Below are 72,089 nucleotides of genomic sequence, written 5' to 3' on the forward strand. Positions count from 1 at the left end.
GGTCCGGCTCCTCTTTAACCATTTGTATCCAGTGATCCATCCTGTTAGTCCTCTATCGATTCAAACACAACTTCTATCATTCTGGGGGGAATGATAGGTGGTCTACAAGGGTGAGATTTACTTTAAATTTCAAAGATAAGATATGCATGATTAATTATAAACATAAGATGTATGCTATGCAAAAAAATCCGTATTTGTCTCCAATCTAGATTTCTCAATATTTCTCAGAAAAAATTTAATGTACATTTCTTTTAGAGAATATTTTTCACTTTCTCGTTTAGAAAACATGATATTTTGAAAGAGAACATTTCATATCTCATTGCTTTCAAAAACATAACATTTCATGATTATTAAAGTCATCATCAACATACATATGGTAGCAACACGATTCTTCATATGCACTATGGCACCCGTCGGTGACCATAGCACAACTCATGGTTGACACTTCGTCTTTGTCTACAGACATCATTCTTTAAAAAAAAAAAAAATTCATTCGAAGCCTATTAACCGTTCTTTGTCAACCCAGGGGTTACCGCTCTATTTTTATTCACTCCAGAGCGGATAGAGGAGTTCCACTAGTATAATTCTCCATCATAGCCTTTGGGGACATGAAAAAATTCATTTTCATGCTATGGTTGAAAAATGTATTTCATGATATGTGCGTATATGGTAAGCTTGCATGTGAAAATGAAATTTATATGCAATATGCTAAAAATGGTAAAAATTTCACATGTCATGTAAGTAAATAATCAAATACTCAATGTAGCATATAATATCTCACACTAAAATGGCATTTATAATATGAATGTGGCATTTATACAAGAATCATAAATAAATTATCTAGAAATCAAATTCAGAATTTGTTGAATTACACACATCTAGATTAGACAGAGTCCTTCCTTTCTCTCGGTTTGAGAGGTGAGGTGCTTCCTCTCTATTGTTTCTTTCAGAACGTAGAGACTAATCTCTTGAACTTTGTTTGAAGATTGTATTACGGCTCAGGTTTAGTGTTGGCTCAGAGTATGGATACGGCAGAAGAATTATCAAACATGTACGAGGGATTAAGGCTCACGGAGGAGGAGAAGCAAGAAGTCCCTGTCCCAAAAGATGAAGTTTTACTATCTATAGAAAAAAGTAAGAAGTGCATAGCAATCCTTGTAGTAGCAGAAAAAGAAGTAAACAGAGGAGCATTCCATGCGACTATGAGCAAGGCATGGAAAGTGGAAGGCTAGGTGCACTTCAAGGATCTAGGATTCAATAGAAGCCTTGTTGAGTTTCAAAATCCTATAGAAAAAGATCGTGTACTAGCGGGAAGACCCTGGTCCTTTGACAGGTCCCTAGTCTGCTTATTCAACTGTGAAGGATGTCTGGCTCCAAAGGACATTAATTTCCAGTTTGAACCCTTTTGGATTCAACTTCATGAGTTACCGTTTGCTGGAATGAATAAAACCATGGGAGAAAGGCTGGGCTTGGCAGTGGGTCCAGTCCTGTCAGTGGATGTCGATGCGAGTGGAATGGCATGGGGAAACTTTCTCAGGGTTCGAGTCTTAGTTGATATATACAAACCTCTCCTACGAGGTAGATTTATTAACATGGATGGGAACCGATACTGGATCCCTTTCAAGTACGAAAGACTACCCACTTTTTGCTTCCAATACGGGACCATTAAGCATGCTGGTCTCTCCTGTCCAAACCCTCTTTTAGGAGGAAAACGACGTGAAGAAACGGAGTTGCAGTATGGAACGTGGCTCAGGGCAAGCTCCCAGCAGAGAAATGCTTCCTTTTTTGGCAAGAAGGGTGGAGACTCTGAAAGTTCAGGAAGTTGGCGCCAAAACAAGCCAGGGGACAATAGGACTGACTGGGATGGGACGGGGCCCAGCAAACAGGGTAAAACTGGAGCAGGTCTCGAGCTAATTGAGATGGGGACTTCTGACAATGTGCAACTGAGTGGCCTTTTACTAGGGAAAGGAAATATGTACAAACCTAATTGCCAACCGTATATCCCTTTTCAGGCAAGCAGTGGGAACCTACAGTCTCCCCTAGTGGCTGCAGAACAGTCGAAAGAGGATGGGATTTCAAACCAAGTTGCATCTAGTCAAGGCCTCAGCATGGCACAAGGGAACTACTCTAGTTCTAGTCCTGTCAGGGATAACCCACAGGTCAGTTCCCCATCACATAAGTCACCCATTAAAGTACGATCCAGTAGGCCATGTAAAGGTCCTACGTGGAAGAGAAGAGCAAGAAGTTTTAACTCTATGGGTGTTCATGACCCTATTGATTCACTGGGCCTCAGTGACACAGTTATGACTGACTCTAATGGCTTGAAACAAAAGAAAAGGTTGGGGGTGGAGTTGCAAGAACCTATTATGACTAGGAGAAGGGCTAAACAAGCTAAATTGGCAGAGGTTGGTTTCCAGCCCTGCCAATTGCCATGAAACACTTAGCTTGGAATTGCCGAGGGCTTGGGAACCCTCGGACAGTTCGTGAGCTTCACCTTCTGGTGAAGGAGAAGAGCCCTGACATAATCTTCCTTAGTGAAACAAAGTGCAGAAGGGAGAGGATTGAAAAGATTAGAGACAAATTGAAGTATGCATGTAGTTTTTCAGTAGACAGCCGTGGAAGAAGTGGGGGACTGGCCTTTCTATGGAAGGAGGGGGTGGAGGCAGATTTAGATTCTTATTCTCAATCACATATATCTCTTCTGATAAATGCTAGTAACTCAAGTCTCAAAAGAACTCTAACTGGTTTCTATGGTCAACCAATCAAAGGTAAAAGAAATGAAAGTTGGGACCAATTGAGATTAATTCACTCTAGAATCCAAACTCCTTGGCTATGTATGGGAGATTTTAACGAAATCATGTACCAAGATGAGCAATTTGGTTTTGGAACCCGCCCATTCAAACAAATGGAAGAGTTCAGGTTGGCCTTGGTTGATTGTGGTTTGATGGACACAAGTTTTATAGGCTCTATCTTTACTTGGTGCAATAAAAGGGAAGGGTTAGACTTAACTAAATCCAGGTTAGATAGGGCCCTGATAAATGAGGATTGGGCAAACCTATTTGATATTAACCAAACCCATGTACTTCCTGGACAGTGCTCAGACCATAACCCACTCTTAATCCAAAGTGTCAACTCCGAAGTAGTCCCAAAGAGAAGGCTATTCAGATATGAAGTGGCTTGGAGCAACAGGGAAGGTTGCAAGGAGCTCATCAAAGAAGTGTGGAGACAGAGAATTTTGGAAAGGACTAAGCTTAAAGACACTCGAGCAAGGCTGGAGGGCTGTAGAGAAAAATTGCAGGCTTGGAGTAAGGAGGCATTCAGGACTTAGAGGAGAATGCTTGACCAAAAGAGAGAGAGACTTAGAAGACTTCAAGACTCTGACACAGGCCAAAATTGTGGACTGATTAAAACTATTCAAAAGGAAATAGATGAGCTGCTTGAAGAGGAAGAACTCAAGTGGAGGCAGAGAGCAAAACAAAGGTGGCTTAAGGATGGGGACAGGAATACCAAATACTTCCATAGATGTGCTACTCATAGGAAACAAATGAATACAATCAAAGTGATTACCAGTGAGGAAGGAGTTAGAGAGCATAGCCAAGAAGGTATAGCCAAGGTCTTTCAAGATTTCTAACAAGTGCTCTTTGCTTCATCTCATCCAGAGAATATTGATGAAGCCTTGCAGTCTGTCCAACCGTGTGTAAGTGAAGAAATGAACCTCTGGATTACTAGGGCCTTTACTGAAGAGGAAGTGACAGCAGCTATTAAAGGTATGAACCCCCTTGGTTCTCCTGGCCCGGATGGTTTCCCAACTGTTTTTTATCAACATCACTGGGGCACAGTTGGGAAGAGTGCTACAAAAGCAATTCTTGAAGCTCTAAATGGCAGGTAAGGCCTTAGGGACCTTAACCAAACTTATATCTCTCTAATACCAAAGAAGAAACTCCCCCAATCAGTTGTTGATTTCAGGCCCATCAGCTTGTGTAATGTTCTCTATAAAATTGCCTCCAAAGTAATAGCAAACAGGCTCAAAACCATCCTACCAAACCTGATTTCATCATCTCAAAGTGCCTTTGTCCCAGGAAGGTTGATCTCTGATAATGTAGTGGTGGCCTATGAGCTTTTGCACTCGATGCAAACTAGACTCAAAGGTAAACATAATGGGTTTATGGTCTTAAAGCTAGACATGAGCAAGGCCTATGATAGAGTGGAATGGATTTTCTTGTAGAAATTTATGCTTAAAATGGGCTTTGCTGTCAGTTGGGTGAACCTGGTTATGGAGTGTGTTACAACTGTGAGTTACTCCTTGCTGGTTAATGGTGTCCCTCAGAAGATTTTCTACCCTACAAGAGGTATAAGACAGGGAGATCCTCTCTCCCCTTATCTATTCATAATATGTTCAGAGTTTTTGAGTCACAGTCTTAACAGAGCAGAGAATCAAGGCCTAATTTCTGGTTTACCAGCAGCTCGTGGTGGCCTGAAAGTAAACCATCTGCTGTTTGCTGATGACAGCCTAGTATTCTGTAGGTCCAAGCTAGAGGAATGGAGTAGGCTTTGACATGTACTAAGCAATTATGAAGAAGTCACTGGTCAAAGGCTCAATATAGAGAAGACTTCCATATTCTACAACAGAAACACTAGGAAAGAGGTACAACAGGCTATCCTTCAGCAAGCAGGGCTTAGAGCCCATGGTCCTTTTGATAAATATTTGGGACTCCCTTCTTATGTTGGGAGGCAAAAAACCAAAGCATTCACTTCAATTGTGGACAGGATCAAATCTAAAATGGCTAGCTGGAAGACAAAAGTGCTCTCACAAGGTGGAAAGGAAATATTGCTGAAATCTGTATTGCAATCTATCCCCACGTACAGCATGGGAATTTTTAAACTACCTAAGTCAATCATTAGGATTCTCAACAGGCTACTACAGTCCTTTTGGTGGGGTCAAACAGATAGCAAGTCAAAAGTCCACTGGTTAAGTTGGCAGACAATGGGAAAACCCAAGGATCAGGGGGGCATGGGGTTTAGAGACTTTGAGTTTTTCAATTTGGCATTGCTGGCCAAACAAGGGTGGAGAATCATTCAAGACCCTACCTCCCTTGCAGCTCAGGTTCTGAAGGCCAAATATTTCTCAGGATCAAACTTTTTCTCACAAAAGGTAAGGCAAGTGATTCATTTGTATGGAGAAGTTTCCTTTCAGCAAGGCATGTACTTATGGAGGGCATGTTATGGAGAGTTGGTGATGGATCCCAGATAAAAATCTGGCAAGACAAGTGGCTCCTGAGCCTTTCTACTTTTAATGTGCAATCTCCTGTAAGAATACTAAATGCAGAGGCAAAAGTAGCAGAGCTAATAGATCCAGACACTGGACAATGGAACTTAAACCTTATCTATGCCATTTTCTCAGAACCTGAGGCCAAGATAATCAGCAGGATGACTATTAGCCAATGTGATAGTCAGGATATGAGGACGTGGAGGTGTTTAGAAAATGGGAAATTTACTGTTAGAAGTGCATACCATCTGCAAGGAACAATGGAGGGAGATAGGAAGGGGCAGTGCTCAAGTTTGAATCATAATCCAAAGACCTGGAGGAAAATGTGGAGCCTGCAAGCACCTCAAGCCACGAAGTCCTTTCTGTGGAGAGCAGCCAAGGAGTCCCTTCCCATGTGTGTGAACTTGTTTAAAAGGAAGATGGTTGATTCTCCCCTCTGTCCAGTCTGCCACAGAGTTCCTGAGTCAGTTACTCATGCCATTTGGTCATGTTCAGCTGCACAAGATGTTTGGTCTATGAGTGCTGGGAGAATTCAGAAACTAAATGTGGAAGGTGGCCCTTTTTTGGAGGTTCTGAAGCAGTACAAAAGCAGGGAAGAGTGCTGGAGTCCCACGGGTCTAATGGTCAGGGATATTAAGCTTGTATTGTCTAGAATCTGTACTTGGTCTATCCATCATATTTCTAGAAGATTGAATGTAGTAGCACATGTGCTAGCTAAGTTTGCTTTGACATGTTCGGGAGAACATACTTTTATGGAGGATTACCCTCCATGTATTCGGAATCTACTTTAGTGAATGAAATCTTCCTTTAAAAAAATAAATAAATAAATTATCTAAGAATAAGTTAGAGGCTAACTTACAAACTTGTCGAGTGCTTAGAAAATTGGTGTGGCTATAATAAGAGTCGCTGTAAGTTAGGAATTTCATAATTAAGGAAGATGTTCATGATCAAAAGGGTTCAAGAACTAGTATTTCCAAAACTGCCCCTATACTTAGCAAAATTTCACTAAGGCCCTAAATGTTCACTATTTGCAATTGGGCTCCAAAATTTACCAAACTTCACAACCCATATATTTTCTATGTTCGACATCCATATATGACCTTAGAATTTCAAAAATCAAAGTGCAACTATGCTAATCACACAAAACCCGTGGCATGCATTTCATTAAGGCCTAGATGTGCTTTCAACTATTCAACCTCTATGGATGCATATGTACTCAAATTCATCAAGTGCCAACAGTAAATATAACCTTAGGGATAATTAAAACATAGTCATCAGGTCATACAAGTTCATCCCAACACTTAAACGTGGCTTCAAGACTGTAATTTTCACTAAACCATCTATTAAGCATATGCATGATGTTTCTAGCTTTCCTTACTCAAAGATGTTTCAAAACTTAGTTAAATTATGCATTTACATTCTTATCCCAATTACAAGGCTTTTCTAAATGCATATTATTCAAGCTTAGGTAAAATAATCAAAACTACATAAGTTAAGCATAAACTAATCAAAACCGATGCATGCTAGATGTTCAACACAAGATAGAATTAAATCCTTTTATGGCTAGCTTCCAACCTCAAAATTAAACCTTCAAAATTCATTACAAGACATTAGTGAATCATATAAAATCATATCATATGGGTTAGCTTTGATGTTTTGATGAAATAAATTACTTTGGGTCAAAGTTTTAGCCATGGCATGACATGCTAAACCTTAATTAAAATCAATCAAAACCTCATTCTCATGATATAAATTAAAACCTAACATGTTATTCTAACACTTAAAAAAATATAGGGCAAGATTACTTATAGAAATCGTGGCCCTTAAAGTTCTCAAAACAACTTCAGTCAAGAACACTCAAGAACTTCACTCGATTTCACTCGATTTCTCACTAAGGGGGAGAAATGCTCTCAAGACTCAAGAGAATGCTTGGAGGGGAGTTGTGGAGAAATGGAGAAGTGAGGGAGGTATGTATAGGCTTCAAGAGGGGAAGGGGATGTTAGTTTTGGCTCCAAGGAAGTGAATGTGAGTGGTGGAGGTGGGAGGTAAAGTGCTTGAGTGCAAAATGCCAAGTGTGACATCACTTGGTTCAGTTTAATAGTGGTCTAAAGTGTCATAATTTCATCATGCAAGAGAGCTAGAAGATGTTCATAGGTGTAGAGGCTTCATGATTCATATTTTTGAAACAAAAATTCTCATAGGTGAAGAGGCTTCATGATTCAAATTTTTGAAACAAAAATTCACAAGACAAGCAAGCCATAGCTTACGGTTATGGATTTCCTTCAAAGCTGTCTAGATTTTTTATCCTCTTTTGTCCCATCCTCTTGGTCTGATTTGAGGGAATTATGCCCATCATTTGAATTCTTTTTCAGGAGAGGAAGAAAGGCAGGAGTGGCTACTAAGTGATCATGCTTGGGTGGACAAAGAAAGGGGCAAAATGGGTGATGCTTCGACCAAGTGATTACAAGGGAGTGCCTCTCTTTGAGCCAATCGGTTGGGCAATCTTGGGGAGGCAGATGGGTAAGCTAGCACTTGAGTGATTTGAAGTACTTCCAAGGGAGTGAGGGACAAAATACAAGGAAGGTGGCATGGGGTAGTGACCAAAATAGGTGCAGAAAATTCAATTGAACAAGGCCACTCGGTTTGGTTTCAAATAGGCTTGTAATGGAATTGGTTGGGTTTCTTGGCTTGGTTTCTTGGAGCCAATTCATCCAATGCTAGAAATAAACTAGGAGGGTTAAGGTGAGGTTAAATGATAAAATTTCTCTTGAGAAAATGGTGTAAATGTTGCAGGCTGATGAGTGATTTGGTGCAATGTACATGGAGGTACACCTAGGTGCCGAGTGGTGGTGACTTGGGCATTGACATGGTTTTTCTTCTATTGGCATGTGTTGGGTCAAGATTAAAATTCTAAACTAATCTAAGAATAATGTAAATCAATAATAAAATCAATAAATTTCAGATCAAAAAATTGTGGCAAATGATTTAAAGAAAAATGCTTAAAACATGATTTAGAGGTCACTAATCATATGTAAGTTGATTAATGCCCTTAACTTAAATTAGAAGCTTAATTGTAGTCAAGTGGGAACTTTAGGGGCATGTGGTACTTCTTGGGCTTGGGGGAAACCATTGGAATGCTGCATGTGAGCTTTAATTGGAAGAATGAAACAAAAGACAAGACTTTGGACTTTATGGGTTGGGCTTTTGTTGGGCCATTTGTGCAAGCCTTGGTTGTGGGCTTTGGTTTGGGTTATATGGACCTTATGTCCAGATTTGTGGGTCTATCTATGGCCTCAAAGGCCTACTGGGCTAGGTCTTAATATTTGGGTCTTTTCTCAATTGGGCCAATGTCTTCAATCTTATTAAGTTAGGCCCAATGACCTTATGCTTACTAAGTTGGGCTTAATATCTTGGGTGTAATAAGTTAGGCCCATAGTCTTGTATCCCATAAGTGAGGTCTAAAATATTATATCTTCCAAGTTAGGCCTAAGGCCTTCACTCTTACTAAGTTAGGCCCAATGACTTTATGCCCTTTACATTGGCCTTATTTTCTAGTGTCCTTCAAGAAAGGCTTAAAATTTTATATCTTCCAAGTTGGGCCTAAGACTTTTTAACATCTTATCCTTAGCCCATCACATCCTTAGTACATTAGGGCCCTAAATTTTTATTTCCATCAAGTAGGGCCTAAATTATTAGTGTCTCTCCTAACCCTTTATACTTAAAAAGCTTGGGCTCTTAGTAAACCACTCTTTGAGCCTTCTCAAAATTCTATCAAATATTTAATCTAAATTACTTAGCCCATTAATGTGGCAACCCTCCAATATGCCATGTGTCATTCTTCCATTGACCTCTTGGCATGTTACCTCAAAATTAATAAAGCACTAAAATCTCCAAAATAAAATTACTAAACCAGTCAAGTCAAGTTCCAAAAATATTCATTTTTCTCAAAATCAATATTACACTAGAATCTTCTAATAATTCTACTAAACCCAAAGTATACAACCCTTTTTCCAATTCAAGTATTCAAAATTGTTCTTATTCTCAAATAGCCCAACTCTTAATTAATTGGGATTAAGACTACTAAGGTCAAGGCCTAAGGAGCTTTTCAGGCAGGGTGTTACATCCCCTCCCCTTAAAAGAAGATTCCATCCTTGAAATCGGGGTATGAGTTAGTGTAAACAAATAATGCATACAACACGTAGATACTATGTACATACTCACTAATGACTCTACGGTCCCGAACTAGATGAGAAGTCTTCACTAACATCATCCGACCGCTCCTCCTGAGTGTGGTAGAAGACTCGATCCTCTTCTAAGTCATAGTACGCGTTAACTCATTCTTCCATTTCCCTCCATTTTTCAATCAATGCGGTTTTGATTCTTTGAGATCCCTTTTCACGATATCATATGCGATGAAAAAAAGGGTCAGTGACTCTGAGGTATCCGTGGAAGAGATAACTGGATACAATGGTTCTTAATTTATCCTCTTTCTCCAAGTGGCTTCTTCAATGTTGTGATTTTGCCAAAGCACCTTCACTAAATGAATTTTTTTCAATTTCCTAGTTCCTTTGTTTTCCAATCCATAATCTGAACGGAAACTTCATTGTATGTGAAGTTGAGTTGTAACGAAATGTCCTCTAGATCTTTAGGGCAAAAATTACAGTAGTTGACTCTAAGTCATGGGTGGGGTAATTCTGCTAATGGCTCCTAAGTTGTGAGCGACAACACCTTCATCTTGCATCCAAGTCCTGATAGTTTAGAGAAACTCTCTATGAATGACTCGGTCTCGAATATGCTTCCAAGTGTAGAAGTATCAAGTTGTATCAAGGATAAATCCAGGATCGTATTCCACAGGGACAAAGGGTTATCAAAGCATTTGTGAGATTTTTATGTAACAAATGTGTTGACTACAAGAGATGGAAATAAATATGAATCTATGTTTCTAAAATTACCAAGAACCAAGAGGTTTAAGGAAAATGTGTAGAAGTTGAATTAAAATTGTAAGAAGCAATAAAACAAACACTTGGGATGCAATTTTCGCCCATTTCTATTTTGAAGTTGGATTTATCTCTAATTTCATCTTCTCTCAACCATGCTCTCATTCCTAGAAGTCATGGTCGATTAATAAAATAATAAGCACAATTTTCAATATAATCAAGGTGCTTGACAGATGTTATAATAAGTGTAAAAGTGAAAGAAAGCCATCAAAATCTTGTTACAAGTTCAAGCATCAATCGTGCATTTATGTCTACGACTGATCAAGTTCAAGAATATAGAATTTTAATCCTTCCCATAGGCAAAAGCAAATACAATCTATCAAGTTAATCATTCAAAAATCCATAACCTTGAAGAAAATGCAACCCAAAATAGTCATAAGTTACTCACTGAATCCCAAGCTAAAAATTTAGCCTATCATTACTAAATTAGCAAAATGCCTAAATATGATGAACCCTAATATTTTAAGTTGAATATCCTCTCTAAACATTTCTGCATCTATTGAAAACTGAAGTAAAAATAATCAAGAAACAAGTAAATAAAAGAAATAAAACAAGAAGAAGCTAGTGCACAGAAAATAAACCTAAACCACACATAAACGTAAACTGTTGACCTCTCGCCGGTCTAGAAAAACATAAACATAAACCACACAGAAAAAAATAAAAGCCAGCCAACACCTAAACGCTTAAGATAGAAGAAACTGTTGACCTAAACCACACATAAACGTAAACTGTTGACCTCTCGCCGATCTAGAAAAACATAAACGTAAACCACACAGAAAAAATAAAAGCCAGCCAACACCTAAAAGTTTAAGAAAGAAGAAACTGGAAGGAAGCTAAAAACGTAAAGCAAGAGAAAAGATATTAACTAACCGACTAAAGTCTGCAACCCAAAAAACAGGAAATGAAAACAGAAATAGGACTCAAAACCAAAGAGCAGCTTCCCCGCCGTCTCCTCTCAACGTAAAAGTAAAAACTAAGAAAATGAATAAAATAATAAAGAAAACATGCCCCACAAGGTCTGGGTCCCTAATAAGAAGAGAGAAAAAAAATAAAAGATAAAAACTCCCCCAAAAAAAGACGAAACAGAAAGTAAGTAAAAAAAAAACTAAAAAAAATAGAGAGAGTTTGCCACATCTCCTATCCACTGTAAAAACAAAAGCAAGTAACAAAAAAGTAAAACCCCACGCCGTAATACGAAATTTCCCCTATGCATATGCGTGTGAAGTCCTCTGGCGTTGAGGTCCTGCGTCCAGTGGCTCTGCATCGTGCTCCTTTTTTGTGCGTGATTTCTTCTATTGTCCTGCTCCACGTCCAGCCAATTCTATTTTCTTCTAGTATTTTCATTAATGCCCTGCATTATATTAAAAGTGTATTTCTTTTAAAGACAAATATAGAACTTTATGTGTGTAAAATATTGGCATCAATTAATTTGACATTCAATACTAGAATTTGATGTATAATTAAGTGCTCAATTCTCATTTGATAAAATAAATCACTCATTTAAGCAACTTAATTATGCAATTCTAACCCTTTATTAACGAACCTTTGGTAATAACTAGCTAATATTAAGAAACTTTGGACCTTGCATACATTGGTAGGATGCTGCCAATATACTACTACTTTAATCTTACTAGGATCAACCACTACTCCTTTGCTCGAAATCTCATGCCCTAAGAATGTTACTTCCTTGAGAAAAAATTCGCACTTGCGTACAAACTATGTTCCTTTAATCTCGCTAGCATTTAAGCTGAGATGTTGCCTATGTTCCTCTATCTAAACCTTCAACGCCTTTAATTCTAATGGCACAATAAGGTATGGTGTTCTATTTGTGGCATGTTCTAGATCTATAAAGGAGACTGTTTCCATATTGGGGGTAATCCTAGTAAGCCATCTGTGAACCTCAAGAAAATCCTCAACTATAGATATCCCCTGAATCTCCTTATTCCTACTGGAGTATTCAACTATCAAAAATAATTCAAATACCTATAGCCCTTCTAAAAGCTGAGATCAAAAGAGGGAACAGCCTTTATAGTTCCTCCCATAAAATGGATCCTAAGAACTTCAAGTGAGTCAATCACAATCTCTTTCCTCCAGCGGTCTATCTTGCCATAATTGCTCTGATACCACCTTGTGACACCCCCAACCTCCGCTTCGGATATTATGGAGACTTGAAGCATTGGGACATACAACACATGGTTACATACCCTCGTACATGATAATTAATATGCAATGCATTCTAGTATGCAACTAGCAATATACAATAATTACAGTGGGAAAATAGGGTGACTTATAAATAATTGATACTACAATGAACTAAACATCTCAATAATATTAATAACCATCAACTCAAACTTAAGCTTAGCATTTCCTTAATATAAAAATACTTAATCCAAGTTCAATGGTTAGACCAACTCTTTCATACGCTCTGAAGTATGAAGAGTCAATGCTTATGAGCATCAAAATTATTGATGTTCCAGATACTCTCTCTCTCTCTCTCTCTCTCTCTCTCTCTCTCTCTCTCTCTCTCTCTCTCTCTCTCTCTCTCTCTCTCCATTTCTTTGTTATGTTAATGGGACATGCCATCCTCAACACCTCTTCTCATGCTAGTTATTTTCCTTCTTTTTTTCTTTCTTTCCATTATCTACTCTTAACAATTCTATACCACTTCAATTCCTTATAAAAATTCAAAATGAAGTGTGAAAACAAATATGTTTATCAAGACTAGCAAAAATATAAATATTAACACTATGTAATTGTGATAATGCTTTATTTAAAATAGCAAAATTATGTACAATTAAGTTGTTATCATAGGATGTAGTGCTTGACCACCTTACTCCTGTAGAAAACCTACTCAACAGTGCTACTGTGGCAGGAGGCAGAGCCCGATCGCCCTATTGAGGCATGAGGCATGTTCAACCACACTGCTCATGCGGGAGGCCTCCTCGATCAAGTTGCTGTAGAAAGAGGCGTGATCAACGCTGTCGAGCATGTCACCTACCAACTTACAATGCCGAGTGTTTTCTGATATGCTACTTCTCTCTCTCTCTCTCTCTCTCTCTCTCTCTCTCTCCCTCTCTTCAACCTTCACTTCTTTTATTTTCGCTTACTTTGCCCCACTTTTTAGCCAGCGCTTCTCTCTCTCTCTCTCTCTCTCTCTCTCTCTCTCTCTCTCTCTCTCTCTCTCTCTCTCTCTCTCGATATTTCTTTGTTCCGCAAGTGGGACTTCTCATCCTCAACACCTCTTTTCACGCTAGTTCTTTTTCTTTTCTTTTTTCTTTCTTTTCATTATCTGCTCTTAACAATTCTTTACCACTTCAATTCCTTTGTTAACATAAAAATTCAAAATTAAGTGAGAATATATATATATCAAGACTAATAAAAATAGAAATATTAACACTACCTGTCATGCACTGACCACGCTAGTCCTGTAGGAGATGTACTCAACATTGCTACTATGGTGGGAGGTAGTGCTGATCATGCTGCTGAGGTAGGAGAAATTTTCAACCCGACTGCTCTAGCAGTAGGTGTGCTAGACCATGCCACTGGAGTGTGACTGTTAGCCTTGATTGCATGAGCATTATTAACACTCAGCTTTGTAAGATGGTGAGAGGTATGCTCGACCACGTTGCATGTGGTTCGGAAGCTTGCCTTTATGTCCACCAGCTATTCTGAGAAGTTTTCTCCAAAAACCAACCTAGTTAGTGTACTTGTGCTCCAGGCCAATTGTTCTAAGAAGTTTGAGACTTGCAAACTTAAGCCATTTTGCTGGTGTGTTGCAAGGGCTTGAAACACTTAGGTGAGGCTAGAGGGTGGCCCCACATTGGCAATAATGAGGATCTAGCATGTCACATTTCATATTTATAGATAAAGTAAACAGAGCAATTGCTCTAGGGCTATCCGTATTACTGAAGTTAGGGTGCTAAGATGCCTGAGCGCTGCTCTAGGATGGCCTCCTAGCTAGTGCTCCAGGCTAGCTATGTAGCTCGAGAAAAGAATTGCTTATTGGGGAAGCTTTGTTGCTCGAAGATTTCCCTTGTTGATCAGGAAGAGCCTTGTAGGTCTAGGCAAGCCTAGTTGCTTGTTGTGTGTCTCTCTCTGGCGAAGGTAAGGAGTTGAGATGGCAAGAGATGTTCTTGACTGCACTACTCAAGTGTGAGATGTACTCGATCGTGCTGCTATGCCTTGAGGTAGTGCTTGTCCACCTTGCTATGGCTGGACATAATGCTCAGCCGCATTATTGTTAGGTGAGCGATGCTCTAGGGGCGGGCAACCATTGGGATTCTGTGACACCCTCAAATTTTGCTCGAGATCAGACGAACTCTAAAGCATTGAGAAATGCAACACAAAGTTACCTACCCTCATTCATGAAAAATAAAGATGCAATGTACCTAGTATTCATCTAACAATATGCAATATTTACAACGGATAATTTTTTTCTTTCGCAATACTATGTACCGAATAAGATATATCCTAAACATTGAAACATATTTCATAATCTTACGATAACATACATTCAAAAGTTACAGTGTATTTCCTAAAGATCTATAACACCATGAGTTCTAGAGATAGCGCTCTTTAAGTACGTGCAAAGACTAATATAACTATTATGCTAGCCCATCAAGAAAATTGCACAACTTGGCCAAGGTAGTCATAATCCTATCGATAAAATGGAATATCGAAGCGATGAACTCTGCATTGATGCATAGCTGCCTAATTGACCTCTTCTAGTCGATCTTCTATTGAGTCTCCTGATCCAGGCACATGATCTACCATTCTAGGGGAGAAATGGTAATTAGCACTAGCCAGTGAAATTTGATTACAAATTGTGGATAAGTTAAGAATTAACTTTAATTGATAGTGTAAGGATGCATGCATGACAGCATGCATGACAGTAAAAACATGAATACTAACATGAACATGAATAATCGTGATATGACTTGACAGATAACATGACATGTGCTAACATAACTTGAATTGACATGAAAATGAACTAAATTGAAATGAACTTGAATTGTACGTGAAATAACATGACATGAAACTAAACATGAAATTGAGACTTGAAGTTGAACTTTAACATGAATTGAACAGGAATTTGAAATCTTGATCATACATAACTGATTAATTAAATATGAACTGTGGATGCTACACAGGTCCCCTCAAGCCATGTGGCCCTACCAAATGACATGTGCTGGCTTGGGGTTTCAATAGGGTTTGGTTTGGTGTTTTAGTTTCTAACTAGCACAAATCCATTTTTTTGGCCCAATGAAAATACTATGGTATAAAATAATGGATAAGGGTGTAATGACATGAATTTGAGTGGTTAATAGCATGTGAAAGTGATTTAATCAAGTGATTAAACACTAGGCTAAAACCGGCCACATTTACAAATTGGGGAACTATTTAGAATTTTGGTTTGCACAAGGTATTTAGAGTTTCAACTAGATTTCAAATATTTGGGGTATCACTATGGTTGAAACCTTCTTTAGTTTGGCACAAAAATGAACTGTTCGATGGAATAGTGTTTGAATTAGGTGACATGATCACAATGCTTGATTTTCTTTCATTTTCTTCACATTTTCATTTCGTGGTTTCTGTTAGTGCTAAGTATCCTATAGTATACATCAAGTGTGGCTTAGATCTTGCTATGTGTCTAAATACAACTTCTCTAAACTAATCTTGCCCTATGAAAAATGTAAAAATAAACATTACACTACAAAATCCTAAATAATAATAATAACCTCATAGTGCAATTCATTTTGCAAATTTCGACTCCAAAGTGCCTCGAATAAATAAAAACACATTTTCAAACAACTGTTGTCCAGAAAATGAAAATCATTTTCTTATGCCATAAAATCATAAATATTCATCCGAGACCAATGGCGTAAACCGTTTCTCATTCTCACACTCCTAAGTACCTCAAATATATAAAATCGTGTTTTTGGCATCATCATGAGTATTAAAATTGACTATGTTGACAGACTAAAACTTTCGTATTGATCGATTTGTGAAACCTTTCCATGATTTTTATGAGGTTCCTAAAGCCTAAATTAATTCATCTACTGAATTCCTAGAAGGTTGTTATAGGTTCCCTTCAATTCTTGAGGAGTCTTAGGGGAGAAAACTCCAAAAAAAAAATCTGTTAGCACAAATAAATTTAGACAGTAAGTCAAGTAGAGAGTGGCCAGCAATGAGAGTGTTGGGTGAAGAACATGTATCTTCTTGACTTGTTTGTTCGCTGTGACATTCCGCTCGCCTATAATTAGGCTTATGGTTGAGTCTAGGGTGCTTGAGTGTTGCTAGTCGATGGTTCATCAACTTTTATACCATCGTTTCCCTACTTGCCATTCTCTTTTTGGGTTCATAGAATCCCAAGGAGTTTTATGGGAAGAAAATCTAGACCTAGAACTTGGTGGATGTCTTAGTGCAGTTTCCTTTTTGATTTGGAACTCCATTCATTCTCTCTTCATCTCATTATTTCACCCACTGGGACTCTAGGGGTGATAAGACTCATGTTGATTGTTCCAATTTAGCGATCAAAGTTGCTGCCGACAATTCACATTGATAGAGCCACTCCTAACCCAATTTGGTGTGGGTTGGCCACCCTCAATGATGGTTTACAAAGCTGGCTCTCTGTTTCTTACACCGTTGGCTTGTCGAGGGTTAAGATCATAGTGATGATGCATGAAGATGTGGGCTACCTCCATGTGGAGTAATGGACGTGTATGAATTTTTAGTCACCTACTCGTGGCGACTTATTTCTTAGACCTCAACAGACAACAAACACCTTCTATGATGGTGCATCGGTTAGGGACCAACACCTGCATGGTGCTAGAGTTTTATGTAAAAAGGTTCTGCCCATCCATGTGGTGACAAGGCCCTTGGTAGGTAGCAAATCATATGAGTTAGTGAGATGCCACCCTCTCCAACTTCGAAGGTCTAACCATGTTGTGCATGGCATGAATGCTTGGTTGGGCATGGCGGGGAGCTATTATTCATAGCGACTGTGGTCTTATTCATTGTGGCCAATGAGTGCCACTTGGCCTCAAGCTTGCCCACGTGGGTGAGATTTCCAAAAGTGGGCTGTGGCTTTCTCATGCGAGCATGCTCTATGCTTGCCATGGTGGGGGAGTTGATCTTCTTAAGTGGTGGGCAAACCAGCCTTGTATTGGTTTGGGCAACATGGCTTGGAAGGTTACTGGCAAGTTTGGGATGAGGTGAGGGCAATTCCTTTAATGAGATGAAGTGAGCTCAATAAAGGATTCCGGCGAGGAAGCTTACTTACACATGGTGGTCGCTCAACCCAAATTAGGAGCTCTCCCATGGAAAGCAAGCTTGGCCTTGGCCTTAAGCTCGATTGGGGAAAGATGATGCTTGCCATGAGGGTGGAAATATGTTGCCTAATGTGAGGTTGAAGAGATGGGCAACCCTGTGCTTGCTTGCGGGTGGCTTCTTCCGATTGCCCGCCATGTGGGGTGTTGAGTTGGGCAAGCCAATGCTTGCTCCAGCATGATGTTTTTTGGCAGTTACCTGCCATGGGGAGTGGAGAGTTGGGCAAGCCCATGCTTTCTTGCCCGTGGCTCCTGGTTGTTGCTCGTTCATGAAGGGATTATTGTTCGGCACTGGGGTGAGGAGCTGCTAGCAGAATCATTGCCATGAGGGATGAAAGATGTTGCTTAGGAAAGAAGGTGATGTCTATAGAGTCCCCAAGATGAGGGTAGTTGAAGCCCCCCGAGAATCCTTCTAGACGTTCCCTAGATGTTTGGTAGGAAGCTCCTTTTATTAAGACCTTCAGAGAGTGGTTCATGAGATGTCAATTTCATGTCCTTTCCATTTACGTATCTGACTTGTCTTCTAATGCTTTATCACTTCTTTGTCTTGTCTCGTCTTTTTTCTTTTCCCTCCTACTCTTGATGATTGTCATAGTGGGTTGGGCCTAGTTTATTTAGTATCAACAAAACTCACTACATGTTGTGCCCAATAGTCTTGCTCGTTGATCTTAAAACCCTTTTTTGCATCTTTCTCCGCTTCTACCATTTGGTAAACCTCCAACAAAGTAAAAGCAAGCATGCCACATATGTAATTATCTTCTTGATTTTTGGATAGAAGATGTTCCATTTACAAATTTCACAGGACCATATTGAAATAAGTAACTAATGTTCATAACCTCAACTTAACATGCGTTACAACTACTTCAAATGTTGAGAACCATTACATAACACTTTACCAACCTTGCTCTGCATACACGTGCAAGAAAATCACAAAAATGGGAAGAAATGCACAAATGCAGAAGTTGTGGACCTAGTTTTAACGATCTGAGCATGTCAATGGTAGAGAACTAGTGAAATTATGTAAGAGCACTAGATTGATTGTTCAGACTATTGCTTGATCTCATGAAAGATGGGAAGAAAAATATTTCTTTAGAGAGACAGAGCACTTTTACAATGAACATGACATTTGTGACTTGTCCTATTTATCGATCATGTATGAAATAGTAAAGAAAGTGGTAATATATATAATATTGATATTTTTTAGGGCAGAATAAGTTTGATGCTTCAAATTATTAGAGAAAGTAATCATCATGTTCCAAGTCATGAAAAATTGAACTTTGTAATTCTCAATTGCATTTCATGTAAAACTCATGGGAAGCATACAATCAATAGCCACCAAAACGTTTTTGTTACCTACAAGCATGTTTGGTCTTATAAAAAATTGCATCAAATGAAAAGATGTAATTACCTGACCATCATGTAATATTGCTAATAGTCAATACACTTAACATGTATCTAGCAATATGTAAAAATAGCACTAAATTTTTTTTTTCAATTATAATTTGTATCAAAATAAACTAAAACCCCAAATATAATCTTCATATCATTAAGCATATATACTTGTTCATTATCAATCAAGAAGACAAAATCTGAATCATAAAATGCCGCTTTGAAGTGGTAAACTCCATAATACATCATACCTTACATTTGTCTCCATCAAATAGTCTTAGAACATTAAACCATAATTAATAGATACCCTCTATATATACAATGGCATTCCTCCATTCAAATAAAAAATTTCTTAGTCCACCTCATCTAATCCTATGGTCAACTCCTGGTTGTGACCAGACTCCTCATATCTTGCCTCATACTCTACCATTCCGGGATAGGCATGATAGTTGGAACTATCACAGTGAGATTTGGACAAATCTAAATAAGTTAGGCCAAAAACATACAAACAACTTATGACACATGATTACCAACAAACATGATATGTATGCATGACTAACATGAACTTGTTTTTACAGGAAAAATAACATCATCATCATAAGAGCTTTCATACTTCATAACATGCTTGCCTTCAGAAAAAGATTTATTCATTCTTATTCATGTCCTTACATAGGGTAGAAATTCTACGGATCCCCATAAATCGTGTGCTCTTGTTGGTTATCGCATCACATCATAGGTCCATCCACCAATTGTGACTATGTCATCAAAGTCTTACCTCATGTTAGTTTCAATTAACTATTACCATGAGTCATTAGTGGCACCAACCAGTGTTCGGTAACTTTTGACTTTGCTCCAAAAATCTTTTGACCCCATTCGAAGCCCATTGATATCCTTTCTCAACCTAGCATATTTCACTCCACTTTATACACTCCATAGTGAACAAAGGAGTTCCACTAGAATAATCCTCCATCCTAACATTTGGGGTGATAATAAAGCAAAATTTCATTTTTGACTCATGCTTCATGACATGTACTTATGCTTCATGAGATATGACAGATATCATGACAAGATCATTTCAAATATAAATAAAACTATAGAACATAACTATAAATGCAGTGTTTATAAATAAGCATACAATCATAAACCATAAGTTAAGAGCTAACTTACAAACAAATGCTGGTGTGCATTTTGTGTTCATGATTTTGATTAAATCATACTTTTTTGAGTTAGGACTTAGCATAGAAGCTTTCTACTAAAGCTAAAATAACCTTTCCAATATCCTCAATGACTTATTGCTAAGTGATCCTTAAAAGTTTCCCATTCTCACAACCTCTATTCTTTTCTTACGAAACATAAGCTTTCACCCATATTAGTCTCATGCAATATTTACATAACCATCACTTTTAAGTTGATGGGAGCTTACAACATATCCAAAATTCATCATTTTCTCATAAACTGGTCACTCAAAAATCAATGAACACAAAGCACACATATTCTATCCATTCCTTGCCTGAACCCAACACAAATTCATAATTGCATAGGCCTACAAGCTCAAACTATGACTTTCTTTGTTTCATAAAACTTGACACCGCACCATCAATATTCAAAATCTATCCATACCATCTATGATCCAACAGATCACAACTACACACTTCATCCCAACACTTCACATAGTGCATAGTTCACAACATCAAAGTACAAGTTCAAAAATTTTACAATTCCCACTACATCGACATAAAATTCATCAAGATAAAAGAGATAGAAATTATACCACAATTTGAATGGATGTTGTGTGGCACTAACTGTGCTAAGGTGGTGAGGTTGCTAGGCTTCCATGGGTGGTGCTGCAGCTAAGATAGAAATTGGGAGGGAGTGATGAATGAGGCTGGGTGGCCGATGGTCTACATTTTCAGATGGAGTGGGCTACAAGTCAGAGAGAGTTGGAGGTGCAGAGAGTGATGAGGACAAAGAGGGATAGAGAGGGAAGGTTGGTGGCAGCAGAGGCTATGGTGGTGGTTGGCAAAGCTAAAGTCATGGAAATGACTCATGAAGAGGGAGAGAGTGAGATCACGACATGCTCACATAGAGGGGAAGGATATGGGAAGGGTGTTTGAGGTAGGGGAAAGATGAGGAGCTTTCAAGACAAGTAGTGACAAGGTGAGGTGGACAGTGATGGCAGTGCTCATGACAGAGCTAAAATAAAGAGGGTGAATGAGAGAGAAAGAGAGCGCGACAAAAGGAGTAGGGAGAAATGAGGGAGGCATGAGGATGGGAGAGAGGGGGAATTGTTGTGGGTGGCTCAAAACATAGAAGTGGCAGCCATGGCTAGGGTTTTCTAACCTAAACAATCTAGACCTCGTGTGGATGGAAAAGAAAGAGTGTGGGCATGTGTGTGGTGGTCAGAGGGTGAGCTAAAGGTGGAGATCTACGGTGGTGTGTGCATGTGTTGGGGTGATGGATGGCAATGACAGAAACCATAAATGAGGAAAAAGAGATCAAGAAGGATCTGGGGAGGTGAGATCAAGAGATGAGAGGGGGTGAGTGAGTGGTGGTCAGAGGGTCCATGGGGGTGCATGTGTGCGTTGGCCTGTGGTGGCTAACAATGGTAGAGGAGCCCTAACTGAAGGAAATAAAGGATGAAAGGTAGAGCAAGAGAAAGAAAGAGCAAGAGAGTGATGGAAACTTACCACTACTGACGTCAAACGAGTGGCATGGTGAGGTTGTGATGGGCGAGTTGGAGAAGGAGAGGTGAGGTGGCGGGTTGGTTTTGCAGAAATAAAGAGAAATCGAGTCGAGAGAGAGAGAGAGAGAGAGAGAGAGAGAGAGAGAGAGAGAGAGAGAGTGTGTGTGTGTGTGTGTGTGTGTGTGTTTTGCGTGTTAGAGTGAATTAGGTGACGGGTAAGTGTAATGTAGAAAAATCAGGTGAGAAATGTTGGAGAAATCAAATGCGCACGACATGGGCTTGTAAGGTAGCTGTGACGCCCCCAAATCCAACGTACGGACACGGGAAAATTGAGACGTCCGGATGGTGACATCACGGGTCACCACCCTATCGTCAAGTGCCAAGTGTGTGTACATGTAACAAGTGTACAACGAAAACAATCAGCGGATAAACAGAGTCATATAACTAAGTACCAGAATTTTTCTTGATTTAATACAAAGCCATTCAAAACATACATAATAAAATATTACAAGCTACAAATATAGTTTCAAACCCAACAACAAGGCATAAACTCCAACTCAATACTCCGGCGGAGCTGCCTCCTCGGGCTCAGCCTCCTCCTCCTCCTCGATCTCTGCATCAAAATCTAAGGTACCAAAATGGTGCCACAGGTAAGTAAGATCCAAACACCACTAAATAAAAGCATATTAAACTCAAACAATATGCATAAAAGAATGCAAATGCACATGACCGGTAAACCACATTTTTCCATGCACGCCAAAAATTCCATTTGGCCCAAAAATGTATTCCTTTCCAACTCACGCCAAAAGTCTCATTTGGCCTAAATCCAACTCAATCCAATAACCAATTATTCCGAATGCACTATGAACTCCCCTAGGGGTCATCCGCACACCCTGGCTCCTGTGCCACACCGCAGGTAACGACCACGTGTGTGACACCTAAACGAGCGATGCCTAGTTCCGCGCCCCGTGCGTTCGTAGCCAAGCATCCTCTAGCCCTCACTAGCGAAGGGTCACGGAGTCGGTACGAGAGCGTTACCATCCCGCCTGCTCCCGTTGTCGCCAGCAACAACTCAGGGGACATCACACAGTATATTACGCTCCTGAGTGAACAGAGGAACTCCACGGAGATAATACCCCATCTCGGCTTGGGGTCGTGATACACACGCACCCGAAATTCCATTTACACATATAACACCGGTTTTTCTCAATTTAAAACATGCACGTGAATGCACCATGAAAATGCAACCTCAAGGCACAAATAACCAACCAATCACAAAACAACCAAACCAAGCAACTCCGTCCTCAATCCATCCGACCCCCGAACTCCTGGGACTCAATCCGGAATCAACCAACCAATCCAATAAATTATTGTAAGAGAAAAATATATTTAAATCTAAAACTAGAGTTTGGAAAATACTTACAGTGCTATAAGGTATTTTTCGAAAGCTCACGACGTTGCAAACGGCGGAGAAAAAGCAACGTAACAGTGTTTACACGGTGGCCGTGGGTTGTAAATAACCCACTTTCGAACGGGGATAAAACAGGACACGAAATTGATAGGGAATGACCTAGGGATGTTTATGAAACTAAAAGAAGTGAGCTTTGGCCGTGGGTGGCAGTGGAAGTGCAAAAAGGGGCTGATCAGAGTTGAGCTCGTGGGAGCTGCTTCGGCAATGGATCGGGGCTGAAAATGGGTGGGTTAGGACGGCAAGAGGTAGGGGATGAAGTGGTGAAAAGATGGTGGCCGGAGGTGGAGCGACGGCACCGGAAACGGCAAAAAGTCGTGCGACTTAGATGGGCTGTAGGGGGTGATCGGCAGCTCGGATGTGGCTGGAAATTGGTGGGGTGCTACGCCGGCCGGAGGGAAGTCGAATGGTGGTGGCTATGTCAGCCACGTCGGCCGGACAGTGGTGGGTCAGGGTGGAGAGCTGGACGGTGACGGGAGGGAGAAGGGAGAGCTGCTGCGCACACGGGAGAGAAGAGGAAAAAGGAGAAGAAGAAAAGAAAGAAAAAGAAAGAAACAGGAAAAAGAAAAAAGAGAAAAGAAAAAGAAAAGATGAGAGAAAAGAAATGAGGTCCAATCCTCACCTCCGGAGTCCAAAAACTGATCCGACAAAAACGATTTAAAAATATATATATATATATAAAACGACTAAAATAAATTAAACACCACATCAAATAAAATAAAACCAATTAAAATACAATAATTTAAAATAAAAAAAACCAATATATTAATTAAATTAAAAACACTCATTCAGTGAAAATACACGTAAAAACGGGGTATCACATCCTCTCCCCAATTTCGTTCTCGAAATTTGCAAGATCAAATACCAACTTGAAATAAGCCACATGATTCCACCGAGACCAAGATTAAGAAACGTACCGTCATTTACTCAACCAAGTAGGGGTACTGTTCCCTCATGTCAGCTACTCAAACTGTAATTGCATTCAATGACACAGTTTCATCACTTTCATCCCTTCTAGACAAAGCATCAGCTACTTTATTGTCCACTCCTTTTTTGTATTCAATTGTAAACTCATAGCCCAAGAGCTTAGAGAGCCATCTCTGTTGTGCAACTAGACCAACCTTTTGCTCAAGCAGATATTTCAAACTATGGTGATCTATTCTCACTACAAAAGCACCACCAAGAATATAAGGCCTCCATTTTTTAACTGCCAACACCAAGGCCAAAAAATCCTTCTCACATGTGGATAACAACAGATTTTTCCCTTTCAATGCTTGTCTTAAGAAAGCCAAGGGTCTTTGGTCCTACATCAGTATAGCCCCAACTCTATTTGCACACGCATCACACTCAATGATGAAAGTTTTTGTAAAGTCTGGTAGTGCCAAAACAGGTGGATTTGTGATAGCTACTTTCAATTCCTCAAATGCTCTTGTGGCTTCTGAATTCCATAGAAATGAATCTTTCTTCAAAAATGCTGTCAAAGGTGCTGCAATAATACCATAGGCTTTAATGAACTTTCTATAGTAGCCAGTCAGTCCAAAAGCCCCTCAAACCCTTCACATTCTTTGGTATAGGCCAACTAATCATTGCTTCAAGTTTCTTTGGATCTGCCTTCACTCTAGTTCTTGAAATGAGATGACCAAGGTATTCTATCTCTTCACAAGCAAAGTGGCATTTTGATCTCTTTGCATAAAGCCTTTTCTCTTTCAGTGTTGCTAAAAGTATACAATGAGACTCTATATCTTTGCTATACACCAAAATATCATAAAAAAAAAAATTACAAATTTCCTCAAAAAATGTCTAAATACATCATTCATGAGACCTTGGAATGTTGAAGGTGCGTTTGTAAGACTAAAGGGCACTACAAGGAATTCATAATAATGCCCTTCATGTGTTCTAAATGTAGTTTTAGGGATATCATTCTCTCTCATTCTAATTTAATGATAGCCCGATTGAAGATCAAGCTTAGAAAAAATTGTAGCACCAAACAACTCATCAATTAATTCATCTACAATAGGGATAGGGTACTTATCTTTGATTGTAGCTTCATTTAAAACTCCATAGTCGATGCACATCCTCCAAGACCCATCAGCATTCTTCACCAATAGCACTAGAGATGAAAAAGGAGACTGACTTGGCCTTATTACTCTAGAATGCAGTAATTCTTTAACAATTTCTTCAATCTCAGTCTTTTGATAATAAGGGTATCTGTAAGGCCTAACGCTCACAAGTACAACCCCTTGCTTCAAGTTGATTTAATGATCATGGGATCTTTGAGGAGGTAAGCCAGTTGGTTCCTCAAAAATACTGCTGAACCTACTCAACGGCTTTGTTATAGACTCAGGTTCTTTGATAATACCTTCTTGAGGTTGCACATAAATCATATGTAAGAACATACTTCGATGTTCCAATCCAGCTATACTGGAAATTTCCCCATCTTTAATCAAGGGACTACAAGGGGAAGATAACTCTTGTAAAGAAATACCTCTACCTTCAATGCTAAACTGCATTTGCAGCTTTTTAAAGTCCCAAAGAATGGGCCTTAGAGACAATAACCATTGCACCCCTAGGACAACATCACATCCACCTAATTCCAGGGTTCAAAAATCTGTTACAAATGTAGTTCCTTGAATTTGAATTCCTACTTCAGTACACACTCCTTCACTACTAACCATATCACCATTAGCAATTTTAACTTGCATAGGATTGGATCTTTGTAAATACAACCCAGAATTAATGGCTATCATGGTATCTACAAAATTATGAGTACTGCCACTATCAATCAGTATCACCACCCTCTTCTTCCTTAGCTGTCCAATAACCCTCATGGTTTGAGGACTTGATGTACCCACATTTCCTGAATTGAAATTGAGGCCACTTGAACAGTAGGTTGTTCATCTTGATGTTGTGCCCCCTCTTGTAACTGCTAAGTTTCCTCTACTAATTCCCATGAATCCATTTGAGACAAATCCATTCCCTCCAAAACATACAATCTTGGTTTGACACATTTATGCCCTTGATGATATTTTTCCTCACAAAAATAGTAAAGACCCTTCTTCCTTCTTTCTTGCATTTGAGTTTATGATATCCTTTGGTAAGGTGTTTTAGAGACAACCTGCCCTTTAGGAGGAGCCCCCAAAATAGAAGGAACTTGTATTGATCTTTGTACACTAGTTCCAGAATCATAAGAACTCGACTTCCAAGCTCTTCTTGTACTCCAAACATTCTGTTCTTGAATCTTGGCCGAGCCAAATGCATCAAGTTTTGGGGTTGAACATCTTCACAGTAAACCTTACCTCATCCTTCAAGCCACTTATAAAGCAACTCAACTTATTCCTTTCATAAATACCCTTAAGTCCATTAGAGACCAAATCAAATTCTGCCTTGTAAGCCACAACAAAACCTAATTGCTTCAGCCTTGTTAACTCCTTCATTGGATTATCATAAATAGACAATCCAAACCTCACTTGTAGTGCTTGGATAAATTCATGCCATGAGTGAAAAAGGCCTGCTTTTTGTAGAATTCTGAAACCAAACCAAAGCTTCTTCTTCCATGTAAAAAGAAACAAAGAAAATCTATTGTGCTGGTTGATAAAGTGTTAGAATTGCGTAATTAAATTGCTTAAAGTGAATAATTTATTTTATTAATTAAGAGTTGAGAATTTAATTATGCAATAAATTCTAATACTGGATTCCAATTGATTGATGTGAATATTTTGGTAACAAATATTCCATATTGTCTTTCCAATGGTAAATATTTAAATCATGCTGCAGGCATGGAAAAAAAAAATAATTGGAGCCGAAACGTGGGACTTGTACGAACTGTACGGACTGGAGGAGATGAAAGGCTGGAACAAGCTGGGACACAGCACCTCACGCAGAGCACGCTGCCTCTCACGCACAAACCTGCAGCAGATCAACGCAGAGCACAAGCTGGCACGGAGGAAGGGCAACGCAGAGTAAATTTCACAGGCTGAAAGGGGCAAATTCGATTTTTTGGCTGGAGGGGAGTTTTGGGATTCAGACGTTAGGCGGCTAGTTATTATCACTTAGTTTTTTTTTTACGTTTGAGTTTTTTTTTTCTTTTTTGTTCGACCTGTTCGACAACAGCAGAGTAGTTAGTTTTTTAGAGTTTATTTTTTCTTCTTAGAGCACTCACATCCGTATCCCCATCCCCATCTCTATAATTTAACTTAAAATCATATTTTTTCAAGTTTTTCCCTAAATTTTATTCATCTTCTAAAAACCTCCCACATCCCATTCCCCATCCCTATCTCTATTCTATTAAATAATATTTCTCTATTCTTTTTTTATTACTTTTTTCTCTCTCTTCCATTTACAATCTTAACTACTAACTCTTTTGTCTTATTATCTTTTTTTTCAAATATCAATTTCTATTAAATTTTTTTATGGTTTTGACTATCAAATACAGTATTTTTTTAACCGGGATTAGTATTATAAAAACAGTAATTTTTTATTTAATTAGTGAATTTTCTAACGTGATGGTCATATTTTATTATTTAGTATTCTTTATTCGCTCTTTTAAAATTATCTCTCACGTATTGAATATAAAATTTAAACTCATTTTTTAACGGTAACATTTTTTGTCTTTTTTCCAATGGTAACATTTTTCGTCTTTTCTCAAACGGTAACATTTTTTGTCTTCTCTCAAACGGTAACATTTTTCGTCCTATGTGTAACAGTAACTTTTTCCTCCATAAATACGCATATTGCTAACATTCACTCTCACAAACTCTTCTTTATTTTGATCTATAGAACCGAATTTCAATAGTCTCCCCTGATCTCCCACTTCTTTCATCAAATGGCTCGTACTTTCTTTCGCAAATTGTTGACATACGTATCCTCTGAAGATGATAGCGATGTTGTTCTTAATGAGGAGGCCGATGGACAGTCATCGAGGCATCGTAACAATCGCCAACGTCGTAAGTTTATTCGGCGTGATCATATTGAGGGGCACGAGCGGCTATTTCGCGATTATTTTGCTGAAAATCCAGTATATCCCTCGAATCTATTTCGAAGGAGATTTCGGATGAGCCATCCCCTATTTCTTCGTATTCTAAATGAGGTAGAGTCTTACGAGCCGTACTTCATCCAGAGAAGAGATTCCGCCGGAAGACTCAGTTTATCTTCTATGCAAAAGATAACTGCAGCACTTAGAATGATGGCATATGGGGTGACTGGAGATTTTATGGATGAATACATACGTATTGGTGAAAGCACCGCAATGGAGAGCCTGAAAAAATTCTCCTCGACAATAGTAAGTGTTTTTTCAGATGAATACCTACGGTCTCCAAATGCCAACGATATTACCCGATTGCTTACTGTAGCTGAACAACGAGGATTCCCAGGAATGCTGGGCAGCATTGACTGCATGCATTGGAAGTGGAAAAATTGTCCCGCAGCCTGGAAAGGTATGTACTCTGGCCACATCCGTGAACCCACTATTATTTTAGAAGCAGTTGCTTCATATGATCTCTGGATATGGCATGCATTTTTTGGTATGCCCGGTTCACATAACGACATTAATGTTCTAGAGAGATATTTTATTTTCACGGAGCTTGCCCAAGGGCGTGCTCCTCCAGTCAATTACACAATCAATGACAATGACTACACTATGGGGTATTACCTTGCTGACGGTATTTATCCCAAGTGGCGAACTTTTGTGAAAACGATTCCGTCACCAAGAGGGAATAAGAAGAAAAATTTTGTGAAAGCACAAGAATCTGCAAGAAAAGATGTCGAGCGTGCATTCGGGGTTCTTCAACAACGATTTGCTATCATTCGTGGACCTTCCCGAATGTTCAAAGTGAAGGATCTAACTAATATAATGAAAGCATGTGTTATTCTGCATAATATGATCATTGAAGACGAGCGTAATGATAGTGAGAGTCTGAACATTGAGTATGATCAACTTGATGATGATCTCCCGGAATTGTCGCGTAATCATACATCTGAGCTTACGGACTTCATCCAACGTCATCATCAAATTAGAGACAGCTCGGCGCATAATCAGCTTCAAGAAGATCTAATTGAACACCAATGGTTATTATATTCCCAACATTAGTCGCGGTCACGTTATATTCTATTATTTCCACCAATGTTATTCCAAACTATGTTTGAATTAATCTGCTTTGTATTTGTAATTCCTTAATATTATTAGTGATTATATTAATTGTAATCAAGTTTGTTGTCGTATTTCTTTGAGTATAATATGGGGATTATTCGAGGTAATTTATCAAGATGTCTGAATTTGTCTTATCCAATTTAATTGCACAAAAATATCAATTTGCTTACAATAATAAAAAAAAAACACAAAAATTGCAATTTTACTTTTTACACATATAAATGTGCCCGAAACTAAATAAATATCAAATACATAAATATTTCCTCTCAATCTGGTCCTTGGGCATGACTACGTCTCGTGATGATTTCCCTCTGGAGTTGCTCGAAATATAGCCGCTGCATTTCTGGCATGACACTCACATCCATCATCATAATGCGCTGATCTGATTCCTTCTTCGCAAGCTCCACTTTCTCAGCCTCCAACCTCAGCCTTTCGTCCTCTTGACGGATTTTACTTTGCTCTTTTGCAGCTTCAATTTTAATCTTCTCTGCCTCCAACCTCAATCTTTCATCTTCAAGACGTAATTTTTTTTCCTCTTTCTCCTTGTCATACTCCATCTTCTCGGCCTTCAGGCGATAAAACTCTTTCTCCTGAGCGCGTGACTCCTCTAACATAGTATACTTCATCTTTCTGAGTTGGAAATTTTCCTCTGCTTCCCTGCCTTGGGCCTTTCGTTTTCCTTTTTCAGCTTTTCTTCCCATTGGCCGGTCCAATTCGATAACCTCATTCTCTATCACATTCTCTGTCTCGAGATCAAAAGCTGAATCCTCCGTAGCCGCGGAACATCGAGTCGGGGTCGGGGTCGGGGATGGGGACATCGTCTTCCTTCGCTTTGGATCCTCCTTTGTGGCGCGCCAAATCCACTTAGGTTGGTCCTTTAACAGGTGCCAACAATGCTCGAACTGAAAGGTGCATTTTTCTAACGATTGGTACATAATCTTCGTCTTGTCAAACTTACATGTAAACAAATAAAATTCATGTTAAACCAACTTTAACAAAAAATAATGCGAACGTAAAATACTAAGAGTAACAAAATTCTACCTTGTCTTGGTCGGTCATGCCACTTTGATTCAACCCTTTAATTTGAGCTAGTTTCGCACAAAATTTATTTGTGGCCTTTTGAATAACTGACCACCGATGTATTAGAGACTTTATTGTCCGCTCATTTGTGGTTTCCTTATATTGCTGAAAGTAATCAAAGATTTTTTCCCAAAGTTGGGAGTGTTTTTGATCCGTTCCTTAGACGGCATCAAGGCTACAATTTAGCCATGCAGAGACAAGTAACTTGTCTTCTTCAAGGGTGAAGTTTGCACCCCTGACTGATTTCCTAATGCCGATAGGCTCATTAAGGGGTAGGGGTGGAGAGTCACCAAGAGTCATAGGGGAGGATCCACTTTGCCCACCGCAAGTGGGGTCGAGTTGAGGATCTTGACTAAGGAGGTTGGTGAAGTACATATGTCCACGGTCTTGTGAATCCATCTCTATAAAAATGTTTAAATGTTAGAACCAAGCAGTTTGGGGTCGGGGTCGGGGTCATTGGCTCAGAAACCGATTGGTGACATAATGGAAATTTGGCCACCCACTCATGGCTGCAACATTCGGTTGCCACTACTTGATGGCCGTCTGGGTTACCTAGCCATTGAGGGAATGAAACAAATTTCTGGAATGCGTGCCAATACCAAAACATCATCACAGCCGAGTTCGAGTAGTTTCCACAAGCCAATTGTATTACAACATAACAAGAAAACAACAACCAAACAATATGCAAATCATAAGAATTCAAGAAATAAGAGCATCCCCATCCGGTCTAAATAATATGTGGATATATATTTATAAATGTGGCTCAGTATGGTGTAAATATTGACAGCATGCGTAACAAAGTTGCCAAACATCAAATGGCTGCAAAACCCCATCCAAACCGCGATTGCCTTTTGTGGAAAGTACCACAAACTGCAATATGTCCATCTGGGTGGGGATTACCCCGCCATATTGATAGGACCCCATTAACACTTGTGAAACAACAACAACTAAACACCATCATCATTGCCTAATAATACTCCCCCTTCCCCACAGATCCGAGACACTGCAATGGACCCAATACGATGTTAATCACAGCCTAATTAACACTTGCATGTACAATTGTGAAAAAATAACAATTTTAATAATGTATAATATGATATAACAGTTAGCTCTTAGGTATATTTGATATTAAGCAAGGACCCCACGACAAAAAATTTCCTACATATTCATTAGATTGGCAATAAAATGTAGCTTTTTGCTAGATGCTAGTGGACCCCACAATAAAATATAGTTTTCATTTCCACAAAGAGAATGTTGAATCCGAATATAGAATGTTGATATTAATCCATGAATATCACTGCATGCTCCTCCATTATATCACATGCTTAAACTAATCACAAGAGTAAACCATGCATCCAATTAAATAGTCCAAGTTATGACATAATAGAGGAAACGAAGATTGCATGAAAGGGGGGACAAGTAACTCAGATTCTAATAGTTTAGCACAATAAATATTCTATCATATTTAGTACAATTAAAGTTGCAATCTATTTTGAAGGAGAAATGTGACAATTCGGACAAGAGAGAGTTTAACATTAAAATGGCAAAATATCCTACAATGGGTCTGCACAGACCAACCCATAAAAATGGCATTCAAAACCAACAGCTTTAAAACCAACAATCAACAACCAAGTCTCATTTCAACCATCCATTACAACTAAGTTCAAAATGATAAAGCTCCATATTGTCACAACTACAATGGGTCTGCACAGACCAACCCATTAAAATGGCATTCAGCTCCAACAACTTTAACACCAACAATCAACAACCAAGTCTCATTTCAACAATCCATTACAACTAAGTTCAAAATGATAAAGCTCCATATTGTCACAACTACAATGGGTCTGCACAGACCAACCCATTACAAGTATATATAGAATAGTACAATCAACCAAAACATATGGACTGAGTAGTCATGAAAGAAAAGAGATGGCAATGTGTAAGTACATATGTGCAAGAATAAGGTTTAGATATCCAGCCCCCAATAGATAGATACTAAATTAACAATCTCACCCTACTTGGTACACCTAAATGAGATATCAAATACTAAAAAAGGAGCTAATATTGCACGGCATCAAGTCATATTATTCATCACAGAAAATCTCAGTGCAGTTCCACCACATTCACTCGGTACAATGCCAATACAAGTTGAAGATTTATCAACTTGCCAAACCCAAAGCTGAAATATACAACTACAGAAACATTTTTTGCCAAAAAATTCATATGTATTGCAGTGTTTTTGAGCAGAAAATTCCTAGCTATTGCAGAAAAAATTTCAGCCCCAAAGTCCAACAAAATGTTCGGTCCTTCAACAGATCCCCATCCCCATATGTAATCTCATAGCAATGGTAATCATAACTTACAAATTCAGAGCAACCATAACCGAAACAAGGAAATCAGAGCAACCCAAATCGAAGCAACAATTTCAGAGTAACCCAAATCCAAACTCAATCGGGGACATCAAGAATAGCTAGGGTTTTCAGACTGTAATACATGGCAATTTAATCTATATTTTTCGCAATAATCAATCTCCAAATACATGCAACCATGGAGGGAACCGAGTGAATTTCTCAGAAATGATAATGCAGTCCCTCGGTGGCCAACCATGGAGGATCCCGATTGAAACAAAGCCCAACAATTTTCAGATGCCAAAACTCAAGGTATGCAAGATCAAATGTGAGAATCCGGCCATGGAGGAAACCGAAAGGGAAGAAAATCACTTACAATCGCTCGAAGACTGCTCGGATGGCGAGGGAGGAGGTGAAATCGCAACAACACCCAACTGTCCAGAGCAAGAACCGCGGGACAAGAGAGAGAAAATCAAATTTGGGGATGTACAGTCGATGCACAAATATGGGGATTTACTGTACAAACCGGAAACCCAAACCCCATTTTAGGGAATGGGATGGAGGAGCCAAATTGGAGAAAACCCTATAATTTTTCCCAAATTATAGGGAAAGTGTCGGTATGGGGATGCTGATGGGATGCTCTTACGGTTCCACATCGTGGGGGGGGGGGGGGGGGGGGGGGGGACGTTCGTTTTTTTTTTTAGTTTTGAGTTTTTGGGAGGACAGCGTTTTTCCTCTCGGAGACTATTTTTTTCAGTTCTAGTTTTTTTCTTTTAGGGACACGGGAGCTTTTCTCCGAAAAACATTCAGCTACTATTTTTTTTCTTCCTTTCAAGTTTTCGTTTACGGTGGCTTCGTCACTTTTCGTTCGGCACTTCCATTTTTTTTCTGTATTTCTTTTGCAGCTTGCTTACTTGGTTTTCAGTTCTTAGTTTCCCCCTTTTTTTTTTCTCTTTCGGGTTCATACCAGACGGACTCGCTCGCTCGGTTTAGATTTTTTTTTCGGTTCTTAGTTGTTTACGTTTTGGACGGAACTCTCTCCAGAGGCTTTCAGTCGGTTGGTTTCATGTTTTTTTTGGTTGTTTTATTTTTCCAGTTCTCATTTCAGGAGTCGGTGGAGGCTCTGTCTCTCGGTTTTTAGAATCTTTTATTTTCCTTTCTTTCTTGTTTTTACGTTGGAGTTTGAGAGGAGACAGCGTTTTCTTTTTTTCTTTTTTTTTTTCCTTTCGGTTTCATTTTATTTTTTTCCTCTAGTTAGTTTTTCGGACGCAGGACGAAGGGGAGGAGTGGGCGTGTGCTCTCGTCTCTCTCCCAAGTTGTTAGTTGTATTTATTTTTCTTTTCGTTTCATTTTTTTCTGCTACGTCTTGTGGAGTCGGAGACCTGGGCGGCATATTTGATTTTCTTTCTTGACATTTTAGTTGACTCGGTTGCAGAACAGAGGAACGGAACTCACTCTCATTTTCAGTATTTTTTGGGTTGCTTTTCGTTCGGAGCTTTGCCCTTTTTTTTTTTCGTTCAGACCGTGAGGCAGCTTGTTATTTATTTCTTTGAAGTAGTTTACGTTTTCATGTTTTTTAGTTGAATCTGGTAGTCGGCTGGTTTTTAGAGGGTTCATTGTCTTTATGTTTTCGCTTCTTCGGCGACGTAGGAAGGCGGCTGGGATTTTAGTTTCATTTTCTGCAGTTTCGCTTTTTGAGGGGGCAGCTTCTTGTTTAATTTTTGGCTTTCGGCTCATTTTTATTTTGGATTTCTTTTGCTCTTAGATTTTATTATGGTTTTATTTAGATTAATCTTTGTTGTTAGAATTATCATATGTAGCTCATTTCTTTAGCTTAGGTTGTGGAATGAGACTTGATTTGTTTTAAATTCTAGTTCAATGCAATATTTTGTAATTGAATATTGATTTCACTATATTACTAGTCGGATTTGAATTAAAAATAAATTGCGGATCTTGCTCTTGATTTGTTGTTGACGTAAGGCACAACAAAAACTTGAAAATTATCAAAGCTTCTCTCAGTTGTTTGTTAATGTGTGTTTGGCTAGTAAAGTAGAAAATCCCTTAGGAAAATATTGCAAAAACTTGAGCTTAACCTTTTATCTTCCGTTTATCAATGCCTTGATTGGGTTGTTAATCGAGAAAATTATTTAGGATCTGAAATAAAAAGAGTCTCATACCCAACCCAAGTGATTGTTAATTTGCCTTTTTGATTAGAAATTTTAATTTCAGCTTCGATTAATTTTTCTTGCAGGAATTGAATTCACTATTTTCTTTCTTACCTCATCTTCGATATTTTTTTTTTACAAACACTTTGCCCTTTGTCCCTATGGAATACGATCCTGGACTTATCCTTGTATTACTTTAACAGCTTCTACGCTTGGAAGACAAAATTATAAACTGGTCAGTCTCCGCGGATAGCTACCGACAGCGATAGAGACCATGGATTCAACCTCCTCTCTGCTATGTGAGTAAAATTCTCACCTTCACTCTCTCAATGTCAACCCAAGAATAACCCCTTCCACCATAGGCTGCCACTTGAGACCTAGCACCAACAAACCAAAGCAACATGACTAGTCCCACAAACTCACACCACGCCGCCACAACTAGAGAGGCCAAATTAGGATAATTCTAGTTTCTATTTTGGGTCTCTCAACCATGAGTTCCCCTCTATGCTTTTATGATTTCTCTCTCCACCTTGATATCCTGTACTCCTCAACCAACACCACCATACATGGCTAGAGAACCCATACTTCAGACCCCACAATTTTCTTCCACCCAAGGTCACAATAATCTCGATGTCTCTCTCTTTCTCTGTATCTATATTTTCCTCTACCCTAAGACTTAAAATTTTTCATGCCATACTCAATGTGTCGACAACACCTTTGGTGGGTTCAATGCTGATGCCTCCAACCTTGGTTTCCATCCCTGACACTAGTGAGTTTATATTGCCCATTTTCATGTACCCTCGCACCATTTAATTTTTATTTGTTGTGGTCACCAACACTAACCTCTCGGGTTCCCTTCCAAATCCATATTTGATTGTTGTTGTTTCCATCATGTACCCCATTGATTAAATTTGGTTTTAATGTTGTTGCCTTTTATTACAGGGCAATAAAATTAGTCCTGGACAATGTCCTTCTCACCATTGATTTAGTCGTATCAACCGCACATAATTAGGTATTGTTCCTAAGTATTAGTCTTGCATTTTGCACTGTACCATTGTGACATGAATGATTGGTTGTTGTTGGAAATTTAAGTACCTGTTTTATATGGTAGATCTCTAAATTATGTAAAGTCATGATGTGTTGGTTTGTGGTAGTTCTCTTGAGGTATTGTTGAGGACTGAGGAAGGAGTTGACTTGTAAGCGGGTTGTTTGTGTTGGACATATTGTAATTGTGGGTTGTTTGTGTTTGATTGGCATGTCAGAAGTAAGTGGGGGATGTTTGATTGCTTGATATGTTGGTTTGTGGGATGCTTGGTTGTTTGACATGTAGGGAGTCTTGGGTTTGCAATGTTATGGATGGAGAAGACCTAATGGTGTCTGTTTGGTTACTAGGCATATCGGTTTGACATGTCATGGGTAAGTGTGGTTGTTTATTAGTTTGAAAATTCGAGTGTAAGTTGTTTTGAATATGTAGAATGTTTGTATAATATGTCAATAATGAGTTTGTGAACAGTAGTGAGCTTCTGATAAAGGTTAAGCAAATACGAGGAGGATGGGTTCATTTTTGGGAAGTACTGAAATTCTTTGAATGTTGTGATGGATTTGTGTATGCTGAATCTGTAGTTTAGTTAGGGTGTTTGTTTGTAAAGCTAGTTTTGTGCTTGTTTGAGCTTCATTAGCAAAATTAGGGTTATGCTTGTTTGGGTTATTAACACTTTGGTAAATGTGTTCTGGTTTAGGTTGTGAGAGTGTTAGAGGTCAGACCCATGGCTTAAATAATACACTGCAAGAGACAGATAAGCGGTACTCCTATGCTAGGCTTTGCATACAAACAAGGAATTGAAGTTGATTTTATGAAAAATGTACATGCTTTTGTTATGGAACATTGGAAGCAATCTTGTTCATTTTGTTATGCATTACTCACTGTATCAGAATAAGAAAAAAAGAAAGATATTTTTGTCATGGCTAATGTAGACATGAGCAAATTTTTGACATTTTGTTTCTCAAATGTGCAAAAAGCATGAATATGAAATCTCAAATTTTGTATATGATTAAGTGATTTGTATCTATTCAGCACTTTGATTCTGATATGAATTGTTATATCTGAAAAAGCTCTGACATGACATTCTGATTTTGTTTCCAATCTGACATCTCTGATTCTGATTCTATTATTGTGTTGATACCATGTTTCTACGTGCACCCACTTTGGAAAAAAGTGATTTTCTGTGTGGTCTTTCATGTATGCTCACTTAGGGCTCCGAGAATGATAAAGAGAAGATTCACTTCTGTTTTTATCTAGTTTGGCCACCAAGGGTAACACAACCCTATCACAAGAGTTAAACAAGGCCCCTATTCTGATATGATACCCTTGTTCAGGTATGCTATGCCAAAGGACTTTTGTGTATAAATACTTCTGAAAATGGTGCTTTGATATTTTGATATTATGTTCTATTCTACATTCTGTAACTATGATATTTTGTTTTGCATTCTGTAAATGGCTCATATTTATACACTGATATATATTCACTACTTACTGAGTTGTCGTGAACTCACCCAATTATATCTATTATATTTTTAGATGATTTTGATGGTTCTGCTAGGAATCAAGGATAGGAAGCACGTGCAAGATTAATTTAGCTTGGGACATTGAGTACCAAAGGGTGTTATGATTATTGGGCCGCCGTAACTAGTAGATTTTTCATGTTCTATTAATGGAGTATTTTGAGAGATTGATATTATTATTGAGAATTTGTGGAGTTGTTGATTAATTTTGTTGGATTATTTCATTGATGACCTTGTAGAGGAATATATATATATATATATGGTTGAAATAGATGAATTTATGTTATTTGGAAATTATATATCTATTGTGTGAGATGATTTTTTAAGTGACAAGAAGTAACTCTCCGACCTTTCAGATACGAGACGTTACATTTAAAGTTCGAACGTTGGTCAAATTAACTTCCAAGTTTGGTGACGATTGAAAGAAACCGTCAAGGTTATATTTGGTGACGATTAATTGACTGTCACAAATTATAAACCTACACAAAAATATTAAATCTGTTGTAGTGCTTAAAGGAGTGGTTACCTAAAAAAGGGAGTCTGGAGTTGCAAGGTTCATATTTTTCGTGACAAAACCTTTAAACCTTAAAGTGGTAAAGATTAAAATTGTGAGAACTGTTAGAATTCCAATGTTATTATAGAATAATAATAAAATTAGTAAATAATAGATAATAAATTTTAATAGAAGCAACAAAATTATAAAATTAACTATGTAAATGCTGAGGTGGCTAAATAGAAAACAAAGAAGTTGCTTAAAAATTTGTATAGGTAATATAAGACTGCTCACAAGCATGCCTTCATGTACTTATTATTGATGCTATGCAGTTCAAATTGCTTGGACCCAATTAAATAAAGTTCATTGTCTCTACTTTTCCCTTCCATTGGACCATGCATACCAAAGGCATACATATATATATATATATATATATATATATGGACGTTAGAAGATCAACTCTATATATTATCACAGCATCATGATCATGAGTAAACTAATTACTCAAGTAATTATTACAATCAAATTCAGGGTTTTAAAAAAATGAGATTAAAGTCTCATTAACTTTGAAAAAGGTTTTCATTTCATCTCATCTCATATAATTATTATAATTTTTTTAAATTTTCATACAAAATAAAATAAATAATTTAATTTTTTTAAATTCTAATATAAAAATAATATATTTTAATAATTTTATTCAACTTTTAATTTTAATTTTAACTTATCTTATTTTATTTTATTTTATTTCATTTTTTTTTTCGGGTTTATAGAGATAAGGAGCCAGAAAATCCAACAAAATCCATAATGGGTCAAACTGGGGTCACCACGTCAGGACCAAATAAGCCAGGAGATAAAACCCTTATCCCTTCCTCTTTTTCAGGTTTATTTGCGATTCTGGAGGCCCCCGTTGGATTTTTGGCAATGGTTGGAAGGAAAATACATCAACTCAAGGACAACACGACGTACGCTTGATGACATTCGTTTTCTTTTCCCAAGACATTCTACCTCCACATAATTGAATCAAAAGCACGTCAATATTTAGGCTTAAAACAGCTGCCGTCTTCAAAAGTTAAAAATTATTTTGTGTTGCTCACAAAACTTTCAAAACTTGTACTGCACACCACGCAACACTCACGTTCTGTCATGTAACCAAAAGTAAGACAGAGTCAGAGAGACTGGTACAAGTATATGGTTTCTTTTCTCTTTTCACGTTCTTTTTCCCTTTACTTTTTAATCCTTACTTCCCCTTTCATCTTTTGTTGATTAGTTTGATCATGCACTCATGGGAAGAAGTAGATCAAGGGCTTTGCTACACGCAGTCGGGAAACGCAGTCGGCGTGCAGTCGGCTGTACGGAATGAATAAAAAAAAATTATAAAAAAATTATTTTATATTCAAGGGGACCTGCATGAATTATAAAAAGTTATAAAAATAATTTTTTTTTTTCATATAGGTCCTGTATTAATTTTTTTTTTACAGCCGACTGCACGCCGACTGCGTTTCCCGACTGCATAAATCATTTCTCGTAGATCAAAAACCTATGAATAAATCTTCCCAACACCCCAACACCCCAACACCCCACCCCTTTTTTATTTTTTAATATTTTTTTAATATTTTTTTTTGAATTTATTTTTTTTAAATTAATTTAATTATTTTATTTATTATTTATATATTAAATATTTGATAAAAAATAAAATAATAAAAATTAAAAAATAGGTGGGGTGTTGGGGTGTTGTGTAGCATAACCCAAAACCTATATTTGAAGAGAAGTTAGCCTAACTTCATGCAATGTGTTAAAAATTCTTGATAGGAAAAAAAATATAGAAGATCATATATATACATATGCGCACTACAAAAAAAATAGACTTTTACAATTAATTTATTACAACGAAAAGATTATTTACAATCAATTTCATTTTTCTTGTAGCGGCATTGCCATATATGCACCGTCATTTTATAGGTTGCAATTAATCAAGTGATCATCACCTGTCATTCATATTCCATAGTAAATATGCATAACATGATATATACTTTCCCGGCATTATAAAAAAAAAAAAAATGAGTATTTATGATGAGTTATTTGTAACAAGAATGATCATTTGTGACAAGAATAAACTTTTTTTAATAGAAAATAATCATTTTTCTTAATAAATAATTGAGAGCAAATAAGTAATTTTTTTCTAGTGAATAAGGTTACTTTTTTTTTTTCAGCTAGTGAATAAGGTTACATTATGGTAGGGATAATGCAAAAACTTTAATCATGTGCGCCTTAGCTATCTCCGTATTGTGCTTGTATTGTAGCTACCATTCATGGCTTTAATTGTAAAACTATCCAAGGTTGGGCGATTAAAAAGTTACAATGGTTCATTTTAAGCAATATATAATAAGCTAAAGCCTATATATATGTAATAGAATTATAAGCTTTTCCCATTGGAAATTTTATTTTAAGCTAGCCCAGTTTGACAAGCACCAAATCACCATAACAGATAGGAAAAAAATGCAATAATGGAAAAGGAGCTCTTGCTTTTTCCCCACTACTGATCCACCCCCTTTAATCGCATAAAAGCCACCATTTTGAAAAGGGATAAGCTTTCAAGGGTTCAAGAGAATATGCATGGATCTTCCTCCTTCAGCTCTTAAAATTTTTCTGAGCACTGAACTTTTTGCCCCCATGCATCAAGCACTCAATGCCTTCTTTTCATTCACTGCAAAGTAACGAAATACATAAATATTCTTTCCCCAACTCCAAACTTCACTTTATTATTATCAACTTTCCATCGCACTGCAATCCATGAAATTCCCTTATGACGAAATCCATCCATTGATTGATGAAGGGTGGCAGATGGGTTGTACACCCACACCCAGAAAGTCCCTAGTTCGCCCTCCAGCACCATCTTCATTCAGCGTGCTCCGGCGTTTCGCAGGGTGTATCTGCGACAGTTCCCCTCCCGATTCTTCTGCATTGTTCCCGATATTAGTAATTAATGTGTTTGAGCCATACAGTCCACACAATTTGTTACCATCTTGAACTTGACTGTCTGCATTGAACTTCAACCGAAAGCTCCCAAGGAATGACGGCTCAGTTGAAGTAGCGCCAATTTGAGCAGCTTTCTGCAATAAAGCCGTTGCTGACATATTTGCTGAAGGTGTTTGATGGGACTGGTGTTGGGTGCTGTACAAGGAAGGAACACAAAGCTGAGTTCCAGTCTCCTTCACGTCGCTTAGCGGAAGTGAAGTAGTGCTTGATAGCTCTTCGGTGGAACTAGAAGAAAGCTTAGTTCCGAACACCAAATTTAGATGATATTCTGACGGTGGAGGATTCGCGCACGACACGAATGGATCTGCAAACATTGCCCCTAAACAAGGTCCAAGTTGATGAATCCCTTGGAGATTGCTGGTGCTCATTACTTCGTGGCCTTGGGATCCTTGACCCGTCCACAGGGATAGTTCCCGCGTCGTCGGATTAATTATGCCATCACTGCTTACGTTTGGCTTGAAAATAGAGGGCAAATGCTGTGCCATGTTAGGCCCTAGTGGTATTCCCATGAAATGGTGGTTGATATTGCCGGCCACTGCGTTGTTCATGTTGGATACTGCATTCATTCTTGCTGTTTCTTCGGCCAAGGCATCACAGAAGGCCCTATGAGTTATGAAGCTATCTCGCCTGCTCACATAAACGACACAAGATTAAAAACTGGGAGAGGCATGGATAAAAGCAGAGAATAACCGAAACCGAAGAAAATATAATAAATCCGACATGAAGATGATCGTATTTGACCGAAACTATGGGGGATTAACCTATTGTGGGACCGCTACAAACACACAAATATTGGTAGAATTTATAACAGCAAAGATTAAGACACAGCGTTCCTATATAAGATAAATTCAGAGGATGAATATTAACGACCATTTGTCTTTCTAGCTAGTTATTTATGAGCACCAGGGCCCCCCCTCTTTGTTTCCTCTTGAGAGAGAGAGAGAGAGAGAGAGAGAGAGTAGAACAGAATAACATAACAGCGACAAAAAACATATTCATGCTCCATTTAGCTTCTTGATTTTTCTTCTTTGAGTTGGCAGACCGTAGATTACTAGTGTTGCATGAAGAAAGTGATGTTCTATTATATATCTGGCTTACAGACAAAAATATTAAAACCCCAAGTATCATTTCCTAGATTTCTTTGCCTCCTTAATTTTCTCCCAGATCTGATCAACGCTGATCGATTACTAATTTTAGGCGTAAAATATATATCAGTATCCTATAATCACCATAAATCTACCGACAATGTTGACGATAATGAACGATCTTAGCGATAAATTACCGTGAAAATATAGTCCCACAGTCACATTTATACTCTCTCGTGCCACAAGTCTTGGAGTGCGCTTTCCAATCTGACTGCACAGCATACCGCTTTGAGCACTTCTCACATTTCCACTTCTTCTCGCCGTGTTTTCGACAAAAGTGCTTCTTTATACCGGTTAGGTCTCCAAGAGCCCTAGAAGGGTGGTGGTGGACGCAGGTCTTTTCAGGGCACACATAAACTCGCTTCCTTGGTTCTTTGACGGACCTTAGCTTCAGCTTCCATGGAAGGTTATGTCCCCGCCGGTGGAGTTGCAAATTTTGATCCCTTTGAAAACCCTTCCCGCAAATTTCGCACAAGAATCTGTTGGTGGCCATAAGGGTCTTCGGCGATAAAGCGATGACTTCAGCTTCAGGATCTGTTGACAGGCATTCATTGGGAATAGCCATTTGATAAACATGAATTACTATGAGTATAACCTTTATATATAACAGATCACACACACACACACACACACACACAGAGGCATCTCATGAAAAATTAGCCACATGGATGTTGAAAGTATATAGATTCTTGCCTGGGGTGCCAGGGAGGCTTCTCTTCTTCTTATTTGCGACAGGAGGATTGGATTCAGCAATTGTGTTTTGGACAAAACCATTTGGAAGTTCTTCTTCAGCCATATTTTCTAGCATCGCAAGCTTTCCCTTCTCTGTATCTCTCAATGATCTATGACCCAGAAAGGTTCTGTTTTGGGTAAAGCCCAGAAAAATTAAAGCTCCCCAAACTGAATATTGATTAGTAACTGAATCAAGAGAAGCCCCAGAGAAGGAGTTGCTTTCTTTTGGCCTCAACTAGTACTCTCAACCCTAACAACTCAAGCTGATGATATATGCAAGATTGGATCTCTCCCCCTCTCTCTCGCTCTCTAAAAGAATGTCTGCAGTCACATTTTGATTATCTACTTTTTAGGAGGAATATAATACTACTGATCAGCAGTGCGAGGCGGTGAAAAGTTAAAGTTGGCGGGGACTATAAGGTCCGGATCGAGAAAAGCTACCTCCATGCTTTTATTTGGAATGATTATCCCATAATTTGTTTGCCTTTTTATTTCTTTTCATTTTTATAATCGACTCTCGTTCAATTCATTGTATATAACTAAATTTATTTTGAGTAAGAAGCATTACTTTTGTTACAATCATGTAAATAATAAAATTAATTTACTTCCTTTTATCGATAAGTAGTGAGTAGTAATTTTATATGATTAAAAAAAATTCTGCATGAGTACTCTTCACTTCACCCAGAAATATTGTTAGATTATACATCATTATATATGTAAAAAAAAAAAACGTGCTTCAACAAACATAATAGTTACAAATTTTTCAAAAAGCATATATAGGAAGAAATTAACAAAATATTAGGAAGAAAACATGATATTCCATTGTGTATATCGGATCGGAGCAAGGTGGAGAATACTCCGAAATTAAGGAAAAAGGAGGACTACTCCTCGATCCCCTAGCTAGCTAGCTAGGGACTCCTCCCGCAAAGCTGCGCAGCATGAGCTGAGAGCAGCGCCTGACTGGGAATTAGGTAATAGTAATGTTGAGATCAGAAGTGCAAGAGGTGATCGGGTGTGGCTCTAACGCACGTCCTCGGCAGGGCGTAGCTAGGTCTAATATTGTTGCACACAATATAGAACTAGTTACACAATGAAAAGCACCATATATCGTCGCTGATTCATGAAATCCAAAATACGACACTGTTACTAGCTCTCCTATCTGGGCTAGAGGAAACCTATACTCTCTAACTCTACCCGGCCCCACCCCTAAAAAGAACGTGCTGGTAAATAAAAGATCGAGCACTTAATTTGTGATGCATGCCTCCCGCCCTGATTCAAGTTTGGTATGATTTTCTAGCTAGCTAACATATTTCATTAAAACAATTAATACAAAATCGTGGAAAAGCAAGAGATATGAATATACATACATACATACATATATATATATATATAGTGGATTGTGTACAGGTTTGTCGACTGGCAAGGCATCATGCCCATCCAATTCATACAACTATCTTTACATGATATCTCATTTTTCAACAAAAGTACCAACAAGTCCTTTCAGTAATTTACTGCTTAGTCAAAGTGGGAAGTTAAAAGCTGGCATTTGATCTCTAGGAAGATTGATCATCATGTCATGTGAAAACTAGGTCGTCGAATTATATACCCATGTCGATCGGATACTGATTAATACACGATCAACGTCAATTAATTATTCTTAATTATGTTTTAACGACCAGGGCCTCAACTAGATGATACTTAGGGAATCTCTAAATCTGCATGCACGTGCCCAACTGTCAGTGTAGCTAGGTAAATCCAAGGGAACCGACGAAACAAGATTATATTTAAAAGGCGAACTAATCATCCTGGGAGTAACAGAATGACTACTATGGAATCCTAACACATACATACAAACATACATACATACATATATATATATGCATCGACTACTCTATTTTTCACCCTCTTGGATGACCTTATAAGTTATATATGTTAATCTATGATGATTGATGGGGTTAATATATATAATTATAAGTATCAATGGATTATTCAAAACCATACGTAGGATTTTCACATGACGAGTTGAATTCGGCCTATGTTAATTTTCTGGGATTTCGGACCAAAATAAATAAATAAGCTCTACATGATGGCGAATATGAAATTAAGGCGCCATGCATGAAAGAATTTGTAGGTTTGATTGGTTGTTCATTTTTGGAATGGTAGATGCTAAGCTTATATAGCCTTTTCTCCTGCAGCTTACATGCCATGATGAGGCACTTTAATGGATTTATTCCCCTTCTTTTCCAGATTTTTTGGCTGATATGTTTATACGGCGAATTTGAAACATGACCTACGTACATAGTGACTGATACGGATTGAAACTGTACGTTGGTCTTCTTCATGTTTTTGTTTCTGTGTTGGGGCATTCTCGTGCATTTACGTGGTCTAATGCCTATATAATTAAGGATATCACTCTAGCCATAAATTACAGCATATATAAAAGAAAGTCTTTCTGATTATCAATCTAATCTCCTCCTGATTTCATAGCGGGAGGAAAGATGCCACATGGTTTTGAATTAAATGGGATATATAATCTTGGAAAAGCCCAAGTTGGCTTTCTTTAATTATCATTATATATTGTGAGATTACAATGAAAGAGGAACATGTTAATAGACAGCCAGCTGACAAAGGCAGTGAATTTTTGGGAGTGTGAGTGTGCAGTACTCGTATCCTTGTGGGCTGACTTATTTTTCCTTACCCTTAATCATAATCTAATGATGTTCTTACTTTCTAGCTTTGTTTACTTACATATCTTTGGAGTTTTGCTGTTGAACTCTTGTGTCCCCATGGATATTCTCTCCTCCAACACTCGCCCAAAAGCTTCAACTTTCGAGGCCTTATAATATTCCTACGCCAAAATCCTCTCCCTCTCTCTCTCTCAAAAAGCAATAAGTGTTGTCTCCAAGGGTATGTTTGTTTCTTGGAAATGCAGAGCCGGAGAAGCTAGAGTACTAGTTTTTTAATGATAGAATGTGTAATTCAAACGAGACCCCAGATGCATGGATTTCCTAATTTCCATAGACATGCCCCCAATTCCAAATCAACTCCTCACAGAACCACTCTTGTAGTTCAGATTAGAATGGCTATTAATTTCTTCATTCCCTATTATAGGTTCAAATAATAGATCGAAGAGCTTTCAGTCAAACTAAAGACGGGAACACTTGCTGTTTCAGATTAGTTTTTTACTCTTGAACGAATACCCAAATACTAAAGGTGAGTAGATCATTTGCATATATCCAGGATTCCATTACAGAAACCCACATGCTTTGGCTTGTCAAAAGTTGAACAAGAATATATGCCTTTTCTCATATCCTTTTTTTCGCATTTTTTTATTTATATTTATGTTCTTCATTATCTGGTATACAGATGGCGCAATCCTATAGGGGAACCCATTGCGTTTTGCTCAATGCATAAATTAAAATAGTACATGGTATGAATATTCTTTCGAATATTGGAGCTTTAATTTGGTTCGTACTTTGTGGAAACCTTTAGGGATAATAACTATATATAAATTCTATCGTTTTCATTTCCCTTTGCTCCCCTTTCCTATGCTTACTTTCAAATCAAAATTAGGAGATAATGTTGAGCCCCAATGGATTAATATATAGATAATATATACCTAGCTAGTCATGAGGCCAGCGAATTCCTCGATCTCTTTAAGATTAACCCCATATTTTGATTATACACTTCGGGGAAAAAATAATACAGGCCACTTTAATTGATATATATACCAAAATCGATATGCCTCCTTTGGAAAGAGAAACTATAACTTAAAGCTTACATGCGCATATTCATTACAGAATTTGGGGAAAAATCACCTCAACTCTCAATTAGTTCGGTTTCAAGTTATATAAATTTGAAAACTTCAAATGGAAGATTGATTAATACATGAAAATTTTGTACAACCATCATTCATGACTATTTAAGGTTGCTCGGATAATCTATATATACGGGTAGCAATAAATGTTGTAGAAACCTCCATATATCCATATATTTCATTCTTAAGGTTGGATAAAAAGTTGTGATCAGGATCTTGATTCCAAAATATAACATTTCAATTAAACTTGAATTATGCACAAACCTTCTTATCAATCAGCATTTTAGAGCCAGAGATTTTTATTTTATTTTTTTAATTTGTGACTTGCTAATGGTATTCATTTTGAGATCAGGGGAAAATGTTCTTCTTCAAAAGTCATCTGGACTGATCATGTCGCTTATAAAGAACATTTCAGAAAATTGGAAAATTATCCTTTTTATAAATTGAAATTATATATGAAAGTGACTTGTGATAAAACTAGATGTCAAGTGAAACCATTAACCGGAAATATTGTTTACATCATATCACAGAGAATGCATGCAGGTGGACATTTCATTCATCAAACTGGTGTTGGCAGCTTATAATAAAGAATGTAAAGGGCAGACACGAAGTTCTTGTCCGGTACTTGTTGTGCTTTCCTTAAAAATATATAATAAGGGATCGAGGGCAAATTGAAAATGCTAGCTCATTGATCTGTGATCGGTATCAAATAAGTTAACAATTTCGAACAAGACAAATGGGTTCAGGAATTCAACCTTGTTTTTACACAAAACCATCCATGGATCGAGATTATATTGAGGATAGCTAAAGCATGTATATGTCACCTAGTATTTGGATGTTTATGGATTCTAGTTTTTACCAAAACAAAACAGCTCACTAGCTAACCCCCCCTAACTCGATCTTTGTCTTTCACAGACCATAAATTAAAAAGGTACGTAGCTAGCCTTGTTGGTGGAAATACTTTAAAATGATATTGTAGCTGTCAGCTATATTTGAGTGTGACTAGAAAAGTAAATCATCAATCAGAAAAATACAAAACAAAAGATCAAGAGAAAGGAAAAAGCAAACTATTTCATCAATAATTAATTATGTTTGCAATTGCCGGTGGCCCCTTTAAGATGATTTTGCCAAATGAGCCTCACAAACGGAAACGTAATTAATAAGAATCATATATATGATTGTATTTTGATTTCTTGAGAAATTATTAGGTACGTAGTCTATATAAGTATGAACAATATGGTATTAATTTCATTCAAACTCAGAATATTGTGTCATCAAAATTACTAACATGATAAACACTATTTTCAGTGACATGCATGATAAAATTTCGTGATAAGATGTGAGTACATATATATCATGTATCCATATTCCCAAAGATCTCATAATTACTGTCATGGGACCACCGGTCACCATAAAGCTCAAATAATATATATATATATATATATATATATATATATATAAAAATGGTGTTGCATGCAGGCAATACCGTATAAGATCACAGATTCTTTTTCTGCTTGGGAAGAAAAGCTAAAGTAACAACTCGATCTCTAATTGGTTTCTCTTTCACTTTGTTATAATGGTGAATCAAACGCACAGATTATCCTTTTTATAGAGAAGAGGTAGGGACCGTCGATCCCTTTCTATTGAGATATCGATTGACAGGGAGATCATAGAGAGAGCGCTCCAAATAATGCCCAAATGAAGAATATTTAATTAGGTATTTATGACAATCAGTACGTATAAGCGGCAATAAGGGAAATCTATCTTTTCCGATTTTCTGTTTATTAATGGTGTTGATCAGATCATAGGAGGTTACCATCAAATTTTATGGGCACTAAAGTCCACTAAGGATAAAATTAACATACATGCAAGGAGAGGAGAATTAATGATTGAATTATTATATATGTTTATTCCATTGAATTGTTGGTACTACAGAAGAAAGAAGACCAAAGAAATCCGTTGATTTGGATATTGAGATAAAATGATAAATATATATCACTCAAACACAAATACTTTTTAATTTTAAATATTCAAGTCTTTCCTCTACTCATTACCTAATTATTATAGTTTTCCTAAACTTACAAACAAAATACAAAAAATAAAATAAATAAATAAATTTCTAACATTTTCAAATCTCAAAATAAAAATAATATTAAAAAATTATACCATAACATTATTTTAACTTTATGATATTTTTATTCAACTTTTTATCTCTCTTTTCCCAAAACCCCATAAAACTATCGTAATTCAAACTATTTTACTACTATCTACAAATCATTTTACTGTTGTTCACATAATTCTCATCTAATTTCATCTTATCTTATCTCAACATCTAAATGAGGCCTAAATTTTCTTTTCTTATTGTATAATATTTTTATTCAACTTTTTTTTTTTCCAAAATTCATAAAATATCTCAACTTAAACCATTTCATTACTATTCATAAATCATTTTACTACTACTCACAAAATTTTTATCTAATCTTATCTTATCTTAACATCTAATCGAAGCCTAAATTTCCCTTTTTTTCATCCTTACAGAAGAAAACAGTGGTTTCTTCAAAGCCTCTACACTAATAATGAGTTAGAACATTCAAAAGAATTCTTTTCGCGTGATGATTGTGAAGCCCAAGACAAATTTAGAAGTGGGTTTTTCTTTCTTTTAGTGTGTGTGTTTTATTTTTGGTGAAGTTGAGCCCTATATGTTGTTTAAGTGGATTTCATTCTCCGTGTGAAGGTATTCAAATTTCGGGCCTAGCCCCTGTAAGTGAACCCATAAGATGAAAACAAGGGCCCAACCCCTCTCTCTATGTTCTGTCGTTTTGACCAAGAGAAGGAAGGAAACCCTAAAGTTCCTTCTTCTTTTCCCCCATCGCCGCACAAGACAACACACGCACACACACACACACACACACACACACTCTCTCTCTCTCTTTGATTGTTTTTTTCCCTTCGTCTAGTAGCAACTTTCCACCACCCGTGGCCTGCAACACCTCTCCTCATCGCCACCATCTCGACTCCGCATATTGGCATCGTTCGTGCATCCCCTACCACCGTCTGACCACCTTTCGCTACCCCCAATCGAAGCTAAGTCCACCACATGCAAAGCATGGCTTCTTTCGGCCATGTGAGCACCGCCACTAATGACAACGCATGAAGCCTCTGTAGCTTGCCTCACATCAAACCACCAAGATCTGTCGTCCAAATCTCACCATTCGAAAGTCACAACACCGTCGACCACCCCCCCTTCTAGTTCCCACTTGGCCTTTCTCCTCTCAGATCCACCCAACCCGAGTCTACATCCTCTTTCAGTGTTATTCATCACCGCCAACCACCACAAGTTCCCCTTTCCCATCTTCTACATTCATCAAATCTACCACCCACAAATCCTCACAAGTGGAGTCTAGTTTTGCCCAAAAAACTGCCACTATTCATTGTGCCCCACCACTGCCACTGCCATGCTCCACCCCTCTTGGCGCTACCATAGTAAGTTGTGTACCACTCTATTTTTATATTAATTTTTAGGCATCTTCAGTTTTGGCTAACTGTTTTCCATCTCGCAGTGACACTCACCCACACACCTTAGACATCGCGCTCAATCATTCAAGATTGTCTTTCGCATTGTAAGTAAAACCTTAGACTAATCCTTGAAATACTAATGCAGAATAATTGTTAAACTATGTTTGTTGCAATCTAGTTGTGAATGAGAAGTGGCTAGAAGCCCTATGGAACTTTGGGATATAATATTGTAATTGATGTTGAAATTGTTGGGCGAGTGCGAGGTGTTGGGAATCGCGTGTAGTCTGACTTGTAAATTTGAGAATCTATGTGTTATTCGACCATTGGTTGATGTATTATTATCATGCCATCCATATCTGTCTGTTCATGTATCTGCATTATTAATTATTGTTATTTACCTTTATTGTATTAACTATGCTTTGATCCATGTTTGTGCTATGATTAATTTATTAATTGTGCTATGTTATCTAATTGTGTTGTGAAACTGGAAAACTATGTTCTTAGTGTTGTTTATTAAAACTTGTTTTGTGGGTGGGTGCAAATCATGACTCCAAGTCGAGATGGCGCATTATCTTGGTGGATCTCCTTTAATCACTCGGGAGCATGTAAAACTGAGTGACATCCACTTGGTTGTTATCGGGCAACAACGGGTTTGGACAAGATGGTAATGCTCTCGTGCCGACTCTGTGGCCTCTCTATTGGCGAAGGTTAGAGGATGCCTAATCACGTAAGTGCTGGGAGCGAAGTTGGGCATCACTCATTACGAAGTCACACGCATGATCGTTATACATGGTGTAACGAAGAGAGTCAGGGTGTGCAAATAGTCTCTATGGGAGACCATGGTGCATGCTATTATAAAAAGATTGTATGGACTTTACGTGAGTCACGACCCAAAGTCGAGATGTGGCATTATCTAGGTGGAGCTCTTCTGGTCATTTGGGAGCATGTAAAACTGAGTGACGTCTCTTAAGTTGTCACCTGGCGACAACAAACTCGAACGAGACGATAATGCTCTTATGCTGACTCCATGGCCTCTATGCTGGCGAAGGCTAGAGGATGTCTAGTCATGTACACGCTGGACCTGAAGCTGGTTTGATAAAGGGAGTCAAGGTGTGCGGATGGTCCGTAGGGGAGACCATGGTGCATGGTGTTATTAAATGGATGTTTTAAAAAATGGATATGTGGATTTCTAAGTTTGTGGTTTTCTGGGATTATTGAGAAGGAAATTGGTTTGGTTACTTTTGGTCATGTTGAAATATCTCAATTTTTCCCTTACTATGAAATGTGTATATTTTTCTATGTTTGTATTTTTCGGTGTCAGACCTTATTTGCTGAGATTATGAAATCTCAATGTAGTGTCCCCATTTGCAATTCTGTAGAACTGTAGACTTGATGAAGAGGATGATTATGAGCTTGGAGGATTAGCTCCGCCTAAGGAGTGAAGACTTACCTTTCCCCTTATATAGTGTTGTTTGGTTTTTTCCTTTTAATTAGTTGGATGACTATATAAATTTTATGTCAGGGATTGGGAGCCTGGTCGCTTATGGATTATTTTATTGGAGTTGTAATTGGAATTTCTGGTATTGTTAATTGACTGCCCCTTTTTACTTTTCTGCTGAGAATTAATTGTACACAATTATTGAGCATGCAAGCTCACACTATGTTTTCACGTTATGCGAGTGGTGTTTCAGCCAAGATACCAACATCCTAGCATCGCGACTCCTGCCAGAACCCAAGTGGGGTTGAGGGTGCCAAAATGATTGCTTGAACAGTTTGAAAGTAAAGGATTAATTTATATATTGAAAGTCGTACTAGAGATCTTTGCGATTTCTCCTAACTCCCAAATTGATTGAGAGGTTTGGGTACAAAAAGCCTTTTTAACTTATCTTGACTCATATAATCATTAAAACATTTTCAAATTCGCATACAAAATATAATAAATAATTCAATTTTTTCAAATCTAAAAATAATAACAATATTAAAAAATAATATTCTAACAACATTTTATTCATCTTTCAACTTTTATCGCAATTCATCTTATCTCAACTCACTATCCAAACCTCCCCATCTACTAAGTAGACTAAGTAGTAACATGTACAGAAATTTATCTCCTAATAAATTGATTTTCTTTTTCTTTTTTATTTCTTAATTTAAACCGCTGTGCATGTGTCATGTCTGTAAAGAACTTCTTGAACACTATTACAAAAGATTGTCCCCAAATACTTGTTTTCCTACCCAAAATTTGTTTCTCCTGAATGAGAAATTTCAATCAGAATAGACTTTTAGGGATGGTTTTTTTTTTTTTTTATGAGTTTCATTTCAAGATTAATCTTTTCGTGACCGATCTTTCGTTGATAGTTTGAGCAATGTTCTGATCTTGCTTATTATTTGTGACACCATTGTTTAGTCGCCATGAGAAAAAATATAAAAATGGAATCTTTTGTTACAATCAAAGCAGTAGTGATGCGGATTATTCAAGATTCAAAGCCAATTTTCTTGATAAAAAGAAGATATATATATATATATATCAATGAACTTATATGAAATGGTTTGGCGTGTCCAAAAGTTTATTGATATTGAGTGTACTTCAAAGCAAATGGAGTTTGTTGATGGATAAATATGATAATGATCATATATTCAAACATAGGTACTTTGCATTAGAAAAAAACTAAAGTGATGTTGAAAACAGGATGTTCGAATGGTTTGGTATACGTAAAATATTTGAATTGCATCATGATAAAGTTCAAACGTTAACGTTAGAATGAAAACGTGGCAAATCATGTTGGAAATGTACTATTTATTCTTGCATGGATGATCTTGTTGTAGTAATCATGATCAAGACATTCGTTCCATTTATAGCATCATCGATTGTTGTTGCTCTCTATTTCTTAGCCCATCATCATTTCCTCTTGCTACTTCTGTTGCCGTAGTAAACGAAGCTTTGGCTCAAATTGCTGTGACAGTAATTAATTACACAATTAGTACTCTAATTCTTTATATATATATATATATATATAATCTATTCCATTTAGAGTCCATTTGGAAACACAACTGTATGTTTTCAAATATTCTTAAACTACTTTATTATTATTTATTACATTTCATTATTATGCTTATGATTATTATTAACAGATTATCTTAGATACTCTAATATCCAAACAGAACCTTAATTTGTCTCTTGGTAAGCATATCAACTGTTATGAAACATAAATGAAAAATGAACAAAGGTTTTCTCGACTAGATTCAATCGCCAGCTTTTACGTAGAGCTTGAAAAATGATTGCAAAATTTCTCTAAAGATATTCTTGATAAGGGTACCATTCCATCACCTCTTCTATAGTACTGTCAAACATCTTTTTAGTAATTATGACATTTACCCTTTTAATGTTTAAATGTTGTACCGATAAACTCATCAATACTAATACTTTTTTGCCCCAAAATTAATATAGAAACCGTTGGCAAGGATTTGTAGAAACTAAGCCGGGGTTTTTTTTTTTTTTTTTTTTTGATAACCAAAAAACACTTCATTCAAAACAGAAAACCAAACATTACAAGGATAAATCTACCCACATAGCTTGGGAGATACAATCTGGGATTGAATCCCACCAAATAACAATATCATTGAGATTCCATGCATAACGTGCCAAAGAATGAGCCACACCATTAGCTTCCCTTCCTTTATGTTGCACTTTCCATGATGGACGCCTATTAAGCAGAGACTTGATTTCTTGAATTAAACTTCCCCATAAAGTAGATGAGAAATCCTCTTTTTGCAATTCCTGAACAACAAGTAAGGCATCTGTTTCAATTTGTAAATATGAAATGCCTAAAGGAATGCACAGCTGCAACCCTCTTAGCATAGCAATTAATTCAATTTCCATAGGATCTGCAAGAGCTTCTTCTGGTTTACTAGCAGCAAACAGAACTTGTCCTTGATCATCTCTTAGAACCATACCAATTCCAGACCTGTGTTGATCACTGAAAAGAGCACCATCCACATTGAGTGTAACACACCCGAAGGAGGTGGTTTCCATCTACATCTATATCTCAGTCCAATTTTCAGTGCCTCTGCAGCTGCCTTATGTTCCTGATATAAAGACATTGAATGCTCTATGACTTGGTCTGTTGACAAAATAATAGCTTCATACATCCATTGATTTCGCCTGTACCAAAAACCTCATGCCATAAGAAACAACTTCTCCAATTCACCCTCAACTTTTTTTGTAATAACAGAAAGAATAAGTTGTAGAAAATCAACCTTCTGAGCAGATGTTTTAAGAGATGGAAAAAGTTGCAACCAGCAATCAATAATAAGTGGGCAATAGACCAGAGCATGATTAACATCTTCTTCCTCTTATTGACACCAAGTACAACGAACATCATCAATCAACTTTCTACCCTTCAAATTTCTGAGAGTAGGAAGTATGTTCTTACAAACCCTCCAAGCAAAAACTTTAACTCTGTGAGGTACATGAAGATTCCAAATGTTTTTCCATATCAGTTTCTGTTCTGCTGCTGTTGAACTCTCTGCAATCTGTCTATTTTGCACCAGATTAGTAAAGAAAGTATATGCACTCTTAACACTGTATATACCACTCTTCTCATGTTCCCAAACAAGGGTATCTATCACATTTCCATCAGAGATTCCGATACTAAGCACTTCAACAGCCTCTTGAGCTGGTAGCAGGCTCCTTATCTTATAAAAATCCCAGCTTCTTTAATCACTTTGCATCAGGTAGGCCACTGGATATTCTCTTAAAGGCCCTAAATCAGAAAGAGCAGGTATTAGCTTATGATTTGGAAGCCAATAATCAGACCATATTTTTATAGACAACCCATTTCCCACACGCCACCTGCATCCTTGAAGTAAACTGTTTTTTGCTTCCCAAATGCCTCTCCAAACATATGAAGGGGAACCCCCTAAGGAAGAGTTTTGAAAGCTAGATGTTGGGAAATATCTAGCCTTAAAAACCTTATGAAGAAGAGAATTTTCATTAGATAAAATCCTCCACCCTTGCTTTGCTAGGAGAGCTTGGTTGAAAATCTGTAAACTTCTAAAGCCCATCCCACCTTCAAGCTTTGGAGTACACATTTTATGCCAACTCACCCAACACATTTCCTTTCTTCTTTTCTTTGGCCCCACCAAAAATTTGCCATCATACCCTCTAACTCAGAACATAAAGACTTTGGTAGCTTGAAACAACTTATAGTATAGGTAGGAATTGAAAGAGCCACAGCCTTTAACAGAACTTCTTTACCCCCTTGAGACAGTAATTTTTCTTTCCAGCCTTGTAACTTTGACCAAACTCTATGCTTCAATGCTGAGAAGGCCTGATATTTCCCTCTACCAACCATAGGAGGGAGACCAAGATACGTATCATATTGTTGGTAATGTTGAACACCCCAAAAATGCATGATTTCCCCCCTTTGAGAAGCTACCAAGTTGTGACTAAACACCATAGAGGTTTTCTCTCGATTTATTTTTTGACCAGAAGCTTGCTCATAGATGTCCAGCCTATGCTGAAGTGTTAAACAAGTTTGCAAATTAGCCTTACAGAAAATCACACTGTTATCTGCAAACAACAAATGGTTCAGCTTGGGAGCCCCTCTGCAGACTCGGATTCCTTCTATTTGTTGATGAGTATTAGCTTGATCCAATAGAGAAATAAGACTTTCTGTACATAGCAAAAACAGATAGGGTGAAATAGGATCCCCTTGCCTCAAACCACGAGAAGGGACAATATGACGTTTAGGCACTCCATTCACTAATATAGAAAAAGTTACAGACTTGACACAGAACATAACCACTCTTATCCATTTCTCACTAAAACCCATCTTTTTCATCACTTCTTCAAGAAAAGACCATTCAATTCTATCATAAGCCTTACTCATATCCAACTTCAAAGACATAAACCCATCTCTTCCACTCCTTTTCCTTCTCAGAAAATGTACCATCTCATAAGCAACTAACACATTGTCAGTTATTAATCTTCCAGGAACAAAAGTTGTTTGAGAGGGAGAGATGATAGAAGGAAGGATCCTCTTTAGTCTATTTGCTAGCACCTTGGATATAAGTTTATAGATAACATTACAAAGACTTATAGACCTATAATCAGATACTAATTCAGGCTTATTTTTCTTGGGAACTAATGTTATGAAAGTATGATTAATATCTGCAGGGAATTGGCCAGAATTTAAAGAAAAAAGAACTGCATCAGTAACATCTTTACCCACATCAGACCAGAAATGCTGATAGAAGATGGAAGCCATACCATCTGGACCAGGAGCTTTTGTAGGGTGCATCTCATTAAGAGCTCTTTTCACTTCCTCTTGTGTAAAACTTGCATCAAGTAGCTCCACCATAGCTGGAGTGATTCTGCCTGTTAATCCTTGTAAAAACTCCATATTACCAGAAGTATCAGTAGCTTTAAAGAGATTAGTAAAATACTCAATGATAACTTTATCTCTTTCCTCATTCAACTTCCACTCCCCATTTGAATTCTTAATTCCTTGTATCCAGTTCTTTTTCTTTCTCTGAGATGCTTTATGATGAAAAAACTTTGAGTTTTTGTCTCCTTGAGCAAGCCATAAAGCTTTAGATCGCTGTCTCCACATCATTTCATTTCTTTGAAGCCATTTCTGAACCTCATTTCTTGCTTCTTGCAGCTTCTGTTTATCATGAGAAAGAGGGTCAATCTGGTGAGCCAACTGCAATTTCTCCTGTGCTACTCTTAGACTTCTTTGGACATGTCCAAAGCTTGATTTATTCCACACTGTTAGCTTCTCTTGACATTGCTGAATCTTCTTTATCATAGTACTCAATTCACTCTTACCATTGACAACCCTCCAAGCCCTTTGAATAATATGTTTGCAATCAAGAGCTTCAATCCACATAGCCTCAAAACGAAATAATCTTCTCACCACCAGCTTTTGAAACCTATCAGACAGCCTCAAAATAATTGGCACATGGTCAGAATATGCCATTATACCATGTGTCACCTTGGCCATCGGGTAGCAAGAATGCCATTTGAAATTTGACAAAAATCTGTCCAATCTCTCACTTATAGTTTGACCCTTTTCTCTTCTGTTGCACCAAGTGAAAGGATTGCCTTCAAAACCTAGATAATGTAGATGACATTCTTCAATAACCTCTCTAAACACCTGCATCTGTCTATCAGGTCTAAGTCTACCTCCCCTCTTTTCATCATTACTCATTATCTCATTAAAATCTCCCATTATCAGCCACCCCTTATCACTAGGAACTTTTATAGCTCTCAATAAATCCCATGATTCATGTCTCCTACTAACATCAGGTTGGCCATAGAAACCAGTCAACCACCAAGGTTCACTGTTTTCCCCTTCCTCAGTAATCTTTGCATGAATATGGAATTTGGAAAAACTTTGTACTTCAACTTTAAACTGTTTCTTCAAGTAAAGGGCTATCCCACCACTCCTACCTTCACAACTTACTACTAAACAACCATAGAACCCCATTCTAAACTTCAACTTTTCCATAACTTTAGCATTCAGCCTTGTCTCTTGAAGAAACAAAAACTCAGGATCTTGTTTTCTAACTAGGTCAGAAAGGGTTTGAATTCCCAGTGGGTTCCCAAGCCCACGGGAATTCCAACTTATAAAACTCATTGGTTTCGGCAGGGCTGATGCACAGCCTCTGCCGATACCAAAACATTTGTGTCCTCCCCCTCTTGCTTACTATTCTTAATGCAAACACCATCATCATTGGTAAGGATAGAAAGTTTACCTCTCTTCTTTCCAGATGAAGTAGCTTTACCTCCTGAGATCTCCTCCACATTTCTTTTCTTTGATTCTTCATTATTAGCATGACTTCTTGCTTTCTCCTTCCAGGTACTTCTAGTATTTCTACCTAACTTCTGGGCAACATGCAGATTTGAGTTCAAAATCCCCATAGCTTGTGCTTGAAAAATAAGGCCCTTCTTTTTTTGTCCATCCACATGACCAGAAGACCCAATAGAAGGCCCAACAGATGGTTCAACAACAAGCCCATCATGTTGAATACCCTTAGGCCTCGCAATAGATTCCTTAGGCCCCTCAGAATTCTCAACCACCAAACCATCCACAGCAATACCCTTCAAAGATAAGTCTTTAATAGCCACTACTGGATAACAATTAGAAACTGCTTTGCTGTTTATATTCTCTATAACCGCAGCTGAACTTAAGGCTGAATTCAGCATCCCCTCATTAATTGAGGAGCCATTACTCTTCTTCTCCACCTGAGCAGCTCCACCACTCTTCTTCTCCACCTGAGCAGCTTCACCGTGACTCTTCATCTCCACCTGAACAGCAGCTCCATCAGAGGAAACCATGTTCTTCATCTCCACCTGAGCAACAGCTCCATCAGAGGAAACCATGTTCTTTTCCACCCCATTGCTATTGAAAGTCTTCTTACTATACTCATTTGAGGGATCCCACTTCTTTTTTAGACTAGAACCAGCCCTTAACCATGAACCAAATTGTGGAGATGAATCAGACTTTACTAGGCATTCAACATTCTCATGAATAATTCGACCACAAGAAAAGCAAAAACGTGGGAGCTTTTCATACTGCACAGGACTCCACACTTTCACTCCATTTAGAAAACAAGTCCTGCCTCTAGCCAGAGGTTTCTTCATATCAATTGAAATCTTCACTCTTAAACTACTACCCCACCCTACATTCTCATCATCAACATCCACTTCTTGGACTTCACCAATAGAACTTCCCAATCTTACACCAATTTCCTGAGTCATCCCAAATAAAGGGAGGTTATGGAATTGCACCCAGAAAGGTGCAATATCAAACTTCAGTTCGTGTAATGGAGTGATGCCATCAAAAAGATTAATGACAAACAGTTAACCATCAAAGAACCATGGCCTCCCCTCTTCAATCCTTTGCTTATCAGCATGAGTAGCAAAGATCATCACAAACATATTTCTCCCTAGCTCTCGCAATACAGCAGGTCTACTTAGACGCCAAATCTTTTTCAAAGTAGATTCAACCACCTGCGTTGCCAATTGTCTATCCGACCATATTTTTCCAATCAAACTAAGATCACCCTTCTTTTTTATCTCAGAAACTGCTTCATCTTCGATCATAATGGTCGCATCCTCCTCCTCACTCAACCGAAGATTACCCCACATACTTTGCAAACTATCCATCGCTAGATAGCCTAGAAAAATAATATGCTCTGAAACAGAACTAAAAAGGAGAAGAAAAACCACTGTTCAATAGAACAGGGACATAACACCACCTCTACTTTCTCCAAGCGAAGCTAGAGAGAAAAACTAGAGAGGAGACTTCCAATATGTTGAGGTTAACTAAGCCGGGGTTTTACATGTAAAACGCAAGATCGGATGTATGATATACGAAATTAGGGTTGGTTTGGTTACATAAAATTAAACTATTTCATATCATCTCATATAACTATTAGAACTTTCACAAATTTCTATACAAAATATAATAAACAACTCAAAATTTTCAAATCCTAAAATAAAACTACAATTAAAAATTTATATTAAAATAATATTTTATTCAACTTTCAACAAAACATTTCATCTCATCTCATCTGAGTTGTGTTACCAAACGAGTCCTAAAGAAGTTAGATCGATTGAGATTAAAGTAGTCAGGAATACAAATGGGCAAAGTAGAATTAAAGGTCATATATATGGACAAGTCATTATCGATACCTTTCTAATTTGGATCTTATGGATCATGTCTATTTAAGGATCGATACTTATTAATACAACTTCTACCCAAGCCAAGGAGCCTTGACTTCATTTAAGTTGCGATCATGGATAAGCTTGGATTACGTACATACACTTAAGGTTATAGTCCATGACACAAATCTGATTATCCTCAGTCAAAGAATGAATATACAAACTAATTAGGGACTGGTTAAGATTTGAACATGTTTTTTATGTTACATGCACTTGAGTTTATATATAGTCCACAAAGCATGTTGTTATAGTACTACAGATCAGTTCCAACAATATCCATTGTTTCAGACCGAGACTCTTTTTTCACAATAAAATTTTAAAATGATTAATAAAAGTAACGGCTTTTGATAGGAACAAGGTTGCACTTCGTTGCCGCCTTGCAACCTCAGACATTTGAAGGACAAAAAAGTAAGTATTAGAAAACATGTTAAGGGCTTGCATGTTATACTTTAAAGGGAGCTGGATCACTTATATTCCTATAATGGAGTTTGCCTACAACCATTTTCAGTATCAATTTCCATTAATCTATTGGAACGGATTTTAAGAAATGATCGAGTGTTTTGTGAACCAAGACGGACGTAGTACTGCAAAGATGTGAGAAGATCAAACTAACCCAAATCTATTAAAGCCAACAAGAGAGCGCTAGCGACTCTAATAATCGATGTAAAGATATTGATGTTCCATGTCAAGAGAAGGTATATTTCATCGAGATAGATCCAATGAAAGGAATCCTGATTCTTGAAATTATGGTGGGAAAGCTAAATCCAAGTCTCATAGAGCCATTTGAAATTAATGTTTGAAGGAATGATAATTGGTTGTCAAATAGGTGGTTTCCGTCAACGATCGTAAGGCTAGGGCTCAAGTGGAAATGGGTACTGGGCTGTCTGATGGAAATGTGTTGTGGGCTGTCGTTGCAGCGGGCTGGAGTGCAAGACGAGTTTGGCCCATAATTTCTATTACTTCCATGGGCCTAATTAGTCCTTTTAGCCTGTTACTTTACGTTAATGTCTCTTTTGTTTGTTAGCCAGGTTTGTTAGTCATAAGTAATTGGATGTCCGTGGGTACGACCATCACTCTCTTTCATTTCTCACGCCCACAATGTTATTAGAGTAAAATCCTTGAGACTTCCATTAACGTTATGTCTCATTACACCTTGAATAAAGTTCATAAATCTGTTCTCATAGGCATATTCTTATACTAGTAAACTATTTATATTGACTCTTTGCATGCTTATTACTCCTTCTAAAAGAGGCTTGGGGATGTTATTATTCTTCAATACTCAAATAATTGAGAAATATAATCTGCACCTATCAAGATTTTACTTTTATGCATAATAAATATGCATGCATAGAGAGACATATACAACCGTGCGCACACAAATACACACGTGTGCAATGCCGAATTAGTTTAGCTATCCTTCTTCTAACACACAACACACAATATATTGTGTGCAAGCATGACTATATATATATATGATTATAATACATATTTATATAAATGATGGTTCATTAATTCCCATAGGAAGATTAATATTAGTGCTTTTTCTAATAAATATTAAATACTACTGAAAAGGTTTCCTAGCTTGAGGGTAATCACCCAAAGCATCATTTGTAATTCAAGGCTAATGAACCAAACCATCATTTTCAAATACATGGTTTTTTATGGAAGGAAATTATCATGATTTTTACTCTATAAGATGGTATATCTTATTTTCATTTAAATCACATACTATATTTCCAAACGCAAAGGAAAATCCAAAGAAAACAATAGTCAAGATGTGGAGAAAATTAATCTTTCAAAGCCGAGCAAAGTTTCTGCCTTGACTTGGGTCTAGCAACATTCTAGTAAATTTTATGTTTTGAGTTCGCTAGAACAAGTTGTCGAGCAACAGTCTAGTAAAGTTACTATCTCAAGCTCGCTAGATCAATTTGTTTGGTGTGTCTAGAGGAAACACTATGAAATATATATTTTGTATTTTCTTAGTAAGCTAGTTAGTAGGGGTGTTGGGCAAGTGTTGGGCTAGCACCCACATCCGGCCTGCCCAACCTCGTATCAAGTGGGCGGGCATAAATTTTTAGAATAAAAGGGTAGGTGGGCGAGGCCCGTAGTGGATCCCCACGTCGGGAGCCCATATAAATAATATTTTATATTAAATTTAGAAAAACTATATATATAATCAAAACAATACCGTTTAGGTTCATATATGGTATAAAGCTAACCCCCTCCCTAAAGCGATTTCTCTCCTGTCCCGTCTCCTTCATTCTTTTTTTAGCCGTTGAGTCTGAGTCATCTCTGTTAGTCTCTCACGTCGTCCTCACTTTAGGCTCCTCCTTAAGTGTCATCTTCCACTTTCCACTCTCAAGTGAGTATCTCAATGAAGTTATGACTATCTTGGATGAAATTGTTGATGAAAATTTCTAATTTCAATGAAGGTTGGGATTGTTTTGAAAGGAGGATAAGATTAGTTAGTGTTGTGACTCTATGAAGTTTATTTTGTATAATGGAATGAAGTTAGGGTTTCAAAAAAGGAATCTAGGGCTTCAATCAAAAACCCTAATCTGAAGCTTATATTGATGTTGCGATCTATTTTATTGAAGGAAACCGAAACCTCAATTTATGTTGGGTTTTCAATTCGAAACCCTAATATAAATTGGAGTTTTAAATGGTTTTATCCTCTTTGAGTAATTAACAAGACTTCATCATTTTAAATAATGATGCAGGAATATTATTTTATAAACTAGTTTATAAAATAATATTCTATCTTAATTCCTTATAGTGTTTTATTTTAAATAAACACTTACGTATTTTCAAATCAGTATTTAAACTCACCGTTAGATCATTTTGAAGATCCCGAAACGAATGACCTAGATTAAATACCCAAGCCCCTATATTTTCTCCTCACTTTTCCTTTCCTCTTCTCTCTCCTCTCCCTCTCTTCCAGCCCGACGTCTCTCTTCTCTCTCTCACCATGTGGTTGCTTCTTCCAGCCAGAGCCACCACTAGCCGCGCAGTTCCACCTCCACCACCAATAGCTCCCTCTCCCACCGGCGAGTTCAACCACACTGGTGATGAGACCCACGGCAACTACCTCCTATCGCCGCAGTACACGGCCAGAATGACCACCGAACACCACCAACGGCTTCACCACCTCATGGGCTTCCTTCCCATAGTCTCCTTTCATCGTGACTCTCTCTCTCTCTCCGATGGGTCACTACACCCACATACACTCGGTTTCACCACCTTGCACTATCGTGCATGGCTACCCACACAACCTTACCACCACCACCATGTTCCTCTCACCACCACGACCTTTTCCAACCATTTTCATGTCCAACCGAGCTGCCTAGCTCTCTCACTCTCCCCCACTCTCCAAGGCATGGATTGCACCATTTATGGCCGATCCGCAGCCATGAGCCACTGTCCAGCCACCACCTTGCCACCACAACTCCACCAAACCTCCCTTAAGCCTTCCATGCCTAGCCATGATGTCCAGCCCATCCACACCTCTCTCACGCACTCTCTTACCCTCGGATGCACTGATCACGGCGTGATGCCGCTGTGCTCCGCCACCTCAGACCACCACGAGGTCACCTTGAGCCTTTCCAAGACCATGCCTAACTATTCTCAAGCCCAAACAGCCACGTACGACGCTTTCGACACCTTTTTTTGTATCGAGCAGCGGGCAACGCACGGGTTATCTCATCAATGGTATAACCCTCTATCCCTCATTATTTATATTAAATGTTAGTTAGTTGATATGTTGTGGACTGTGCTATTAGTATTGTGGAGTTCGATGCGTAGTTGTAAAGTGAAGTGTAGTTGCGAAGTGTTGGGCTTAACTGTGTAGTGTGCTGTGAAGTATGGGTGTGAGGTGTGCCGTAGTTGTGATACATCGTGGTGTGTGAAGGGAGTACACGTGGATCGTACTCCATGTAGTGCAGCGACTCACAATGTGGCGTGTGCCATAGTGATGCGTGGCGTAGTGTGAGTGGAAGAGAGTGCACGTGGCATGTGCTCTGTGTTGTGTAGAGATGCACCGTAAGGTGTGTCACGTATAAAAGGATGGTTGCATAGTTGAGAAGCGTAGAGTGTATTGTGTAGCGTCGGAAACTGTGTAACAGTGTTCCAAAGTAGCTGTGACATGGCCTATAGTCCGAGGTGGCGAGTGTCACCTTGTGGCTGACTTGTGGCTAAGAGTATGTGTGAAATGGTGGAAAAGTATTAGAGAGTACAGCAGAAGCATGACGGGCATCGTGACATGACTCAGGATTAGTCTCGAACTACGTGACGTGACAGAGGTGCATTTGTGGATACAGTTCTCTCTTGTCAAGTGTTGGGATGAACTTGTACAAGGCCGAGAAGTAGGAATAGTCCTATTGACCGGGTCTGAGTAAGTTGGTATCGGAGTATGGAACTTATTTATACAAGCAGACGTTCATTGGAATTATAAGTTGGTCTTAGGTGATAAAAAGGGATAAGATACATGTGCCTCTGGCGAGACACGTGTCGGACAGGTTTATCATATGTAATGGATAATTTCTCCTTAGCATGGTTGCACGATGTTTAAGCCTCAGGGTTAGCTTAAAATCATGTGGCTTGTATGGATGGGAATGAGGATTAAGTAGGGGCTAGGATACATGAAGATAGTAATAGGTAAGTTGTCTAGGATTGGGATGCATGAGTTAGTCAATCTAAGTCATGCGTCAAAATGTGGAAATAGAAAAATAAGACGAAGGTCTTAGTGTCTTAATCCTAAGGTGAATTACGGAGGTTCACTTTAAGGAATAGGACCCCGAAGGTTTTAGCATAGTAAAGGGCACGTAAAAACCCAGTGATGGATAGAGAGTGTTCCAAATGAGGCATAGTTCTATTTCTAGTATAGTTGTTTATGCATTAGATAGATGATGACGTAAGGTTATGTGTATACATGGAATGAGTATGGCATGAAGTCCAGTTAAGTATTGTGTTCATACTCTTCTAGAGTTTTTCCTAAATAAACGAAGATGAAAACAGAACGCTTCTCTTTAAAACAAAAATGAAAGGTTTTCTCTATGAAACATGCTTTACGAAAAAGAAAGCCAAGCATAAGTTTTCAAGTATAAGTATGTAAGGGCCCTCCTTAGCATACTCTTTTCATGCACCCAAAGTATGTATGTGTATGCATGTGGATGGATGCTATAAGTAGTAGGTATTGTATGTATGTTCACGAAATGAAATGAACCGAAACTTTAAAAGATACATGAACTGACTTTTTTTTTTTTTAACAATGCAAATGAAAGAAAATTGCTTTTAAAATGACTTTCATGAAAAGAAAGAAAACTATTTTTTTTAAATGACTTTACGAGTGAAATGAACTGAAGAACTGTAAGAACTGAATGAAAGAATTGTAAGAACTGTAAGGACTGTAAAGAACTGTAAAGGACTAAACGGACTGTAAAGGAAGGAAAGGACTGAAAAGGAATGAACGGATTGAATACATGATGTATGAAGATACGTAACGGCCACATGAACAGAAAAGGAAAAGGTACCAAAGGATTGGACTGGGCAGATTGCAATGTAGGGTAAGTAGTATTAGTAATGCACCCAGTGCTGCATCCTAACGGAATGGATTTCCAACTGATGGCCACAGGCGGAATCAGGTCCAAAAGACCGCTAACCCTAGTACACAAACGCAACAATGTGCAACGGCCAATGAAAGCGATAAGAAAATAATGTATGCATGTATGTTAAGAAAGAATGCATGTATGTATGAAAAGACGTATGCATGAATGTATGTAAAAAAAGATGTATGCATGAACACTCTTTAAGAAATGAAGACAACGAGGTTTGGGGAACTATTTTAAGAAAGAAAAACATTTTTAAAGAAAAACCCAGCCTCGTAACATTTTAAAACGAACTGCATGTCTATGCATGATAAGTATATGATATGTATGGAGTGATGAATGCATGATTGAAAACCTATATTCATATATTTTAACTGTATGAAGTAATACTGATGAGTCATCGACTCATTTTAGTTTTTATGTGTACCCTCCCAGGAACAAGATGAACATGACATGTCAGGATGGGCACAACTCGAAGAGAATAGCACGAAAGCCTAGGCAATATATTTTGTACGATAAACTTTAATTATAAAATTAATGTTTTCTGCTATAACCTTTTTAATTAAGAAAATAAGTTTTATTTATCAACATTGAGTCTTTTGTATCCTGGCACAAAAGGAAAATAAATTTTTAAACGAAGCCATAATTCCCGTCTATTTTTATTAAAATCATTTTCTAAATGAGTCATCACAAGGACGAGCGTTTCATGGACTCCACTCATTACCCTTGGTTGGGAATCCCTTTCAGCATGGGGCAGTACTGGGTGGACTACTAGCACTACTTGTCTAATATTACAATCTGCCAATTCCATTGGTACCATTATTCATTCATCATGGTCATTACATAACTTCATACATTAAAACATTCATTTATTTCTTTTCTTTTCTTTTCTTTTCTTTCAATCCTTTCCATTTCATTCACTGTCCATTTCATTTCATAACATAAAGCATAAAGGTCATCATTTCATTTCATGGAACATAAAGACAATAAGTACTACATATAACATCCATTTCACATGCATACAATTCTTCTTGAGGTGCACAAAAAATAAAAAAATAAAATAAAATAAAAGCTGCCAAAGAAGACCATTACATACATTTATCTCAAAACATTAATATTTTAGCATAAATTTCATAAAACATCATTTCCTTTTCTAAGAAAACATTTCATTTCCTTTCATTGCATAAAAAGACTTTTTTTGTCATAAAATCATTTCATTTCATTTCATTTTCATAAAGACAAACATTTCATTTTCATTTTCATTTTATTTAGAAAACTCTAGAAGAGTACGAATATAATACTTATCTTAACTCCATGCCAATATCATTTCATACAGTCCCTTCATGTGCATGTTAAATGGCAACCTACATGCATTTGTAACATTACATCATTCCCTTTCCATTTACATAAGCAAAACGTAAAACTTGCATAATATAAATACTATCAACTCTTTGTACCTTCTCTTTCATGTGGTCTTAACCTTCAATTGATTCCCTACTTAAATCTCTTTTGCTTAGGCTAATTTAATTATCCCGTCCATCCTCCATACATTCCTTTGCCACCATTTTCTAAATCTCAAAGGCATAGCATGTGACCTACTTAAGGTCACCTTTCAACTTCATTCATCCAACATCATGGCCTTATAGTCTAAAGTGAATCTCCATACTTCACTTCAAAGTCCAAGGCACCAATCCTATCACTTTTATCATTTTCTTTCAAAACATTATTCAATCCTTTAAACATAGTCATTTTCATTAAATCCTAAGCCTATCTATGAACCTAAAAGTCCAATTTCATTTGTAACTCATAAAGTGAGTTCTCATGCTTTACTTTAATATCCAAAGGATCACTCAACAAGCTTTACAACTTATCCTACTTCCACACAAGATCCTAACTACAAATAGAATATCATTGCTCCATACATACACAATCCAATCCAAGCATAAATACACAACTTCATCATTTAATCCCAACACTTAAGATGATCTATCATCCATTTAAACTCAATACGCAATTTCATCAACACAATCATATTGTAAGGACCACACCAGCACAAGGGGATAGACCACCAATCAAATGTGAGTAGAAGCCAAAGATGAGAACCATTCTATCGGTTTGGTGAAAAATAGTCGTGAATGTTGCAAAGTGTAGCTAGTCCAACACATGGTTCAGCAACACTGTGTAGAAAGTCTAACTGACACATCCCGATGCAAGGTGATGAATAAGTTTTCTCCTTTTGGTAGGTGTGCTAGAAAAGCCACCCAAAGCACTTAGACAAGAACAAGGAGCTAAAGAGGCTCATATTTATGAAAAAATGCGTCATTTGTACGAAGGCAAGGAACGAGCCTAAAGTGAGCAACAGTCAAGGACAATACCCTTGCAAACATATGAGCTTTCCAGGATTACAATAAAATGCTCAAAAAGTGGCAGTGTCTTACATAAAAGCCCTATCCAAAGTGGGTTTATAGAAAAGATTACAACTCAGTAGATCATATTGTCTAAACCCAGAGGTATGATCCAACACCACATGGAAGACCCTCACTCAAATAGAGACTGGGGATTGGACATAAGGCAAGTGATAAGGACGTGCAAACCATGTCCTACCAATCTGTCTAGTATTAGACTAGTATTATGAAGCCCAAAATTTGCTATAGGACTTGGCCTCAAGGTAAGGCCCAAGGTGAGGCCCAACTTAGTGGAACTTGAAGGCCAACAGTGAGGCCCAACTTGATCCCAAGGTTAACATAGCTAATGATATCAAATCGGGTATTAATTACATGCCATTAACTATCAACTACGAATTGGTTGAAATTGAAACCATTTGAGATGAAAGCCATAGTGCTGATACCTAAAGTGGTGAACTAGATAACTAAAGGAAACTTTAGGCCAAAGACTAGATAAATTGGGATCAAGATTGACCCTTATGCTCATCATGCTAACCCTTAGCTAAACTAATCAAAGAGGACACTCACTCTAGAAAGCACATGGCATTGTCAAGTTCACCAAGCCATGCATCACTTTAATACTTTTCTACCAAGATTAGCCACTCCATCATTAAATTAGGCCCTATTATTTTAGCCCTAAAAATCCTAAAATCACCACTTTATGCCGTATCATTACACCTTGCTTTTGTCACATTGAAACCTCCACAAGAGGAGGACTTATGCAGGCAACCACCTCTAGCAATCTCTTCATTTCTTTTTCTGAAAAATACAAACCTCTCTCAAAAATTTAGATCAATAAATTTATTTAACGACTTTGTCCAATAATAATTCGAAGGAGAATTTTCTTGGGCCAATAATTGAATTTAAAGCCCATTAAATTAGTAATTGGGCCAAGAAATCTTTTTAAAACCCAAAGATATTTATTAGATGAGTTAGACTCATTTTAAAAATTTTGATTAACCATTAGAATTTTTCAAATTTTAAAATCATCTATAATATAAGTCCCCTACACAGTCTCAAGTACTTCCGGTCTATCTTAAATGAATTGCTAGATTATGTTTTCAAATTTCAAACTCTTTTATCTATTGATAAACCGATTCCAAATCAAACTTTTCATCACCCTCCCTATCTCCTCATAACCATGAGCAGTTGGATTCCAATCAATCATGGCAAGTTATTTCTCCCAGATTTAAATTTCCATCTTTTTCCAAATTTCCCAAATGCCACAAAATATTCTCCTAGGGTAGGACAAGCCAAACCCCTAGTCAAATGCACCGGAAAAGCACACTGTTGGTAATATTCTCACAAACTCCACCACGTTCGAATACACGTTAACTACAAACTCTCACAAATTCCAGCCAACCCACTCACGACAAATTGAGGTACTTACCTCACCGAAGTCAATTGCTGGAAACTACTAGAAGACGCCCAAAAACAACTGACCAGTCACCTTCCATCAAATCCACATTTTCTCAGGTTCCTTTACCAGGCACAGTGAAGGACGTGGCACTGCCATAGCCCTAGGCCAGACACCCACTATCGCTCCCTGAACTCCTCCCACTGAGTCAGGGTACCCTTTGTTTCCTCTTGGTAAGCCTCTATGCACTGTCCCCTTTCTCTCACTTTTCTCTCACAGTTCTCTCTCTTCACTCTCTCAGCACCAAAATCACATGGGTTTCAATTATGTCCTCTATCATACAAATTGTGTCTCTTCAATGACATTCGGTAGCTGCCATAAGTCTAGGAGGCCATTTGGATTAAGAAATCATATCATCTAATTTCATCTTATCTCATTATTATAAATTTTTCAAACCTCAAAACAATAATAATATTAAAAAATAAAATTCTAACAATGTTTTATTCAACTTTTAACTTTCATCTAAAACCATCTCATCTCATATCACTATTCAAACAACCCCTAAATTGCTTTTACTTTTTGTTTAAGTACATGCCATTCACAATTATTATAGTAATCTCATTCATAGATTTTACACAAAATGCCTTAAAACTCTTGTCATGTGGTTCCATAAAATACCTGGAACATTTATGTTGATTTTTTACGTTATTGCCCCCTTAATATATAAACCACGGCAAAACACTAATATCATAGAGAAAGAGAGAGGAGCATGGAGTAAACTCTATCTCATCCTCATCCCCTTGGGATAAAGGAGGAGGAGTTTTGGTACTTCAACCGAGGAAGGCTCAGACCCACCTCTTTGTTTGGGTTCCATTTGTATGCTTGGTGGAATCTGGCATATCTTAACCAAACCGATTCCTGAGCCATTTGTTCTCCCCTCTCAGTTGGCATTTGCTAGCCACTAGAGCAAGTAAGAGAACCTACAGTGAATGAACTTAAAGAACCACAGGTGCTGTAGCAAAACTAATTGCAAAAGAGGGGAAATCGGCCACATTAAAATTACCTTCTGGCTCCACCCCACTATGCCAAGTTAGCTCCACCATACATGAAGATCCACCCGACAGTGGATTTGCTTTCATCCAAAACTCTTCCCTAATTTGCATCTCTATATCCTTCTACTATAAGACTTAAATATAAGCATTTCCTCATTTTCTGCATAGTTTATTTGACTTGAAAAAATTCAATAATCTTTCTACCAGAAGCAGAAGAAGAATCCTCTCCTTTCGGGAGAGCTCTACTTCGTCAACTCTCACATGTTCAATCTTTTTTTCTTAATGTGCATTTCTCGTATTATCGTCTTGGTGGAACAAGAGACCATATGCTGATAATGAAGAACCATAAGACTAAATTACCTAGGATGCCTGCCCATAACAAATAGGCTAGAAAGGCAAGAGGAGCTATAGTAGCTACATGAAACCAAGTCTTTCTTTCTAGAATACTTGCTGGCTTGCTTACATCGCTTGTGCCTTAAGAAGGGCAGCAACTGAAATGACCCAATAGAATGCGAAGCCATTTTGGCCTGGTCTTAATCTCGAAATTGGATTTGTGTTTTAAAATTAGGTTAGGCTTGATTATACTTTTACAGAAATCATTATATAATCCTTTACATGGGCTTGGTTTTACTTGGGCATATACTAGCCCAGAAATCTTATTTTTCATTTTTCAGAAAATATTTAAGAGTTTAGATTATGTTATTGAGCATTTATTAGTTTTGTTATATAACATAATAATTATTAAAGTTCTTCCCATGGTATCTGTTTAATTAAATAGAATACTATAGTATGTTTTCTATAATAGTGACGTATAGTACATCGCATAGTTAATCAGCTACAGACTGAGATTTCAGAAGTAGTGCCACGAGGTAAGTAGTTTGGTCATAGATTAGGATTAGCATATGTTAGCTAATTAGATATTATTACTAAACTAGTTCTTTGGAAGCCAATCATGTTTATATACCACGCATGTTATGATGTTTGCAAGCATGTCATTTCTCAAAATTCATGATTATGTTTCATTCCTCATATTATAGTTATGTATATATTATACATCTGATGCATCTCACGTCGTATAAGACACATAAGCTTTTATCAGGTCAAGTGTAAGATAAAGATCATACTAATTAGATTTCCATTCAGATGCATGGTACCAATACATTCAGGGTGGATGTGTAAGCCACAGACTCAAGCGTAGTCCACCATAGTATTTTATCAAATCAGATTAGTGGTACCCCTTGTAGCCACAAAATTTAGGACCGATGCACAACCTTGGACATAGGGTTAAGTGTGTTGGCTTGTTAGAACAGTCAAATAATTCAAATAAATCAAACAAGTCAATAAATTCAGATAAGTCAAATCAGTCAATATACTAAAAATATTTCCAAGCATACGTATGAACAATCATGATTTTAAGTTCTCAATATGAAATATTTTATGAAAAACTTTTTGTTAAGTATGTTTATATTATAAAGGGTTTCTTACTGATTCATCAACTCATTTTAGCTTGTTTAATATTTTTAAACCATCCCAAGTGAGGATATTTATGAAGATAGGGAGATGCATGATGGGATTTGGCCCAGGGAAGTGAGGCAAAGGCCTAGTTCATGCTTAGAGCTTTTAAGTCATAATTTTGATAGTAACAAAGTTTAAAAAATTTTAATAAACGCTTCCATGCACTGTTTTATATTTTTAGTTTATTTTTATAAAGAATGATTTTATTTATTATA

The 72,089-nt window shown here is 37.6% G+C and overlaps 4 protein-coding genes and 1 long non-coding RNA gene across 5 annotated transcripts; 4 read left to right on the forward strand and 1 right to left on the reverse strand.

Annotated features, from left to right (window-relative positions):
* Positions 1 to 2,431: 2,431 nt before the first annotated feature.
* On the forward strand, positions 2,432 to 3,328 carry LOC122304699. The gene has a single exon (XM_043116968.1). It carries the CDS (start codon positions 2,432 to 2,434, stop codon positions 3,326 to 3,328), a length of 897 nt encoding a protein of 298 aa, XP_042972902.1.
* Positions 3,329 to 3,334: 6 nt separating this feature from the next.
* On the forward strand, positions 3,335 to 7,727 carry LOC122304700. The gene is made up of 7 exons (XM_043116969.1): positions 3,335 to 3,602; positions 3,660 to 3,885; positions 4,258 to 4,349; positions 4,581 to 5,152; positions 5,248 to 5,923; positions 7,114 to 7,233; positions 7,639 to 7,727. Exons 1-7 carry the CDS (start codon positions 3,335 to 3,337, stop codon positions 7,725 to 7,727), a joined length of 2,043 nt encoding a protein of 680 aa, XP_042972903.1.
* A 21,036-nt stretch (positions 7,728 to 28,763) lies between these two features.
* On the forward strand, positions 28,764 to 29,407 carry LOC122304051. The gene has a single exon (XM_043116085.1). The coding sequence runs from the start codon at positions 28,767 to 28,769 to the stop codon at positions 29,214 to 29,216; it is 450 nt and encodes a 149-aa protein (XP_042972019.1). The 5' UTR covers positions 28,764 to 28,766; the 3' UTR covers positions 29,217 to 29,407.
* Positions 29,408 to 34,808: 5,401 nt separating this feature from the next.
* On the forward strand, positions 34,809 to 37,688 carry LOC122305788. The gene is made up of 4 exons (XR_006241238.1): positions 34,809 to 35,168; positions 35,812 to 35,881; positions 37,123 to 37,245; positions 37,448 to 37,688. It is a non-coding gene; the product is annotated as an uncharacterized LOC122305788 (long non-coding RNA).
* A 2,619-nt stretch (positions 37,689 to 40,307) lies between these two features.
* On the reverse strand, positions 40,308 to 43,250 carry LOC122304052 (zinc finger protein MAGPIE-like). The gene is made up of 3 exons (XM_043116086.1): positions 42,799 to 43,250; positions 42,243 to 42,639; positions 40,308 to 41,587 (listed from the first exon to the last, which is right to left on the reverse strand). The coding sequence occupies exons 1-3, from the start codon at positions 42,911 to 42,913 to the stop codon at positions 40,726 to 40,728; spliced, it is 1,374 nt and encodes a 457-aa protein (XP_042972020.1). The 5' UTR covers positions 42,914 to 43,250; the 3' UTR covers positions 40,308 to 40,725.
* Positions 43,251 to 72,089: the final 28,839 nt, after the last annotated feature.

The sequence above is a fragment of the Carya illinoinensis genome, chromosome 3 (genome assembly GCF_018687715.1).
Source record: "Carya illinoinensis cultivar Pawnee chromosome 3, C.illinoinensisPawnee_v1, whole genome shotgun sequence".
NCBI classification, from domain to species: domain Eukaryota; kingdom Viridiplantae; phylum Streptophyta; class Magnoliopsida; order Fagales; family Juglandaceae; genus Carya; species Carya illinoinensis.

Bases quoted from the DNA above. Each gene is read 5' to 3' on its own strand.
- LOC122304052 (XM_043116086.1), bottom strand. From the start codon at position 42,913: ATGCTAGAAAATATGGCTGAAGAAGAACTTCCAAATGGTTTTGTCCAA. The intron at 42,640-42,798 runs GCAAGAATCTAT...GCCTGTCAACAG, and splicing joins AAGCCTCCCTGGCACCCCAG to ATCCTGAAGCTGAAGTCATC. The intron at 41,588-42,242 runs GTAATTTATCGC...TTATGTGAGCAG, and splicing joins TGTGGGACTATATTTTCACG to GCGAGATAGCTTCATAACTC.
- LOC122304051 (XM_043116085.1), top strand. From the start codon at position 28,767: ATGGGGTATTACCTTGCTGACGGTATTTATCCCAAGTGGCGAACTTTT.
- LOC122304699 (XM_043116968.1), top strand. From the start codon at position 2,432: ATGAAACACTTAGCTTGGAATTGCCGAGGGCTTGGGAACCCTCGGACA.
- LOC122304700 (XM_043116969.1), top strand. From the start codon at position 3,335: ATGCTTGACCAAAAGAGAGAGAGACTTAGAAGACTTCAAGACTCTGAC. The intron at 5,153-5,247 runs GTAAGGCAAGTG...GATGGATCCCAG, and splicing joins CAAACTTTTTCTCACAAAAG to ATAAAAATCTGGCAAGACAA. The intron at 7,234-7,638 runs GTATGTATAGGC...ATTCTTTTTCAG, and splicing joins GAAATGGAGAAGTGAGGGAG to GAGAGGAAGAAAGGCAGGAG.